This window comes from Physcomitrium patens, chromosome 20 (assembly GCF_059467195.1).
Source record: "Physcomitrium patens ecotype Gransden chromosome 20, ASM5946719v1, whole genome shotgun sequence".
Classification (NCBI taxonomy): Eukaryota; Viridiplantae; Streptophyta; class Bryopsida; order Funariales; family Funariaceae; genus Physcomitrium; species Physcomitrium patens.
Genome location: NC_143429.1, coordinates 12,851,220 through 12,922,550, shown reverse-complemented (window position 1 = coordinate 12,922,550; position 71,331 = coordinate 12,851,220). Strand labels below are relative to the sequence as shown.

Here is a 71,331-nt window from a genome sequence, read left to right as displayed (position 1 = left end):
AGAAAGATAGATCATTGCAGATGTGTGTTGATTATGGAAGACTCAATAAGATCACCATCAAGAATAGGTATCCTCTATCTTTGATATCCGGACTTCTCGATCAACTAAATCAAGCTAAGATGTAAACAAAAATAGATCTATGGAAAACATATAATCTAGTACATATTAAAGAAGGAGATGAATAGAAGATTAAATATCAAATTAGGTATGGGTATTTTGAATACAACGTCATGCCTTTTAAACTTACAAATACATTGGTAACTTTTCAACATCTAATAAATGGTATTTTTTGAGAGTTTTTAGACGATTTTATTATCTATTATGTAGACGACATCTTGATCTATTTTAAGAACATATATAAAGATAAATTTCATGTTCATCATATATCACAAAAAATAAGAGATGTGGGACTCTATGTCAAGATAGAAAAATGTGTATTCTATACTACTCAAGTCAAATTCTTAGGATACATTATTTCAAATGATGGACTTATGATAGATCCTAAAAAAGTTCAAATGCTTATGAATTGGAAGTTTTCAAAAATGGTAAGAGATGTCCAATGCTATTTGAACTTTGCCAACTATTATCGGATCTTCATCAAAGATTTCTCTCAAATTGCAGCTCTATATACACGTTTGACTTGCAAAGACAAATTTGAGTGGAACAAAGAAGCTGAAGCATCTTTTGAAACTTTAAAGTCAGCCTTTATTTCTACACCAATCTTATATTGCATCAGATTTTCTAAGGTAGTTTTTATGGAAACAAACGCATCAGACTTTGCTTTGGATGCCATATTATCACAAATGGGAATAAATAATAAACTTCATCTAATAGCTTTTTATTCCAAAAAATTCTTAGTAGACGAGATTTTTTTATTAGACGCTCTATTTAGACATTCTTATCTTGCACCAAAAGAAAGAGATGTATCTTTTGATAATAAAAATAAAAAAAAAAAAAAAAAATCTTGAAGCTAAAGCATTTTCATCTTCGAGTAATGAAATCAACATTGGTTATTAATTTGACCCTTGTGAAACAAATAGAATCAAGTATGTCTATTGATCCTTTTGTTTACAATATCAAAAATCTTTCTTCTAAGTTCCAAGATACTTCCAAGTTTGAATTCAAAAATAACCTACTCTATTTCGAAGGCCAATTATATATTCTAAAAGGAGAAGCACCATTATGTGTTCTTCAAGCATGTCACAACTTTCCAGTAGCAGGACATTTTGGATACAACAAGATTTTGGATCTTATAACTAAAGATTTTTGGTGGCCACAAATGTGGAAGGGTGTGAAAAAATTTGTTCAATCATGCAATGTTTATTCAAGATCAAAAACTCCTTGTCATCGATCTTACAGACTTTCTCAACCATTACCTATTTTAGAACAACCATAGTCTTTTGTTTCTATGGATTTTATCACGGATCTTCTAATGTCAAGTTCTTATGAATCTATATTCTTGATAGTAGATTTTTTTACTAAGATGGTACATTTTGTGATCTAGGTGAAGTAATAACTAAACTCTTTCTTGACAACATCTATCGCTATTATGGATTACTCAAAGATACTATATCTATTAGGAGAATTCAATTTGTATCAAGATTTTAGTAGATTCTTTTTAAGATTTTAGAAGTGGATATAAAACTATCTTTGGTATTCCATCCTCAAACTGATGGACGAATGGAGCATGTTAATCAAGTTTTGGAATGATATTTAAGATGTACCATTAACTAGCAACAAGATAATTGGATAATTCTTTTGCCATTGGCAAAGTTTTCTTATAATAACACAGTGTCATACTATAAATGAATATAGTATGTAAAAATTAATTAGAACATATAATATGTTTATAAGTCTTGATATATTAGAATGGTTAATAGATTAATTTAAAGAGAGTGGATTTAAGAAACTTTATTTTGAGTGTTATTTTTTTTTATTATAGCATTTAAAAAAAATTGTAAGACCTAAAAGTTTAATATAAAGCCTTGAGAGGAAATTAGAGTCTATAGAAAAATATCTTAACTACTAGGAGGCTTATTAAAAGAGATGAAAGCAAGGCATGGTTGAATGAAGGCAAGGAATAGAGATCTTCATTCCTATTGATCGAAGGCCATGTTTAATGGGCTTCAAGGAGGTTGCATGAGGTCCTATTAGAGATTAGGGTTTCTTTTTTGAGGTCATTCAAGCTTTAAAAGCCAAGATCAATAAGTTTAGGATTTTAGATACAAATTGGATGTAAATTTTGTATAATTTAAAGTTTTTATGAAGGAGTTATTGGCACTCAAAGTTAAGGTGTTAATTTTGTACCTACTGTCACTCTTTGGGCAATAACATACATTTACAGAGAGTAATAAAAGATCAGTAACTAAGGTTGAAGATAGTACTTTTTTGACTACACCTTTTATATACTGTTTAATGAATTTGGAATTTAGATGAAGAAGTTATAGAAGGTTGAAGTTAGCACATCCAAATCAAAGGTAGTAAATAAGTGATTCTGTTCATAGAAATGGTTAGAGCCATATCTTAAGTTTCTAGAAGAATTTTTGGCTCAAATCTTTTGGAGAAGGTAGATAATTGTGTTAAAATATTATATATTTAAACTTTGTGGCATTTGGATGTTTAATTTGTGAGATATGAAGAAAATTACACACAAGTGTATAAAAATTAGGGTTTGAAGCTACTATTAGGATTTTGGTGATATCTTAAGATCCGCAATGAATTTGCAATTGAAATTTGTTGTTGGAGTTGATAAGAATACATCAGTACTTTATATAAAATTTGAGTAAGTTTGGACGGTCAGATCAAGAGATATGAGATATTAAAGTACAAGAAAATTTCTACATAAAGATATTCAAGGTTTATAGGATTTTATCATATATTTGGATGTTGTTGGTTATTTGAGGCTTATGTATTTAGTGTGATTGCTCCAAAAAGTAAAATTTTATATATAAACTTAGGACTTCTTTTAATTTTAAGCTTGATTGAGCAATTAGTGGTAGCTAGGAGCTTAGTGCTTTCTTGAGGCAAATTCTTTCTATCCCGACAATGGTACATTCTTCTATAAAACAAATACCTTTCTTTGTCAATTATGGTTATCATCTATGACTTGATACTTTTGACTTTTCAAAAGTTGATAATCCTACAACAAAAGATTTCGTAAATCATTTGTTAGAGCTACATGCAACAATGAAGGCACAGTTAAAAGAAGCTCAAGAACAACAAAAGATTAATGCAGATGTCTATTGAAAGGAACAACTACCATTCTACATGGATGATAAGGTATAATTACTTTGTTGCAATATCAAGACCACTCATCCTTGTGACAAGTTGGACTATCGTAGATTTAGATCATTTCATATTTCTACATAAATCAATCGACTTGTATATCGTTTATATCTATTGGAGTCAATAAAAATATATCTAGTATTCCACATGTCTCTTCTTAAACCAGACAAGACAATGGACATACCAAAAAGAAGACAAGCTCTGCCTCCTCCTATAGAAGTAGATAATAATAAAGAATTCAAAGTGGAAGAAGTCTTTGATTCAAGGCGATGCCAAAATAAATTAGAATATCTTGTCCATTAGCATGGATATGATATTAGTGAATGCACATAGAAGCGAATAAAGAATATTATAAATACAACATAGGCGGTCGAGGCTTTTCATCAACGACATCCATCAAAATCAAGATGAAAACCTTTCCTATAAAAAAAATAAGATCTAGGCAAGATAACATTCTAGTTTCAATCCTCATTTGTAGCTTCTTTGTAGTTGTGATACTAAGGAGATGGAGAACCAACAACTAGTGGATATGATTGAAGAGCCTTTGTTTGCCGATCTATTAGACGAGACATTGCGATTGTCACAACCTTCAAGATGATGCAATCGAGATGAAGATCCTCAAAAATGACATGTTTTTTCTCAAATAGATGGGGAGATACAATGCATTTGGTATCACAACCTTGGAAGAGACTCCTAATGTTTGGTAATTTTATTTGAGGTAGAAACAACTTTTGACGATATTCTAAATATTTTATTTGAACGAAGTTATGAAGGCTTTAACATCGATCAAATAATAAAGTGGTCTTTTCGCCTTGGTATGGGACATTATTGATAGTTGAGAGGCCCAATCAACCATCTTCAAAGAGAACAAAGATCTCAGTATGTGGCAAATATAATTTGTTGCATTATAGATTTCCTCAACATATGATGACATTTTAGGATGGACAATGAAGTAGCTTAAATCAATGCCTAGCCACCATTATATTTTCTAGAAATTATGGACTCTAAAAATAATATTTAAGGATCATGTTTTATTATCTTTAATAAATTATAAAAATTTTAAGAACTATGTAGACAATTTATTTGTGACTGAAAATGCCAAGACAACAAGCAAAATATTTGTTAGAGAAAACATAAATTTTAGATATGATTGGCATTAAAAAAAATATTTTACATCTAATGGAATCGCATATTAATCATAAAGAGTGCCATCTACTTCAAAGAAAGACAAACAATTATTAACATAAGAAAATTGAGAATCAAGTATGGAACTTGAAGAAGGAGTAGACAGATAAGAGAAGCAAAAACTTTTGAAGAAATTTAAGAAATATTTTGCTTTTGAATTAAAATAATTAAGAGTTTTTAAAGAAAAAGAAATATAAATTTAATTATTAGATGATGCTCTTTTTTTTGTAAACCTCAAATATATAATGAAGTAAAGAGAAAGTTAATAAAATATTAAATTAAAGAATTTTCGGATGCCAAATTAATAGAATTTTTAACAAAGAAAATAAATTAATTAGAATAATTCTTTTTAAGAAAAATGACTATAGGAATTAGACAAAAAAGCAAATGTGTGGAAATTTTAGGCTTGTTAAAAAATTTAAAAAATTAAAAATATAAAATCAAATTATATAGTTATGCCGTACTTAAACAATATTTAATACCATTAGATATACTAAAGTCTTTAATACTTTAGATTTAAGATATAAATATCATAAACTATAATTTAGAGAAGGAAACAAGTAGAAGATAATATTTTGAGAAAATGATGGATTTTAAAAAAATAGATTATATTAATAGAAATTTCTATTATTTAGATTAAACAATTCACTTATTAACTTCCAAAAAATGATAGATAGAATGCTTATAAGCTTTATATGAGATGTTATATAAATATTATTTTTTTAATAATAAAAAAAGAATATTAGAAACATCTTGAAATAATATTGAAAGACTTAATGTACTTATTACTATGAATATGTTAGTATAAAAATTCATCATATTTTCCATGTGTCTTTTTTTGAGCCATATAAGATAATAAAATATCAAAAAATAATAGTTGCTACTTCCACCAATAGAAATCAACAAAAACAAAGAGTTAAAAAAAAGATATTTTGGATATTTTGGATAAATTAAAATTTTAATATAATAATATAAATATGATATTAAAGAACACACATAGGAACTATCAAAGAATCTTGCATATGCACTAAAAAAGATTAATATTTTTTTATCAATAACATCTTATTAAGGAAATTAATTTCAAAAAAAGTAAATCTCAATATATTTATATGTTATTTAAAAAGATTAGAAAATCATTCAAAGATGGTAATATATTGAACTATAATAGCTATTTTTAAAAAATAAGAAGACTAAAAAGTCTTGAAACTAGATTGAAGAATAAAAAACATTGATATGAGTAAAAAAAACTTCATTATTGCCTCCGTATGTACTATTTAATTAAGAGCTATGTGGCAATGTTTTATAAGACTTCCAATACATGTTCAATTTATGAGACACATATCTTAACTTGTAAGATAAGTTTCTTATATATGCGCAACATTATAAGTTTGTATCACAAGTTATTTACACGTACAACAAATAGGTAACTTGTTGGTTAAGTTTCTAAGCTACTAATCAATTATAAATATGTATAAAGTCAAATATGTATCTATGAAGCTTCTAAGAAGTTTTACCATAAGATATTATGAAATCTATCTATATTTATGTTCTACCTAATACTTCTAATTTAAATAAATATATATGTCCATGATAATATCTCCCTTTTTAAAAGCAAGTTCTACAAAGAGTAATCATCACATGTTGAAAAAGTCTAAAATGCAGTGTTGGAATAGAGAGAATTTGCCTTAAGAAAGCATAGGGCTTTTAGATATTACTAATTGTTCAACCTAGTCATAAGATAAAAAAAGTAAATTCATTACAAATTTTGAGATATTGCCAAAATCCCAATAGTAGTTTCAAATTCTTGCTTATATACACCCATGTGAAATTTTCTTTAAATTTCATAAATTAAATATTTAAATACCATAAAATTTTGATATATAGCTTTTAAACCTAATAACACACATTTTTTAAAATTTTAAGCCAAATTTTTTTCCAAAAACTCAAGCTATGGCTCCAATTATTACTATCAATAAAAAGACTCATTTATTGCCTTTGAAGTACATGTATTGTCTTCAACGTTCTATAACTCCTTCCTACAAACTTCAAATGTAGAAATTCCTTTACAAAAGATATAGTACCTGAAATCACCATTGTGGTTACATCTCTTAATTTCCAAATTTTGTTATAAAATTCCTTGTATCTTCAAAAGAGCAATAATATGTCTTAAAAAAGTACTTTAACTTCAAATGGCTATAACTTCATCACCCTAACTCCAAATCCTCTAAATATTTTATACAAATTGTAGTCCAAATTGTAAACCTTATAAAATTTGCTTTCAATTTTCAAATGTTTCTTTTGAAGTCATCAAAATCTTTGTTATAGTCACAGATAGCTTCTTGAATGCTTATTGGACATGACCTTTGATTAATAGGGATGAAGATTTTTATCTTTTTCCTTCATTCATCCATACCTCACTTTCATCCTTCCAAGTAAGTTTCTTAGAAGTTTAAATCTTCATCTTTGAGTCCTAATCTTCTCCTTAAATCTTATACTAAATATCTAAATCTTATATAATTTAAATACTATAATCAACATAAAAAAATCTTAAAATAAATTTTCTTACATCAACTCTCTTTAAATTAACCTACTAATTATTCTATTGCACATTAAAACTTATAAATATATTATATATTTTAGTTAATTTTAACATACTATAAAAAATTATAATACAATAATAACAAATTATGTTCGCTACTTACTTTGATCTTTATTTCCATTAAAGATGGTTAATAAGTCCTCTTAACTATTAATAATGTTCTTTTTTAGGGCAAAAAGATCACCTTATTATTTGGTCATTATTTGGTCATTATTCAAAACTTCTTTCAAATAAAACATTTGTAAGACCATTAAGAATCTTTCTTACTTCAAATAAAATGATTAAATATTAGAAATCTCTTTCAAGGTTGTGATATCAAATACATTGTAACTTGCCATCTATCTAAGGAAGAATTTGTTATTCTTGAAGGTCTTCATTTTGATTTTTTCATCTTGAATATTGTAACAATTGTAATGCCTTGCTTAATAAGTTAGTAAACAATAGCTCTTGAGTTGAATTTGCTAATTGTTGGTTTTCTATTTCATTGGTACTATACATAAACTACAAACAAAGATAAAAGATAAAATGTAATCTTTCTTAAATTTTTATAGCAAAGATTTATTATTATTCATCTTGATTTTAATAGATATCATTAATAAAAAGTATTAATCTTTTTTTTTTTATTTTATTTACAAGATTTTTAGCTGGCTTCCATATATATTTACTAATATCATAACTGCACCAATAAACAAGATATTTCAACCTATTTTGATGCTACCTTGAGTTTAAGACTTCTTCCACTTTAAATTCTTGATTATTATCTCTTTTTATAGAAAAAGAAGTATTTAACTTCTTCTCAAGATATTCACTATTTCATATGGCTTAAAAAAAATACATAGAATATGAGATGGATTTTTATAGACTTCAATAGATGTAATTGATAAACAACTGAATTGTATTATTTATAAATTAAAAATGGTTTAAATCTAAAATAATCCAACTTATCACGAAGGCGGCTAGTCTTGATATTGCAATGAAGTAACTATATCTTGTTGCCAACACATAATTGAGTTTATTCTTTGTTATAGGTATCTGCATTGATCTTTTATTATTCTAAAGTTTTTTTTAATTATACCTTTATTATTGTATGTAGCTTAGATAAAAAATTTGCCAAATCTTTTGCTATAAAATTATTAATTTTTTAAAAGTCAAAAATATTAAGTCGTAGATAATAATCATGATTATAAAAAAAAAATTACATAGAAGAATATACTATGTTATTATAAACAAACTCTGCTAGTGATAAAAAATAATTGTTCAATCATCTTATTAATAATTGATTATACATTTTAAATATTGCTTCAAAACTTGGTTTATGTATTCTATTTGTCCATCAATTTGAAGATGAAAAGCCAAAGATAGTTTTCTATCCATTTTTAAAATCTTAAAAGGAATTTTTTAAAATCTTGATACAAATTGAATCTTCTTAAGTTATATAATATCTTTGGTCAATTCATGATAGCAATAGATCTTATCAAGAAAAAACCTAGATGTTTTTTCACTAGTGATAGATTTTGTATATAATACAAAATGTGCCATTCTAATAAAACAATCTACTATCACAAATATAGAATCATACAAACCTAAGACTAAAAGATCCATGATAAAATTCATAGAAAGAAAAGTCTATAATTGTTTTAGAATAGATAATGATTGAAAAAGTCTATAAAGGCAATGATGAAGAGTTTTTGATCTTGAACAAATATCACATGATTGTACAAAGTCTTTGACTATCTTCTACATTTGAGGCCATAAAAAATCTTTCAATATTAGCTCTAAAGTCTTATTTTATTCAAAATTTCTAACTATTGGAAAGTTATGATGAGCTTGAAGAACATATGATTGTGCTTTGTTTTTTAAAATATATAATTTTTTTAAAAAAAATAGAATATATTATTTTTGAATTTAAACTTAAAAATTTCATAAAACTTAAAAGAATTATTTTTAATATCATAAATAAGAGGATCAAAAGATATACTCGATTGACATTACTTAAGAAATATTGAATCAATAGTCAATGTTGATTCTATTGCTCAAAGATGAAAATACTCTAGCTTCAAGAGAATTGTTCTTATTAATCAAAAGTTACATCTTTTTCTTTGGATGTAAGATAAAAATATTGAGAAGGAACATCTATCAAATCTTATTGTTTTTTGAGTTGATAAGTGATCTTAAAATCAAATCTTGATAAAGATATGCTCTAATGAGCTTGGTGACAATTCAAGACATATGTCGACATGATATACTCAAGATTCTTGTGATTTGTATATATGGTAATTGGACTACTAGTACTTTTAAGATAATGATGAAATTTTTGAATTAATCTACAATTATAAAAAGTTCTTTGTTGTGGATCTTATAATTAATCTTCATTGTTAAAAATTTCTTACAATGAAAAGCTATTAGATGGAGCTTATTATTTTTTCTTATTTATAACAATACCACACCTATAATGAAGTCTAATGCATCTATTTTATAAAAAATACCTTGAAAAATTTGATGCAAGATAAGATTGATTTAAAAATAAATGTTGTCTTCAATGCTTCATAAGATACTTCAACTTCTTTGATCTACTGAAGTTTGTATTACATATTAGAGGTGTAAAAAGAATCACAACTTGAAAAAAGTTCTTAATAAAGCTCTGATAATAATTGGCAAATTTCAAAAAATATTGCATGTCTTTGACTATTTTTGAGATCTTTTAATTTATGATAGTCTAGACCTTTTTAGGATCCATTATAAGGCCATTATTTGAAATGATGTATCGTAAGAAGTCAACTTGAATAGTATAAAATATACATTTTTTTTTATCTTAGCATATAATTCTATATCTCTAAGTTTTTGTAGTCTGCAACAAATATGAAGCTCATGTATTTTTATATTTTTAAAATAGATTAAAATGTCATTTAGATAATTGATGGCAAAATCATTAAAATTTTTACAAAAGACATCATTCATTAGATGTTGAAATATAATTGATGCATTTGTGAGTTCAAAAGGCATGAGTTGATTAAGAAGTCATAAAATCAAAGGAAGAAGAAATCTATTTTTATTCGTCATCTTGTTGAGTCCTTGATAGTCCATATACATTTGCAAAGATCTATCTTTTTTCTTTATAAATAAGATATGAGCTCTTATTGAAAATTTAAATGAAATATGAAATTTTTAGTCAAGTTTTTGTCAATATATTCCTTAAGTACAATCAATTTATTTTGCAATAAATTATAGATTGGTCCAAATGGTGGTTAAATTCTATCTTGAAGATGAATAGAATAATCATAGAGATAATGCTTTAGAAGAATATCCTTTTTTCTCTCTCTCTAAAATATCTTAATAATCTTAGAACTAACTTAGAATGCAACTTGAAGTCTTTTTTCTATTAAAAATAGGTGTAGCATATATAGCAAAATTTGACTCTATTTTTGTTGCACATATGAAAACTCTTGTATCTACTAAAAAAGATTTGGTTATATTAGACTTATGGTTTTTTACTCATCTAGTAGGATTTTGGACTAAATTACAAAAAAATTCAAAATTATGAGAAGTCCAATCTATTTGAGGATTATACTTCTCTAGCCACAATAATTCTAAAATATTTCATTAGTAACATCTCTCCATGATAACAAATGACCATCTATAACTTCTACATGTATGAATTTATTTTTCTTGATTAAAGATATTTCTTGTTTTTTTAACAAGGCTTTATCTATAAAACAAGTTGAAGCTCTTGAATCTAGCAAAGTAAAGACTTTTTGATTTTTTGGTCTTAAATAAACTTCTAATGTAAAATATGGTGATAGATTTAAAGAAAGAATAAGACTTTTACTATGTGTTATATAAGATTTTAATTACATATTTTCTATTATAGGTAAAAAAACTTATTTTCTAACATATTATCTTCTTTGATAATTATATTCTTTATTTAGTAATTATGTTTTTTTAGATAATATTGAATATTATATTTAGATTTTCCATAATATAAGCATAAACCTTCTTGATGGTGTGAATTCTTTTCTTACTCAATAAGAAACTTGAAATGTATTGTGTCAATTTGTATAAGTTCTAATCTTGATGAATAAGCTTCTATGAACTTAAAAACTGAGGCCATGGCTTGATTTGTGCCTCTCTAATGAAATCTTTATTCTTGGCATCTTTTAAATAGTTGATTGTAGTATATAATGGCTTAACTAGTAATTTGCTCTAATAAACGTGCTCTTGGTATTGTTAAAAATAAATCTTTGGCATTATCTTTTAATCCATATTAAAATTGTTTGATAAGGGTTTTTTCATTCTAATCTACATTGTAAGCAAGATTTTAAAATTTTGCAGTATATATGGTGGTTGAACATGATCATTGTCATAAAAATATAAATTTAGAATCTACTACTTTTTTTTAATAATTTTTTTCTAAAAATGGTTATAAATAATTATAAATATATATTTAGATCATAACAAAAATATAGATTTTTTTCCATCAAAAATATAAATAAAAAGAAAGCACTCTCAAAAAAATATATATCTATGAATTTAACTTGAGTAAATCGATAAGATTATTGAAAAAGATGCAATCTTAAAAAAAACTTTATTTATTGTAGAAATCCTCAAATTTTTTATCTTATTCTATTGAACTTCTTGAGCATACTTATCTTTGCATCTGTCATATGTAGAGTAGCAAGACTTCTTGAATTTGTTTATAAACTTGATATACTAGCTTTATTTAATTACACAACTTCTTGGCATAGACTTTCAACTTTATTATTGATCTCTTCTATAGGCATTGAAATACTACTTCTATAGTTGATATTAGAGATATGTAAGATTTCCACCTTTATAGTATTGATAAGCTCATGAAGATCTGCAATAACTGCAAATCTATTCCTACTTTGCCAAGAATAGCATCTATAATTTTTTCTTCTATAGAAAATTCAAACAAATTTAAAAGTCAAATTAAAGGAAGATAATCTATAATTTCTAATATTAAATAAATTTTTTGACATAAATGAGTAGTCCATTCTTTTTAAAACAAACAATCAATTCTAAAAATTAAAAGTGAATTTAAAGGTACGTAATCTATAACTTTCAAAATAAAATAATAGAAGTAAAGTAATCCACTTAGTTTTGATACAAAACAAAGATAATAAGTTAGTATTCTTATCAAATTGTTAAAGACATGAATCTTAAAATAAAATAAAATAAATAAATAAATAAAAATAAAAATCTGATTACATTCTTATGTCACTTGAAAAGACTAAAAAATCACCCAAAGATGGTAATATATTGAACTAGAATGACTATTGTCAAAGACAAGAAGACTAAAAGGTCTTGAAATAAGACTAAGGACTAAAAATGCATTGACAAGAGTGAAGCCTATTTTATGTGTTAAATGTATATTCATTTGTCTCCATATATGCTATTCAACTAGGAGCTACATGGTAATATCCTATTAGACCTCCAACACATGTTTAATTTACGAGATGCGTGTCTTAACTTACAAGATTATTTTCCTATATATTCACCACAATATTAGCTTGTACTACAAGTTATCTATACGTACAATACACATTTAACTTGTTGGCCAAGTTTCTAACCTATCAATTTACTATAAACATATATAAAGTCAAGTATGTACCTATGAAGCTTCTAAGAAGCTTTGTTACAAAATAATATCAAATCTACTTACATTTATCTTCTATCTAATACTTCTTATTTAAATAAATATGTATGTTTCTAACACATCCATCAAAATCAAAATAAAAAGTTTATAGATCTTATGGTATAAAATAAACAAAAATTAATTTAGAATATTTTTTTATAATTTTTTTATAATTTTATTGTAAGATTTTTATTTTCATTTAGATAGATAATCAACAACCTTGAAATCAAAAATTATTATTGACAAAATTATTAAACAAATCATTGAGATTGTATCAACTTTCATAATAATATAATCAATTTAAAGATTTTCAATAATGATATATTTTTTCATAGTTAGATAGTAACATACAATATATATGATATTATGATCTTAAAATAGAGTCTTGAATTTAATGATATTATTAGAAATATTGACTACTTGAAATTTATTATTTAAAAGAAGTTGTGAAAGTTTTAATAATGATCAAGTAATAAGTGTTCTTTTTGCTTTAATATGAGATATTATTATTGCTTTAAAGAACCTATCAACCACCTTTAAAGACAATAAAGATCAAAGTACCAAAAAAATATAGTTTTTCACATTTTAGACTTTCTTGACATGTGATCATATTGATTCTTCTTGATATCATTTCTAAAAGAAGGATAATATTACAAATATCTATATTTATTAATAAATTTACTTCAAATAAGTAGAATTAAATGGAAGTAAGTAAAAATAAATGAAAATAGAATAATATGTATTGAAGATCTTTTTAAAACCTTTGTAGATAAAAACTTGACTTTGTGAGTATTTGTAGGTGATTGATAGTTTAAAAACTTGGCAAAAAAGTTGGCTATATAGTGCACATGTTAAAAACTTATCCTACAAGTTAAACATATATCTTACAAATTAAATACGTGTTATGTAGCCTATAGGATGTTTCCACATAGTTCTTTAGTTAGATAGTATATATAGAAGTAAGAATGAGATCTTTTTTTACTCTTATTAACACATTTTTTGCTTCTAGTCTAATTTCAAGAGTCTCTAGTCTTTTTTATCTTTGACAATAGCCAATCCTATTTCTTTTTAAATATATATATTTCATCTTTTTATTTTTTCATCTCTCTTGGATCTACATCTTGTTTTGTTTATTTATATTCTTTAAATTTTTGTTTTTAATAATAACTCAAGTTTTCTCCATTAAAGTTATAGAGCAAAAAAGAAATCAAAGACATCATTCTTGCTTTCTTTTTGGCAAAATAACAACACATTTTATAGCTTAATATATACTTTATTTGGTAGATACTTTATTTGATGTATATGCCCAATTTGATAGATATTTTATTTATCATATATGCTTTATTAGGATAATCTTTGAATTTTTTTAGCAATTTCAGTACTTGGTTTTATAGAACTAAAATTTCATGTGCATGTATTTTAGGATTGTAATAAAACAACTATGCTCTATATTTATTTCTATATCAATGTGATTATGTATCTGTCCTCTCCATGATTGATATTACAATATAATTGAAGTAATGGAATGGTTGCAAAGATCTAAAATACAATATTTGATACTGAAAAAATTTAAGAGAATAATTTTTTTAGATTATATGAGATGAAGATTAAAATTTTACTTATACAAAAATTACACAAATTGTTGAAAAAAAGGCCCGTTAATTAGAAGTACTAAAGACAAGAAAAAATGAACCTTATTGATGTAAATATAATTTTTTTTGAGTCTTATAAATAAGGTGTTATATAATATTATAAATACAACTTTAATTCTAAAGCTATAAACTAAATAAAAAAGCATATATATGTGTCACGGACATACTCATGTAAGCTAGTAATTACATATACAAATAAGTAGAAGTAAGTAAAAATAAGTAAAAGTAAATTAATTCTATAGTATTTAATATAGAAGCTTCTTAGAAGCTTCATAGATGGTGCTTTGACTTCATAGGTGTCTTTAATTGATTTTTTGAATTAGAAACGTGGTCAACAAGTTGGCCATGTGCCACACATGTTGTTAGCTTGAAGATCAAGCTAACTATGTGGCCCACACATAGAAAAAACTTGCCTTGTAAGTTAAAGCATGTGTCCTACAAAGTCAACACATATTGGAGGTCCTATAGAACGTCGCCACGAAGCCCCTAGTTAGATAGTATATATAGAGACAAGAGTGAAGCCTTCTTCACTTTTGTCAACTCCTTTCTTGCTTCTAGTCTAGTTTCAAAGGTCTCTAGTTTTCTTGTCTTTTGGCAATAGCCATTCTAGTTTTTCTTTCAATATACATACTTATTTATTTATATTTTGTTACCTTTCTTTGAGTGAAGGCTCACTTCTCTGGATTGTTTTTTCATCGAGTTCTTGTCCTTGACAATATGACAAAACTATTTATAAGTAAATAATCATTGAATCATCAGTTATTTATTTGGCACTTAAAAAAAAACATAAATGTATTGGACTGCTTGAATACCTTCAAATAGATTTTTTGTGAGTTTACAAGTATTTAAATCAAATTAGAAGTTGAAGATAAAGTTTTGTTGCTATTAACTACATTGCATTTATTATTTGAACACTTGATAAATATTCAATTATATAGAAAATAGACAATAGAGCTAAATTATAAATAAATATTTTTTTTCTTATATAATAAGAATAATCTACTTCAAAATCTAACAAAATAATAAAACTCATATATAAATTTAAAAAATCAAAATTCAACTTATATAAAATACTGATTGATTAATTTTATTACATCTTTCTATTTTATACTATCTCCAAAGATTCAATAATTATAAATATAAAAACAACAAATAAAAATAAAAAAACCTTCCAAAAGTACAACATTAGACAAATAACAAGAAAAAATATTTTAACATATAATTAAAATCATGAAAATTAAAATATGATATTTATTAAAATATTAATATTTTTTGTAATTAAAATCATATTAAATTCATCAATATTGTTATTTTTAATAAATAATAGTTAATTCAACAATCAGATAATGTCAAGAAAATAATCGATTTTAATCAAATCGTAACTATATCTTGTATAATAATATTAAAAAAATTAAAATTACTAATTTATTAATGATTTTATGTATTGCATATTAGGATTGGAAAATTGTTTGTTTGTGAGATAGTAATAGTTTATCTTTTTTGCCTGATAGGTCACAAGAATTCACACTACAAAATTTGCAAAAACATAAAATTAGTACTTTAATACATATTTAAAAAACACACACACACACACATATATATATATAGATGTACATAAATCCTAGCCAATGTAAAATTTTGGATGGATGGTACACGCAGATGATTAAAAAAAATCTCAGAGGTTTACAACTTTCTACGAACGATTTTTTACTTTAGTTTACCCTGGTAGTAAGTTTTTTCCCCCTGACAAAGCACATATAGTATTCAATCCTACAAAATTACTATTTTTACAAAATAATGATTAAACGAGAAGAATTGGGGGGGCACGGTATCTCGCTTTTTCCTTTATATGGGAGCAAACAAGGAATCGCCACGTTTGCAAACTACGACCTATTTTGACCTAAGTGGCAAAGTGCCCTTCCCATGACCGACGCTCCCGGTGGTGGTCATTGAGACGTGGACAGATCCGACAAGGAGCTATACTCGTGGCTGAGCTGCCACGCCGTTATTGGCTTCCGCCACCAGAACCCCGCGTCTAATTTGTCGAGCTGGCATTGCCGCGGATCAATGGGGTCGGTTCTCTCGCGTGGGTCTCGCTCATAGACGCGTCGCGTTGTGTCACGTTATGGTGCGTCACGGCACGGCCGAAAGCCCCGTTTCCGTTTGCTGGGTCTCGGTGGCTTCGGTTTGAGCTCATCGTGTTCATGCTGTGCTTGCTGCAGCCCATCGCTATTCGCTTTTCTTCGCAGGCTCGGAGATCAATAGCTTCTCAAGCTTCTTGGGAATTTTCAAAAGCAGATCCATTATAGTTCGTGACGGGGAGAGAAGCGCAACTTTCGAAGTTTGGGGTGAGGTTTGGATGGGAGATTTTGGTTTTTGGTTGAGTGTTGGGTGTGTTTGGGAGTAGGTGATGGGGTGGAGTGTAGGGAATTAGGGGTTGATGGGTTGGCGTTGATTGCTAAGGAGCTGGGGTGTGACTGTGTGAGCAAGATGATGGTGGATTGTAGGCTGATCGAGCGGTGACGTTATGGAGGGTTGATTGATCGAGAAGGAAGGAAGGGGATTAGAGGAAAAAAGATGAGGGCTTGATGGTAGTCTGTTGGGGAAGTGAAGGGGAAGGAAAGGGTGTGGAGGAGGAGGTGGAGGAGCAGGAGCAGCAGCATCGTGGGAAGGGCATGATGATTGAGGATGACAATGGCATTCTTCACGAGGAGAAGTTTGCTTGTGAATTTCGCCGCTGCATGCCTGTATGTTGGGATGGGGAGGCTGTCCGGCACTTTGTCGTTGGTGGCTGGCTCGGCTTCGTCCCCCATCTGGGCTCCGTCGGGTCTCATGGTAGCGCTTGTGTTGATATTTGGTTATCACGTATGGATTGGTGGATTTTGGGGCAATGTAGCTATCAATTTCTGGTACTTGCATGCCCACAAGGCTAAGAATTACCTACCTTTTATCTTTGTCGGAGCTGCTTTTTCAAGCCTTGAATCTGTGTTGTGTGGCTGGTTGCTCAATCATCCATTGAAATGGAAGAACGGCCGTGTCATCTTGCCTCCCCAGGTACGGATTACACATTGTTCTAAACTGAGCATAGGGAATTTCTTTGGGTGTTTTCTTTACGATTTTTCAGTGTTATTAAAGTACGGTGTGTTACTGGTACCTTATGGGAAAACCGTTCATTATTGAGGGAAACTTAGTTCAATTCATATCCATTTTTATTTATTTCCATGATGCCGTGTGAATTCTTTTTGAGGGTTGTACTTCAAATCCATCTATTTGACTGTAATCCCATTATTTTGCAGGAGGTAAAAAAGGGAGCACTAACAGTGGATACTTTGCACGATGCGATGTGGCTATTCATGGTGGTACCACTTGTGAGCTTCATTTGTGGATCCTGCAATGCAGTTTCTCTTTTCGTCTTCAACCTTGTGGGATGGGACAAGTTGTTGATAGTTTGGTCAACCTGGGTACTTGGGGACCTATCGGCTATTCTCTGTGTAGCTCCATGTATTCTTCACTTGTGGAATGCTTTGCATCCCGACATGTTGCCAATTTGGGGTCAGCAGAGGGAGGTCAGCCCTTATGTTGAGTTGAATCGGAGGGATGAAGAGTCTCAACCTTATGTTGAATTTGAAGACGGGATCCTCTCGTCAAGGGAGGTGGAAAGTAAAGTGGTACAGCGCAGTGTGCACAGTGGGATACCTTTATTGCCGTGGAACGGCTCTGAGAAACTTCAAGATAGTCTTGTCAAGGGCAGGAGAGCGGAAACAGTGACTTACGAGCTCCTCTCTGATTCTAATACTCTGGGCAGAGACGGTGCTAATGATTTGGAAACTTTAACATATAGAAATAGGTCGTTGGCAAGGAAGAGAAATATTCTTCTGAAGGAGAGAATAGAAACCTGGAAATGCTGTTGGAATAACTGGGTCCTGGAGAGAAGGCGAAAGTTCTATTCAGGTGGAGATAGTTCAAGCTCCCTTATTAGGTTGGAAGAAGGAAGTGGCTCCAACTTGGAGGAAGCGCTTATATATGAGAGAAGAAGTTTGGCCAGGTTTAGCTTAATAAATTGCGATCCCATCTCCTTTTCAGAATCCGAATTTGGTCAAAGATATAGTTCAGATGGGACTTGTAGAAGCAAAAAGAAGTATTTTAATTTTAGAACGAAGCCCTAGTTTGACCACATTTTCTTTCGTCATTTCATTTTTTTATGACTGTATCCAAATCAATATCTCATCAGATTAGCTGTCTGATTTCGTGACCCAATGAAAATGTTGAAAGGTTTCTAATATCGTTTGTTCGTTCTTTAGCAGGTTTCAGCAATCTTCAGACCTTACACCTCGCCGTTTCCGAAAGGCTCGTCAAGTGTGTTCTCTGCAAAGATTTGTCTTGAAACTCTCAGAGTGCATAGTTCTCTTCGTGGTTCTCATTGTGCTCTCGTTGGTCATATTTTTTAACATGGTACATTCTTTAACCTTGGTCATGGTCTCCCTGAGCACAATGCCAGCTATACCTGTTCCTCAATGCGCCATAATGACTTCTCTTACACCATTTCTGGATGATATCATAGGGAATTCATGACACCGACGCCGTTCAAAGACTCTCTTACTTGGTGTTTCCAGTCGTCATCTGGGCTTCCTTCCGATTTAATCGAATTGGGGTTCCTCTTGCAGTCCTCGTCGTTGCTATCATCGCTAGCGCAGGCACAGCTGACCATAAAGGGCCATTGTACAGTCCGAATGACAATCACTCCCTTTTACAGGTAAATAGTATTTGATTTAGTGCCTTAAAGTGGATGATCCTTTTTCCACATTAAATGAATCTAATAGGGAATGTTTTCTTGCGATGTTTCACTTTCCATAACGCATGCTGCATTCATTTAACTACCTATTTGCTCATGTGCTCAATTCCATGCAATAGGTGCAAATGTTTGTGTGCGTTCTAGCGGTGGTGGCTATTACTTTGGCTGCAATTTTACACGATCGGAAGGGTATGGAACTTGAGCTGAACGAAATGAACAGTACTCTTGAAGATCAGGTACTTCGCTTTTACTTACACAAAAATAATGATCCTCCCATCAGCTTCTTGAGAGCGTGAAATTATTCATCAGTGTAGTGAATTGTGTCTCTTTATTATTTATATCGGTTTTGATTCCAGTTACTGGCCGTAGGTGCGTGCACGAACTCTAGAATTGGAACGGACCAACAGATCTTTACAAGTGTCACAAGCTGCTGCCGAGGAGGCTAGTCGGGCTAAGTCTGAGTTTCTCGCGAATATGAGTCATGAAATCAGGTGAATCATCTTGTTAACACAATTTAATGTTCGACCTAAATTCGGAAATTAGCATATATATTAGAGACGCTTTATAAACTCTACCATTAAGGAGCATTGTGAATCAGTTAGTTTGTACTGCTGTGGCCTAACTGCGTCTCACTGGTTGCCAGGACTCCTATACATGGAATAATTGGAATGGCCTCACTTGCTCTTGAGACGGATTTGACTGATGAGCAGCGCGAGCATTTAGAGACAGTGTCACAGTCAGCTGATTGTCTGCTTCACATTGTCAACGCAATTCTGGACTTGGCAAAGATTGAAGCTGGTCGTGTAGAGCTTGAACGTATTGAATTTAGCGTCTTTGACACTGTGTCGTCTACAATCAAAATGCTCCAGGTGACTTCTTGATTGAGACGTTAGTTTTATGGGCACCCACATCCTGAACTTGAGAAAGATCTGCAAGTGAAGTGTGTGCTATTTAGGCCAATCCAATTGCTTTGGTATGAGTTGTTTGTGTCGGTCTTTCTGATCAAAATACTAATTTTTGGAAGTAGGTGGCGCTTTTAATTGCCACCTTAATTGAATCTGATTTATTCATACGGGATTCTTTTTGGAATTCTATTCCAGCTTGTTATTGTTACAGAACAAATACTTTTAAGGGAAGTCGTTGTTTGTATAAGTTGATCAGGTGCTCTTTTTTTTTCCCTTTATTTCTTTTTCAGGTCAGAGCAAATCAAAAACAGTTGCAGCTTTCATGGGAAATAGATGAGAATGTCCCAGAACATTTGGTGGGCGATGCGGCCAGATTACAGCAATGTCTTATCAATTTAGGTACTTATTTTTTACCTCTTTCTTCTCACAACATTCTATTTTGACTATATGTGGTTTCGACCTGAGCACCTTTCTATCGGAGGATGTAAATTAAGATTATTTCATAAAGCATTCGTTGAGTTTCAATATGTAATATGTTACTCCGCCTATTATTGATTTCAAACTCACATTTATATCATCCATGGCAGTTGGTAATGCGATTAAGTTCACTCATGAAGGATCCGTCTCACTTACAGCGAAGGTTTATACTGGGACTGGCCCTCTTGAGAGAACTTCAAGTGCTACTCTGAAAAAGAAAAGCAGTTCCAGAGAGCCAACCGCAGCGGAAGAACCCCAAACGAACGACAGTCATCATGTTATCGATATCAGTGAGATATTTGCTACCGATGGTGAAATCAGTCGATGTTCAAATTCCGCAACGGTAAAGAAAGACGATAGGGTGAGCTTGCTGTTTGCAGTGCAAGACACAGGGATTGGAATAAGCAAGGAGAAACAGAAAGAGGTCTTCAAAGCCTTCTCTCAAGCGGACAGCTCAACTACTAGGCTCTATGGAGGAACAGGCTTGGGCCTTAGTATTGTAGAACGGTAAGTACCCCATGTCGTGGTTGCAGGTAAAAATTAAAGTCCCAGGTTCCTTCTATCTATTGCGCTTGAGATTAATTATGTATCCACTTGGGCTTTATCACCAAAACCTCTTTGAAAGAGTTAGCTGCTGACGAGAGTTGCATTTGTTATTGTGATCATTGAACTGTCAGGCTGGTGCAAATGATGGGTGGTCGCATATGGCTAGAAAGTGAGCCAGGGAAAGGCAGCACGTTCTACTTTATTGCTCAATTCGACCTAGCTGGACATAGTGAAAGTATGAAGAGCAGAGATGAAGGCAAGCTAGAAAGAGAGCAAACATTTCAGAGCAATAGAAAAGAAAACCAGCCATCACAATCTATCTTCGAAACAAATCACATGACCTCACAAAAACAATTGTCTCAGGATTCCCATAGTAAAAATCCACCATCTGGGAGTGTAAAGATACCGCACGAAGTTTCTTCAAAGAGAGCAGATGGTGATCTTTTCCAAAAGCTGGACAAGCCTTTTTACAGCAACCTCAGGCACGCAGTACTGTAATTTACAACTTTGGCTTAAGACTTTTCTGTTCAGTCACTAAGCGTTCCAGCACAGATGAATCTAGAGTTCAAGTAAGATTTCAGCTTCTTTCATCCTACATATCACCAAGGCTCTAATTTTGGTATTCTCTGGTGGCATTGCAGGCAGAAAGGCAGGTGTAACAGCGTAGCTGTTGGTGTTTTACAGTCTATGGCAATGGAAAATGAAACAACCCCTCCTCCCACCAAATCTTCTAGTTTTCCAAAGAAGTTCGAGTGGAGCCCAAATGCGCAGCTTGACCCTAATTTCGAAGCGTCACTTCGAGGTATGAAAATCTTGCTTGCAGAGGATAATATTGTGAACCAGAAGGTTGCATGTCAGCAGCTCAAGAAGTTTGGAACGGAGGTGGACGTAGTATCCGATGGCCAACAATGCCTGGATGCTTTAGAGCGGGATCGAAATGGTTATGATATTATCTTGATGGATGTCCAGGTTTGGTCCCATTCTCTTCTCTGTTTTCTCCGTGTTCCTCCCAATTGACTGGGTTTATATCGTTTCCATTTCACTGTATTATCCTAGAGAAACACTGTTGCTTCCTTGAGCGCCAGTCTACTCACGAAGTTAAGTATTACAAAATGAATTGGAAACAGTCGTCGAAAGATGTTGCCTCTTTGTTTCTGATCGCCAAGTTGCTGCTTCATTGCAGATGCCAGTGCTTGATGGATTGCAAGCAACCAGAAAAATTAGGGAAATTGAAGAGAAGCATAACTATCCCCACAAGCCCATCATTGGCCTGACCGCTCATGCGATTCAAGGCTACAAAGACAAGTGCCTGAGTGCGGGCATGGATGCATATGCTTGTAAGCCTTTCCAGGTCAGAGAACTCATCCAGGTGATCCAAGGGGTCTGTAATACGTGGTCCATCAGACCTTCAACGGTTGTTGACCCGTCATGGAATCCGAACAATGACGAAAATATGACATAAATGGAAGAAACCTGTAAGCACCATAGATCTGGAACGCATATTTTGCACACAAGGCTTCATCCACCATTCGTGACGGAAGTCGGTTTCTGCAGGAACCCATTACAGCTTTCGACAGGTATGTTCTTCCAAAGTAGCAGGAGGATGTTACACTTGTTGCATTTTCGTGTTGTGAATGTTCCGACCTCCCTCTTTAGTTGAGAAGTGACAGTTGAAGAAGTTCTTCGTCTCGAAATCATCTTTGCAAGAGTTTCCATTTGGGGTTTCATAACAGCTTAATGAGATATCCGAATCATCCTAGAATGGTGCCAAGTACCTGTGTACAGCCCACTAGTATGGGCATGAACAACATATTGATCTCCCTGAGCCGATTTTGTTCTCAACTGATAGGTTTCTGGATCCGCTCTTGAGAAGATCAAGCAACCTTTTGAAAGTGCGCCATGATCAATGACGGGTGGCGATTTGAAGTGGGTAGATTTCACTGGTTTTGGCCAACTCTTGGCTTGTTCGGTTGCAGACAGACCGGGTGACGGTTCTTAGGCATTTGCTGCCGAAGCAATCTTTAAAACAATGTGCATCAGTGATTGCATGGTGGCGCTGAGTACTTGATGGGATTTGATGACTCATAATGCCCACTTAGTCTCTAGGATTGCAGTAAGATTTCACTAGGTATGAAAAATGTAAGCAAGTTTACAAATCTAGGGCGATGCTGTGAATGCTTTCAGTCAAGGTCTACGCACTTTCATGTCGGAAACATTGCATCAGTCGAACGAGGCAACGTTACATTGTTGAAATTTTGAGCTCATGTCAGTTGAATGTAATGTACTCACCGGAAGCAGATGTAATTTGTGTTCATTATTCAACAATGGAGCATCATGGTAATCTGGGCTATGACCATAATCACCTTGGTCGGTCGCTCGGTCGGTCGTTCTTACGCCAATTCAGTAGTTGCTTTCCAATTCATGACGAACTAATTAAAGCAGCAATCATCGAGACACCTGGGTGTGGAAGAACATCACTCCTCCGCCAACCCTAGCCAGTGATTGAACTTTCTTTTATATAGTATCATATGTGTCCTTGGGCCTGGTTCAAGAGCTCAGCAGTCCAATTCTCAGTCACGCAGGATATTTTCTCAGTCCCAGTGTCCATGCTGCTGGTGCATATATATTAAACTGGCTGAACCTGTGCTGTTGTTACAGAAATATGTGAAAATGTTTTATAGGAGAGATTGGGTACATCTCCAATAACAATAATAATGAAACAATGTTGTAGGATTGAGCTTTTAGGTATGTATAAGTATGCATATTTGTATACATATATATTATGAATGTGGTTGTTAATAACACATACTTGGGTTATTTTAGAGTTGCCATGGTATCATATTTAGAACAATTGATTTATGACAAATTACATGTGAGATGGTTTCAAAAAATCATAATAAAAAGAAGTGATCCACGTCATCAAAACCCCTATCCAACCCCAAAAAAAGTTGACCAACATTGTTTATTCTTTTGTGAGTAGGACATGGAGCATCATCATCACAAGTATGATATTTGAGTCTACTAACTATAGAAGAATCTATTTTGGAGCTTCTTTGCAAAAAAAATTACTCTAAGCTCATGGATAATGTGAAAAGGGAATTTTAAATTTCAAAAGAAAAATATATATATTAACTTCAACATATTTCTGTAACAACAGCACAAGTTAAGCTTCACTTGATAACATCAATTGGAATTGATGTTAACCATTCTTCCATAGTTAAGTCTTACAACTCGATTTGTCCACAAAAGTGAATTAGAGATTGCAAAATTATTCTAATTTACTCTATCATTATACTAATTTTGTGAAAAATTAGTGGTCTCCATATGGACAACTCTTCCACTTGGAAGAACCTCTTTGTATTTAATAATCTTTTTTATAATTCATGTTGCAAAGATTTGCTTCCTATTATTTAAAAGATTTAGAAATAATTTGGTCTTGAATCAATTTTAATATTTTTTTTACTACCTACTTTGCACATCCAATTCCTAATAACTAAGCATTCTTCTAGTGGTTTGAATTTTTAAATTATAATTACACTATATCTTAACATTTTTTTTGTTTAACATTCTCTTTGTATAATTTCATAGACAAAATTACAATGCATGGTGAATTTTAAAATGCTTGCATGTGTGTACCCTATGGTGCATGAATCTACTATCACTTCATCCACTGTCTATTATAATTCCTCTAATTTTGCAACTTCTATAAGGTTTTTTTTTTTGTAGTTTGATGTCTAAGACAACCATACCATATTCCACTACTTCACTTGTTAATCCATCTTTCCAAAGGCATCCTATTTAAATAAAAGATGCATTGACCTTATAAACCTCATTATATTTAAGGTTCTTAAGCAATTAAAGGTTTTTTACTATTGTCAAAATCAAATCCAAATTAAACAAAGATACCTTCTCTTTAGTTTTTTGCTTCTCTTCTAAAGATTTAGGATCAAGTTTGAAAAGAAGCTCTCCAATAAGTTGAATAGTTTTATTCATTTTCTTACTTGGCATTTGATTTGGTGGTGGTTTCTTGCCCCTTAATGGAAGAGAAGAAGTTGTTTCAACTCGAAGTTCAAAGCCACTCTTAGTTTTAAATTCTACAATGTCTTTTATTGCTTCTTCACTTTGATACTTATCAAAATGTGTTGCAACTTGCTATGTTGCTTTAAAAGTAAGAGGAAAACATATCAAGCTCTTTGAAAAAGATTAAGCATGTGCTAGCATGTTGTGTTTTATATAGTAGTATCATGGCAAAGTTGAAAGAGCTACTATATTCATACACCACTTATCCTCTATTTGTTCATGACTAAAATCCATACCTAGAATAATATATTACAAAGCATGCACTCATCCCTTTATGATATGAATAGACATTGAACATATCAAAGCAAAAGACTATTTCTTTAAGAATTGCACAATAAGGTCTTATTTTTGCATATACAAAGCCTGTTGCATAGTAGTAGCATACTTCTTCATTAGTAAAAGATTAGATAAGGCATCAAAATGTAATCCAAAAAGTTGTGTAAAGAGGAGTAAAATGCACAACAATTCTAGGACTTCTTCTATGATAATTGAATTTCTAAAAAAACTATTCTCTCTCTATAGCTCTTAATGCTTATTGTTGTGGAACCTGATATGAATATACAAAAATATAGGATGATGCATTGGTCCATCATAAAGCATTATAAATGTCTTCCTTAGTAAATAGCATACTGCAACTCATAATATTCCTCAATTACATACCACAATGCAAAATGCAAATTTTGGATCTTTATGCATGTCAATATAAATATATCTGGTGCTACATAACTAAATGTGCCAACAACAATTGTTGTTATAACATGATTTGTCTTCCAATAGCTTTATCAATCTTTTGATACAATTAACATTAACTTGGTTTTGTTAAGGCCCTATGATTTCAACTTATGGTTTATTTTTGATAAAATATTTTGATCAAAATAATGAGGCATATAACAAATTATAGAGGAATTTTGTTTCTTGTTTATTCCATGTGTAAATCTCTCTCTTGAATTGTTTTATATAAAAACTAGCTGAACTTTTGACATTATCATGGAATCTCAAGAATCTGATTAGTTGCAAGGCACATTTTGTGGCTGCTATTGGCAGCAACACACTATGTAGTGCAATTGCCAATTGCACACCCCTCACTCTCCATTGCATATATTCTTTTTGTTGCACCGCTAGTCTATGTGTTGGATTGTGTCTCATCTTCATTTGTATTTTCATAGTTAAAGATCGGAGTCAAGTATGCACCTTACAAAATCCAACACATATCACCCTTCTTCCCTCATAACTCATACCTTGTGCCTTGCTAGGATGAGGTTGTGACTCCATTTGATTTAGATATGAAACAACTTCTTTGCAAAATAATTATCCTAAATAGACCTACAATAAGGTCTTTGAAATAGGCATGAACCCATGATTTACGACTTCTACAATAACTCTTATAATATATATAATTGAAGAAATTATACTATATTAGCTATATATTATCAAGATTAGTAGTAGGGACGACTCACTTCTATGATACATAGAGCTATAAGCATTGAAGCATAAATAGGTCTAGTATATATCATTTCTAACAATGACACAATCTTAGAAGATATTTGCCAAAATAAATGTCTCATAAGGTTTTACACTACATTTCATAAAAATATAGATTAAAATCAAAGTACATCTATAAATCCAAAAAATTAATCAAGTTCTTGGAATGTCATAACTTCATTGATGTAGTATGTGAAATTAAACCTTTTTTACAAAGGTGTCACATATGATTGAAATAACCAACTCTAGAAGAAGAAGTAAAGAAACAATATTGTGAAAATGTAAGCTTTAACATCTAGAAAAACTAAAATCATTGAAATAATAAGCTTCTCAAGTAAATTATCAATAGGTGGAAATTCTGCAATTTGTTCTTAGACTTCCAATGTAATTAAAAAATTGTCTTAAAAGCCATTAAGGTAGATAGGATAGCTACAAAATACAAACATATATCTACTTCTTATAAGATGCTTTAATTATAAGATTGATATATCTTAATTACAATATTAGTATTGTAGATCTTGTGATAATTTTAGTCTCTAAATGGCATTTATGAATCTAGAATCAAATAGCTACTTCTCTTTAAGAATCATTTGATGAAGAAATGCAAATTTGAATAGCAATTAAAAAACATAAATACTTGTTCAATTAATTTACTTTGGATAGCAATTCTACTTATCTTCTAGCAAGCTAATTATGACTTTTTGCATTTAGATTCAATCCATTGTGAAATTAGAAGTTGTCATATAACTAACAACTTAGTGATAAGATTAAGGTTGATGTTTTCTTTTTTTTGATCCAATTGCAAACCGCACTTATAACCCTCAATTACATTCTACAATGCAAAATGCATATTCTAGACCTTCATACAAATCAATATAAATGTGCTTGGTGCCACATAATCAAATGTGCAAGCAACAACAATTGTTACATGAAATTCGTCCTCTCTAATAGCTTTGCCAATCTTTTGATATGATCAACATTAACTTAGTTTTGTTAAAGCCCTATGTTAACTCAATTTTTGGTTCACTTTTGACAAAGACAATGAAACATACAATGAATCAAAAAAATTGTCTCCTATTGTTTATCCAATGCATTTGTCCCCTCTGATCTGTTTTATATAAGAGATTCTATATGGTGCTAAAGGGATAGATTCACGTCATACCTCTGTTCTGAATCTATAAATTTTCCAAAATCAGGTCATATCTCCATCTTTACAATTTACAATTTATGTAATTTAGGTCATACCTCATATGAGGCAATTTTCCAAAATTCGAGCAAAGATGTGTTCAAAGTCCCTCCGAAGTGCGGTTCTAAAACAATTATTAAGTGATGTTATTCGTTGTTGATATACTTTACTTCTGATATGTCTGAATTTAGAATTACTCAGATCGGATCCGTAATTTTATGTAACAATTTTTAAGAGCAAAAATCATAGGATATAGTTCAATTTACCCACTACAAACCTACGTTACTTTTTTGAATGTTCGCCAGCACAAGAACAGTAATAGCCTCCCATCTTAATGGTATAGCGCAAGAGATTCTCAACTTCTAAGAGTTAGTTACATACCCAGTGAGCGGAATTCGCCAGCGGTGGTTTGCAACACGCACCACTGCATGCAAAACTTTCCTCACTCGGATGAAATTCGCACTAATCAAAATTGCAGCAATGAAGGCATCTGAATTCTAAACGATTCAAAGCATGGCTCAGCCACAATGTCTACTACAAAACATGTAATTTCAAACGTAATTGAAGACCATTGGTTCAGCTACCTCCTGAGCTTTGCTGCGGCTAAAGAGCTTTTCCACTATATTGAGAGTAAATTCCATCGCAGTTCCAGGGCCTCTGCTAGTGATCAGGCGCCCATCGATCACCACCCGACCTTCCACGGCACTCTGATCTTTCAAAATACTAGAAAATGCTGGATGACTCGTTGCCTTCTTTCCATTTAATAATCCATTTGCTTCAAGAACCACGGCAGGTGCGGCACAAATTGCACCATAGCAGCGTCCACTTTCAACTTGTTGATTCAAAATTTTCGACAACTCTTCCGATTCTTGAAGGCGAGTTGCGCCAGGCATGCCTCCAGGTAATACAACTAGATCGAACTTGGTCTGAACAATCTCAGAGACAAGAGTATCAGCCACGAGCTGCACGTTACGGGAAGCCTTGATGGTAGTCTCACTTTCCACAGAAGCTACAACGACTTCCGCACCGGCTCTCCGCAAAATATCCACGATTATGACCACCTCCATCTCTTCTGAACCATTTGCAACTGGAACCAGCACCCGAGGGATCGACGACGTCGTCCAATCCTCATCATTAAATTTCAAAGCCGCAGAAACAATACCGTCATGCGATGGAAGTACCATTGGATCAGCCACTGCGGGCACGCTCTCAGGACCATAAAGCTGCTCAATGAGAGCCAACGCAAACTCGAACGCAGTACCAGGAGCACGGCTGGTCGTCAATGCACCATCTCTCACCACTCTGCCCCCCACTGATGACTTATCCTCCAACTTTACTGCAAATCCAGGATGGCAAGTAGCATTGAGCCCCGCCAAAAGCCCCCAAGATTGAAGCGCAACCACTGGAGCAGCGCAAATTGCAGCAAACATCCGCTTCTCCTGCGACTGTTTCACCGTGATCCTCTTCAAAACCTGTGAATCCCGAAACCTCTCAGCACCAGGCATTCCACCAGGCAACACCACAAGATCATACTCCACTCCCTCGCATTCCGATATCAAACAATCCGCCAACAGATTCACACCCCGCGAAGCATTGACGAGCTTTCCCTCTTCCACGGATGCAACCGTCACCGCCGCACCAGCTCGCCGCAGAACATCGATCACAATCACGGCCTCCATCTCCTCGGTGCCGTTCGCCACAGGCACCAGCACTTGCTTCTTCGCTGGAGACTTCTCCATCGCAGAATTGGCCTGCGCCATCACTACACGAGCATCAACCCTCCTAGACCTCCTCGAGGACTCCTTCACTTTGGTCCTACACCAAGCTTGAGACCTCTCAAATTGAAGCGACTCCGAGACGGGACACAAAGCCGAGCTCAGATTGCAAATGTCTCGCCGAGATTGTCCCTCGATCACGCGCAGAACAAGGCACGGCAGAAGACCGGACACGATTGGCAACACTGAGATAGCCATAGCCGCCATAGCCGAAGTCCAATATACAAACGAAGACAGGCGCTGCAGCAGTATCGCAGCCCCTCTTCCCGTAGGCGTTCTCTCCTTCCACAACCTACGCTCTCATGGCGTTCTAATGGCTGCTTCACCTTCCCTGCTAATCGCAGTGCTAAACAAGCTTAGGGCCCCTTAATCAACTTCCATCATAAAGTGGCTGATGGTCCTTTTCATTCACACTCTCTGCCATTCTCTATCAATGAACGTTGAACTTGTAGTGTCAACCATTCTGTAATAACAATTAAAATCAGTAATGAATCTTATCTCACTCTGTGTATGTGTATGCAATTAAAATCACTAATGAATCTTATCTCACTCTGTGTATGTGTATTATTTCAAGGTATGAAATTCATTCAGATATATATATATATATATATATATACAAGGAGTTGCTGAAGCAAGACCTCTATATTGTTAGAGCCACACCCCACATGGATACACTCCTACTCTCCCCTCAACTCCCACTCTTCAAGTGCTCTCCTCTCCTATTGCTCTACACTTGTGTTTACTTTAGCTCTCCCTTGCCACTCTTTACTTATGTCTAATCCTACTTTTTCTTTATCACTTTAAACTTGTGCATACACACTAAATCCTCACTTCTAATGCTTCATCCGCCCAAATGCAAGTCGCTTTATTGATCAACCTTCTCCAAAGTGTCCAAAAAAGAATTATGAAGTGTAATCCTAAAAAGCATCGTAGTGCAAGCAACCACAACACCTTTTGGGGTGTGGTTTTATCAATATGGAGGTGTGGCTTTAGCAATTCTCTAGAGAGAGAGAAAGAGAGAATTAACCAATATTTATTAATAGATATTATTTTATATTTAATTGATGTACTACTTTAAATTATGTAATATATATATATATATATATATATATAAATTTTGTTGTTTATCTCAAGAGTCCAAAGTTGGTTTGTTATTGGAAGTTCATAGATCAAATAAATGGTGTATATTGCAAAGGACTTGAAGTTTAGAGATGGATTGTTGTAAGTTGATTGGTGTTCATTAAATCTAAAATGTTAATTGAGTGGAATTCATCTCAAGTTTGAATATTTATTATAAATAATATGCCAAAAATTATTAGAAACATGTCTTTGATTTTAAGGAGTTTAAACACCAGAATATTGGTGTTTATAAATGAATTCACAAGACCTCTAAAAACAATAATATTTTTGATGATACAATGAAAAATAAGATTAATTTTTTTATATATTAATTTTTTTAAATATCAATATATGTGTTTCAAATTAATATATACATTTCAAATTAATGTATATAATAAAATTAATGACTGTAATATATATATTTTTAACCAACTATATCTTTAAAACCAAACTTTTAATGATAAACTTCATTCACTTGTAATTAATTTTTGAATATTATAAACTACTAGCTTATTGAGAATAAATTGATCCACTTATCATCATTAGTTGCATATCCAATCATTTTTATTTTATTTTTTATTTTTTTATTGGTTTTCAATCAATACAAATCTAGAAGTGGAGAATATTTGATGATAATTAGGATGGGTGGATATATTTAGTAAATGTTTGGATCAATTTAACAGTCTCTATGTCTTTCTATACATACAAAGTTGCAACTATTGTGTATTCTATTTTATTTATTCATTTATTGGTTTAAAATTTTGATTATAAAGATAAGTTCAAAGATATTGTAGAATATGAATGTGGCAGCTTGTGGTAGCATTAGCAATATATATATATATATATATATATATATTTATTTATATATCTATATATGTCTATATGACTAATAATATCTTTAAAGAATTACTTTGTTATCATTTCTCACAACATTTGCAATAATAAACTAAAAAATAAATAATAAAAATAATTTTGATAATACTTTGGTGAAATAAAATAAAAATTTAACTTTTTAATTTTTTTGTAATTATTTTATTCTATTATAAAGAATCTAAAAGAAATTCACAAATCCAAACTATGCGATTTTTAAAGTTGGATTATGCAATTAGTTGTACTATATTTTTAAAAATGGTGTGTGTAAGTATGTGTGTATTTTTATTTTTCAAACAAAAAATATCATTCTTAAAACAAAGCAAGGGCATCCAATGTTAGAAAATTATATATCTATCTATCTATCTATCTATCTATCTGTATATATATATATATATATATATATATCTATATATGATAAAATACAGTTATTGTATTATAATGCTAAATTAATGATGCAAAAGTTGTAAACTTAAAATAAAATCTTATATTTGGTTTAACCTTGTTTTTTTAAAGTTATTTAAACTGTACCAGTTAAGCCATGACTACCAATGGTTTGTTGGCATGTGGTGCATCAGTATTATTTATTTATTTTATTTTTTTTTTCGTTTTCAATAATTTTGTGGGTGAGCACTAATACATGATAACATTGCCGTTTATTTTCAGCATATCATTGTGTGAAACATACATTGAAACGAGTTTTTAGTGTGGTTTTCACATTACCATGAAAAAAAATATTCTCATAGATTGTATTTTTAAAAGTAAAATCAGAAACATAAAAAATGACCTGCAGTTATCTGAAATGCGTCATAGATCATTCTTTTATCAACTTCCGAATTATTTATACATTTATTTGCATATTTATATATACGTGTATGAGTAACTGAAGCCAGGAACGAGATATGATACAGTATGGATTACAATACGATTCGAAAATACACGAATACAATTAGATCGGAAACCCTAATTACGGTGTCTCTCTCTCGCTTCGACTCCAGTCTGACTTGCTCTTGCAAGCTCACATTTAGACTTCTCACCCCCATAGCCATTGCGTTGCTTCACCCGTTTCTGTACTCTTGTATAATTATCGTTCTCTCGTCCTCATCCATGAACTTGTTCGGCTTGCAACGTGGATTTTGAGCTCTCCGTGGCTCGTTTTAGTCCTAGATCGCGCAGGCAAGCGTTGATTTCAGGCAACGCTCCGGGTGCTCGTAGTTTTAATGCTTTGGCTCGAGGGGTATATATTATTAAGAGGAGTTCATGCGGATCTCATAAGTGTTTAGGGTGCTGGATTTGGTGTTATGAAGTAGAGTAGTTGTAGTTCGTCCATCTCGAGGTGGTGGTCTTGGAGGAGGTGGCTCTCTCTCGTTGAGCACAGTGGTTGGTCCTTGCCGATCGCGCTCACCGAAAACGTGAGTTCTTACTCCGGTTCGCAATAGTTTCACGCTGCTCAAGTATGGTGTTTGAAGCCACATGCATCCGTGGGATTGATTGTCGTCTAGGTTGTTTGAATGGAGTCGTGGTCGATGTGTCGGTTGTCTCGTTCTTATCGCTCAGAGCACTATTTGAGTTTTTTTCTCTTTTTTCTTTTGCTTCATCGTCACCTTTGATTTGTCTTTTTGAATTGTCCTTCAAATCACTCGCTTACATGCGAGTATTTGATGATTGAGTGTCTCTTATTTGGTTGGTTTGATATTTTCGACGTTATTGACCCGTGGTTATTATCATACGCAACACATCTTTTTATTGAATAAGCTGTGAAGTTTTCTCGTTTGAGTATAATCAGGTTAATTTCACCGATTAATTAGTCTGGTTCAAAGTGAATGTATGGCGTTCTTTACGCTTGGAGCTTTGTTTGTATGTGGAATGACTCTTTTGAGTCTATTCGGTTCTGCATTGATTATTAGGCCTGTCCGTGTTTACATTATTTACTTGCATGCGAAGCCCCATCCCTCTCCCTTCCCTTTTTTCTTGCGGTGTCTATGCAGCTGTACGAAAGTGCTGTACAAGAGAAGCTAAATGTTAGTCGCATTCACTAATATGTTTCGTACATAATTGCAGCACTTGTTTGACTTTGTTCTCTGCATTAGTTTGCTTGATTCTTCAGCCTACCTCACGCGATGTATTTCTAGATATTAAATGCCATCGGATATATAACGGTCGGTGCTTGTTGTCTCGTATGAAGTATTGGGAAGGTTTGGCTTCATCTTTACGAATGTCTAATGCTCTGATTTGGCATTGTCTGCAATTGTGGTGCAGTGCAACTGCCTTACATTTGAGGGAATGAGGTAGTGCTGTTTTCATCGACACCTGAATCACCTTTTTGATTCCTCGTGTTTCGCACAAGGAATGGTACTGTTATCTAGCAGACATGCCATCGTGCCTGTGTGACTTCTGTGAGACATGAACGTTATTAAGTTTAGGAGTATCATTTTGTTCTCGAGGTTCCTCTGTCTTCTTCGGAGCTCTTCTGTTATTCTTTATTTATTTATTTATCTTTGTTTAAAACACTGAGGGTTTTAGTTAGTGAGTGGTGGAATCCTGTGTACCTGGATTTTGCTATGTTCCTACTACTATGCACCGAAGATCTAGTTGAGTTTCCTGTGTTTTTCCTTTTCCTTTAGTTTTTGATTACTTCCCGATCCTCTCACTGTACCTAGTTCTCTAAAGAGTACAATTTATATGCATTTTCTTAGATCGAACATTGCGTGCGCTCAAGGAACAACTATGAAGTACTATGATATCTTTTTTCTGTTCGTGTGCTATTCGTTCCTTTTGTTGGTTGTTGATACGTTGAGTGTAGTTCTTGTTCTGAGTTGCAATGAGTTTCGCTCGGCATATTTTTTATCTACATTTTTGTCAGTGTGTAGATAATTTACAGTATTTTGTTACCACGTGTAGCCAGTAGGAAACTTATCTCTATTATTTCGCTCTGTATCTTGGTGTAACATTCATGAGCTTCTTGTAGCTCCCTTTCTTCTTGATGCGGAAATGAATGTTGCGGATAGATATTCATAGTCATGTTAGTATGTTCTCCAGGTCTATACCTTCAGAAAGTGAGTTAAAGCAAATCATGTCCTCAACTAAGCTTCACAAACTCAATTCGTTTCTGGCTGTCAGGCACTTAAACTTGATCACCTCGCGTGATTGGTGGGGTTCACACACTGGAGCAGGTCTTATGTACCCACAAGCAAATTCTCAATGTAAAGACCGACTTTCAGTAAATTGTTTCTCGCACGCTACAGTGTTTTCTTTTACTAGCTTAACTTCCGCTTGCGTCTCCCTTGGTAATATTATTTTGAGGGCTTCAATAAGCTCTTGTAACTCTCCGTGATTTTATTTAGCAATATGCATGCTTTTCGTGGACTTTATACTACAGGTTGCCCTCAACTCCATTTGAAGTTACGAAAGGGCAAATGTCCTCTATTGCTAAGCTTCGTGCTGCCGGATCTTCTGTAGAATTATCAGCAGGTAAACTAAATATCAGTTTTAAACAAGTTACTCTGTTTTAGAGTGCAGCTCCCTGAGTCACACGGCGGATATTGATTTTCTTTTTATGATGGGAAGAAAATCTACGAATGTATTGTGTGATCCTCTAGCATACTCGAATAGTGTGGATTGGATGTTGTCGTTCCCAGCGTAGCCTTTCCGGGTAGTGACGTTTTTAGAATTTTAAATCTCCTATCGATGCGTTTTATTTCGTTTGAAATTATAGCGTGTCTCTTTTCAGAGGAAGATGCCCAGGCAAGAGCCGCTATTATAGCTGTGCAAAAGGAAATGGATGATGCTGATGAACCAAGTTTTCTCGAAGAAGAAGGTAAATATAGATCATGAAGTTTTCTCGATAATTGTTTTTGTTGCAAACAGTTTGTAGCTATTTGAAATCCGGAAACGTAAAGATCGGCGTTTTTTTAGCAGTATTAACTGGGAACGTGAATTCTTTTTAAGTGGGGGGTTTTTGGTGCTTATTTGCCATGCAAGAATGGAGTTAGTCTATTTGCCACTGAGCTGCAAATGCTGGAGAAAATCATTATTAATTGCTGATTGGTGTCCACTAATTGTAGAGCTTTTGCTTACAACTTGTCCTCTTTGGCAGATATGTATGTATTTGATCGAGAGCCCCTTACAGATGAATTGAATCTGGTATGGTCCATGAAACTGAGCTTCTTGGGGTGACTTGTGCACTCCACTACCTGTCATCGAACTGTATGAAGAATATTGGAACGTTGCTTTTCTTTTATAAGTATTTCCAGAATAAAAATCTTCGAATAGAACCATCTTGCAGCATGGTAATTAAAATGTGGTTGTCAAATAGATTTAGATACAGAGCGATTTTAACCAACGAATCTAACACTTCAAAAACATTCAGCTCATGCGAACTGTGCAGAATTCAAGAACTTACTTTGCTGCACTTGTTATTGTTAAGATTTCTCCTGTTCCAGTCTGTTTCCCTGATTTTTACTGCATGGGTGGCTTCTGTATTCTTCGTAGGTTTCATGTAACATGTGCAAGAAACCCATCAAGGATAGTCAGTTTGCTGCACACGCTGGTTAGTCTATTTCAGATTGTTTTGACTCCGTAGATGTATCTTCAACCTTGAACTAGGGGTCTTCAATATTGATTAGTTTTCTGTGGAATTTAGAAATTTTGTATTCAAAGAAATACTGGCTTTTGAGTAGGATGGTTGGAATGTCATGTTTGAGCTTAATTTCGCTGAAGATCTAATTTTTTTCAGTTAAATGGCGTCGTGAAGTATAGAAATTACAAGATGATTACATATCTCAAGTTGCTTGAGATATCCGGAGAGTGATAATAGTATGTATAGTGTTTTGAAACCCCAGATATTCACATCTTCTGGGTGTTGAATCATGTTGCTTTATCAGAGAGATGTAGGTCCTTGAACACCCAAGACGATTCCACACTTGATATAGATGGTGGAGCTGGTCACAAGAAGCCGCCACGCAAGGCACGAATGAAGTTGACATCTCAAGATAGTATCCTGTCACATTTCTATAATCTCTCCCTCGATAACTTTTATGAAGTAATCTATTTTTGTTGGCCTTGCCCACTATAGCATGAAACATTTTGTGTTATGTATTGCCACTTTGAGTTGGCCTGCGTTAGCAAAATAGGGGTCTGGAAAGACTACGACGGTAGATGGGTTTTTGATCTTTGTAGGGCCTTCGTGCCCAGAAGCGTTTATTCTTTTGCGCTTGTGTGGTCTTATGACCTTGTACGGTCTTGTGGTTTGAGTTTTTATCAATTCCATGTTATTAGCATCCTTAGCTATGATACGATGACATTGGAGCAGGAGATATGGAACGATTTCCGTCCGCAGAAGATGATGACATTCAAGAGAATGCTGGTGTTTCTGGTGGCACTTATGAAGATCAACCTCCTGTGTACAGTAGCAATCCTCGAGGCACAAAGAGTACGTCTTCCCGTAATTTGAAGGGTCTTTCCATTTCAAAAGCTTCTTGTTTAAAGCATTGACAATCCAACCAGGCAATGTAGATTAGTTACAAAAGAGGGTGGCAGTTTTTCGTAACTTCACACACCAACACTTTGTGTGAAGTCGTATGACCGTTATGATGGGCGAGTGCAGTTTTTCTCTGTTGGCAGCCTTCTGTGAATTGAAGGACTGATTAGGTCTTACGTTGCATTCCTTTTGTTACAGGAGTCTTCTTGTCATCTAATAGGTCTAGTCGTGAGCTTTGACTCTGATTTGGCTGGTTTCTTTGTGTCTTTTTGTGAGTATGCTATGTGTCCCATCCTCTAAATGATAATCTTTTAGTTGATGAGCACCTTGATGTCACTGTACTGTACCTAGCTCGATACAACTTCTTGATGGTTGTAATGTGGCTGAATTTTAGTATACGTTTGTCATGACATGGTATCTGTTTTCAGTTCGTTGATACACTCTGGGTACTCTTCCTCTGCAGAAGTTATGAACATTTCAGAAGGAACTGTGGTTGCTGCTCCCAAAGTTGGAAGGCCACGAAAGTCATTAGTTGTTGCTCCAGGAGGTACAATTAGTTCTGTACCTTAAGAAGTTAATATTTCTTGCTCCTTTTGGGCTGAATGTTCTTAGAAGGAAAGTCTATGCTTTATCCTTGTCTAAAGTAGTTATTTGAGTGGTTTGACTCATTTTGGCTGTTTACACATTCCAAAGATCACTGAAATCAGTGCTTATGAATGAGATTTTACTGAGATTGTTTGGCATTTCTAGCTCTAGATAGAAGTCACTGATTGTTGTGGATGGTTGTGGATTACAACGAACAGCCGTTTGATTGTCATACACTTTTACTAATTTCTGTTTTCTAGTTAGACACAGATCACGTTACCTCATGGTTTACTATTGTAACTGTGGCTCGTCTGTATGTTAACATTTAGCGGGAAGAAGTGTAAACCCTACGGATGATTCTTGGAATTTTTTTGGGCCTAGACGCTACTAAACTTGAATTTCAGAAATAGTGCGAGCTATACCTATCTCATAGCGTACTCATTGTTATCCGAACATGGTGATAGATGCTGGAGTTGCTTCAGTTGGAGCTACTCATTCTGAGGTTGTCCAGCCTCTTCCAAAGCGTCCAAAATTGTAAGAAAATCACCGGCTTTTTTAAAGTTTTTATAAATTTCATTATTATTATTAGTATTATTATTATTCTTTGTTGATATTTTCTGGAATTGTTGTCTATGCTTCAGTCATTTAAGTACCGAGTTTGCAACGCAGTTTAAGTAGCTGATCATGAATATATTCTTTAAATTGGGATGATACTGTGTCCACAATCTTACTCACTTTCCCAGTTGTGCAATTCATCTCTTTTTCGATGCCGAGGGTTTTATGATGGATTAATGCCTTTCAAGAGCTATTTAATGATAATTCAGCTGACACGCTTTCTTCAGTAACAGTGTTGTAAGTAATGGTATTCCAATTTTCTCTATCCAGCATATCTGAGATGTTCGGGTGCAGATTGACTACAGAGGAGCTGGATACACTTTGCGGAGTTTTAATTCCTCAGACTGGCATTATGTGTCGGCGATCCATAACTTGTAAGTCTGCGTGTAAATCGACCTTGTGGAGTACTAGGTTTGCATTAGTAAGCTGCAGATACAGATTATAGCCAATCATGTCTTACGCTCTATCATAAGTTTGTGGTTGTATCTACTGTTTACATATTCCTGTAAGCTTCTCAGTTGTTTAAGTTCATTGTTGCAACAATTTCATTTTTCTCACCTAAGTTGATAAGTTTTTTACACAGCAGGATAAGGAGTATGTATGTACAGAACGGAGGAATTTGAGGATTTTGAAGTGCCTTAATCACTGATTCTCCCATTTCAGGTAAATTGCACTCTGAAACAAGTAAGCGAGCAGTATCAGGACGGCGACGTCCTTACGATGTCCTACTACGAGAATTCAAAGCCAACAAACTGGCTGCTGCATCACAAAATACGGGTAGGTAGCCTGTGGTGAGTCACCCCTCTACTTTTGAGATCGTGAATGTACGTAATCAGATTCTTCTGAACTCCTATCCCGTCTTAGGTAGCACGATCGGTGCTCTGTAATTGATGGTGAACCACGCTTGGTCCTTGTTATGGCTGTAGCTTCCTCCGATTCTAATTTTTATCCATTCTATCGATATCTTCCTAGTATCTGCCAGATGCAAATATCTACCTGTCTAGGAGTATTAGGGAACAGAGGACTTTTTGTGTTGTTCTTTGCGCATAGCTACCAGATGTAGCCTCGTCGTCGTTCCTTCAAATCCAGAGAAACTGATTCAAATCACTGGCTGTTTGAAGTCACGAGTATAAGTTGTTGTAGTGCTTAATACACGCTTGAAGTGAAGCCTTTTTCTTTTGGTAGAAGTTTCTGCAGTGGTCGACCACACCAGATCTGTCTTTCTCGTGGAAAGTTTATGAGAGAGCACTAGTCAATCCTGTGTTATCGTGTACCGAATAGTGAAATAGTTTCTTGGTCGATGCTAATGAAAGTTGGCAGGAGTAGTTAACCATGTAGTTCAAGGGATAATTTCACCAGATTATCAGATGCATTTGTTTGTTGCTGTTGTGAAGTTGTAGCAATTTGGAAGGATTTTGCCATAAGTTAGTTTTTGTCGTCCGGTTTTACAAATGTTCAGAATCTTGACCAGAAATGCCGCATTTCATCTTGATGAATTGGTTTTGCAGTTGCAGTTGCAAATCCTTTGCCATTGGCTACAAAGGAATACTGTCACAGGCCAGACCACTGTATGCGTGCTGTTCTGGGGTCTTTATTCTCCGATGCATGCAGTCGTCGTGCTGGTAACAGAGGGAACAGTCCAGATAGACTTTCAGGAGAGTTGGGTGGCCAAGTTTTGCCTGCTCTTACTCTTCCAGCAGATCAGTCTTCTGATCTGCAGACATGTCAACTCTCAGGGTTCAACCAGAAAAAGGTGTAACGATTGTTCTGCACGTGAATTGAGCTTCTGCTGTATGTTTCATATACTTGCAGTGTCACACGAGAAGTTCGACCAGAATTTAACAGCAATACTGACTAGTTGTGTTGTTTGTTGGACATGGAACTTTCTGGATATAGTCTGCAGATCAGAGGGACAAGGATGATAAGAACGCTGCACCTGTTCAAGCGATACAAATGGGACGTGTGAAAGCCGAACCGGGGCTCAACCCAGCTGTGGAGTATGCTCGTCTGAATATGACTAGTATGGGTTTGTCTGGAGTGCCAAATTATCAACACCTAGACAACAGGTTGGGGATGGCAGGGGTTCCCGTTGATTATCAACATTTAGTTATGACCAAAGGGAGGCCTGTTCAAGGCTTACCAGTTCTAGGTACCAATGTGCATGGTACGTCACACGCTTGGTGATCTTCTCTTCTACCAGATTGAGTTTTAGTTACTCCCATCTACTTGTACCAGAATCCTCATTCCAGCGCCCTGCCTTCTAAAAAGGAGCTTGTCATCCTTCACGTACCAATCATCCTTCACGTACCTGGTCTGCTGCGCTCTGCCCGGTTAACCAAAGACTGAAATTGGCTGAAGTAGATGCTTTTAATCAACCTGTTATATACAACGTCGTACTAACCTCTTATCGAGTTTATCGGATCGTGGAAAAAGTACTGTGTTGCATAGCAGTTGGAGGCATTTGTTTATTTGGAATAATATTCTCCTGAGAAGCTTTGTAGGGACGATCCATTCTTACGTTAATGACAATTTCTAGTTTAGCGAATGCAAAAGCTATGTTTCAGTTGTCACGCTCTGTTTGACTACTTATCCGTAAGCTCCCTCATAATGATTTCAAAAGCATGTAGTGTCTCAAGATTTCCTTGGAAATCACGTGTGCAGGGAAATCAGTCTCGGCTGCCCTAGGAAGGTGTCCCAACGATACAACTTATTAGTTAGCTGAATACTCTGAACTACTTCGGAATATTGTATTATGTTTTTGCGGAATGTTAACTTGAAATACTTAAGTAGGAAATAAATCTTTGTCAACTTTACTGTGCTTTAACACTATTGGTCGGGCATGTCATAAATGAAATCCAACGAGTTTCTATCCTGCAGTGTATGATACCTGAGGAAGATTGTGATTCTAGTCCAGTTCCTACATTTTGTTCATGTTGAAAAATTTCTTAGCACTAATACTTAATAAATTTTCTTAATAACTAATACAGTGATAACATGGTGCAAGTATATTCTTATTGTTCTCTGGTATTGGCAATGTGTCTCTGAATACACAGATCAAGTCTCTGCCTCTGAATATTTCTCTCTTTCATTATGTATATGTGTATAAATCTAGATATATCTATAGATATATATAAATCAACATCTTATAATGTGGAAATGTTTCTAAGTTTTGGGGATTTTTTTGTTGTAATATTGTCGTCCTGCTCAGTGGCCTAAGTTTACTGGAACACATTCCAATTTGTGTTTTTACATCTTACGTTGCAACATGGCTTGTTTCCAACACATTCACACATGAGATCAAACGATTGCATTGGATTTTGGTGTCATTTCCAAAATAAATGTAGAAAAAACATTCTTGAAATCTTCTATCACATTCATGAAATTTAATCATTCAATCCTGATTTTTGTATTCTAAGTAAGCAAAGTTACAAATTTCTTGGGTATATATTCGAGAAGATTTTGAAGATTAATTGTTTACCTTTGATGACAAACTTTTATTATTCTATGTTAATTCTTATATTTTTAATAGTATAATTTAAGTGGAATTGATCAAGTAACGAAATTGAATATTTTTCATTGATATACGAAAATTTTAAAATGGATATATGTAAATATATATATATATATATATATATAATGTTACTGTGTTTTATTTAGGATTATTGGCTTGAATTACCAACAAGTAGGGTAATAATCCACTCAAACTACCAATAGGATGAAATGAATTATATGTGTATGTTGTTATTGTCATACACTTCTGTTTTGAATTAAAGATCAATAATTTATGTGTCAATAATTTAATTTTTTTGGATCCATGTACTAGTCATTCTAGCTTCTCACCGACTTGATTTGCAAGAGAAGATATTGATTTTTAACAAATTGGTATGCTTTTTCATTAATTGTTTTGTTTGTATCAAAGCTTCATGTTAAGAGCCTTTTGTCAAATTTATCTTGAACTCTGAGTATGTGTGTGTGTCTATATATATATATATATATATATATATAACAAATTAAAAAAATTGATTTGTGAAGTGAGAATTTCCACCAAAAAAATGCTTCATATTCCTCCTACCAACAGTATGAAAAACAGTGCATACACGTATCTAATGTTATAAATTATCTCATTTGCATCGAAAAATTGTAACACAATTGTTTTAACAAATATGAGTAAATAAATGTATATCTATATATATATATATATATGTTCATATTCTGCAAAAACAAATACACGTCAATTGTAATCGTACTCCACAACACTTTTATAAACTCTGGCATGTTCATACTTTACAAGTACGCGACATGCACATTATAATACCCTTCATGAGCAACAGTAAATGGGAATTTACATCACATGAATATATACACAAATATCTGTATATCTATCTATATCTTTACAACCTCAGAAATACTGACATTAAAAAATATTTAAAAAATAATAAAATAAGCACACGTCTAACCAAAACTGTACACGTTGGTGAAACCAATTACAATATCACCATGAATTGCACTTTTTTCCTTTTCAAAAACGCCACATTCCTTTATGAAATCATTTCATATGTTACGAACTTTGATTGCCACGGTGGATGGTACCAAATCCGAACAGAATGGCAAATGAAAAATAATGAATCAACAGCTAATGAAAAACGTGTTCCCGAGAGTCGACGTGGGGAACAGTGAAGGGAGCGTGGCGGTATCCGCCCTAGCGAGCCCACGGCGGCTCCCTACGAGCCCACTCGCAGTGGGAAATTCTTAATGGCGCCTCACGAATCTGCGCAGATCTGCAAGTGGGTACCAATTTTTTTAACTCGCTTCACCGTGTACATGATTTATGTGCCCAATTCTGACCGGAAATTCGGCCATACGTGCAATTGTGGCCCGTCGCCAGAACCTGAGCTGCACGTCTGGAGATTCTACAGCTGCTTCGCAAACGGCTGTTGCAGTTGCGGGAAACCTCGATCATCTCACGTTGTTCGCCCTTCCGTGATCGAGGTTTGATCGAAGTTGAGTCATGCAGAGATTGGGTATTTTTTTTGCCGCGTGAGTAGAGGAGGTGGTGACGATGAACGAGAAGGGCTGAGACGAATTGCGAAAGATTGATGAAGCTCTTGAGAATTAGGAGGTTGTTTGAGGAAGAGGACGGAGCTGAAGGTTGTTAGATGCACTTGGATGGTGCAGGGGTTGCGAAATTGCGACCTGACGTTGGTTTTTGGAATTCCCAGTGAGCTGTATTCGCATGTCGTGATTTAGTAGTTTTGTGAAACCATAGAGTTTTTTGTCACGAGTGTTGTAATTGTTCCTGGGTGGAGAGCACTTTGCGCAAGATTGGGTGGAAAGTTTCAAGATGTCGAAACCGTTGGGGACTATTGTAGGTGTGAGCTCGGCGACCTTGACAGTGGTTGTCGGCTACGCGATCTGCTCTAGCCTGCTCGCCGTGATTAACAAGTACGCCATAACCTATTTTCCTTACCCCGCTCTCCTGACGGCCCTGCAGTACCTTACGTCCGTGGTGGGCGTAGTGGTAGCAGGGTGGTCAGGCGTGATCACCCACAATAAATTTGTCTGGGACACGGCGAGGAAATTCTTCCCCGCCGCGCTCGTTTTCTACCTTGCCATTTTCGCCAATACAAATCTTCTAAAGCATGCGAATGTGGACACATTTATCGTGTTCCGGTCCACCACACCATTGCTGGTCGCCATTGCTGACACGGTTTTCCGAAAACAACCCTTACCTTCTAAATGGACATTCGCCTCGCTCTTGGTGATTTTGGGAGGCGCTGTGGGTTACGTCGCCACGGATTCCCAATTCAGCGTCACCGCATATTCATGGGCGGTTATTTACCTCGTGGTTATTTGCACGGAGATGGTGTACGTGAAGAAGATGGTGACGGATATTGAGCTCAACACCTGGGGTTTTGTTTTCTACAACAACTTGATTTCCCTTCTGCTGTCGCCCATCTTCTGGGTCCTCATGGGCGAGTACAAGATGTTCATGGTGGGAGGGCCTGCTCTGGAGGACGGCCTCATAAGCTTCTTCGCCGTGGGGGTGAGCTGCCTTTTCGGTGTGGCGATCAGCTTCTTCGGTTTCGCGGCTCGCAAGGCAATCTCCGCAACGGCATTCACAGTCACCGGCGTGGTGAACAAGCTCCTCACCGTGGTCATCAATGTCATGATCTGGGACAAGCACGCTTCCAACTTAGGTCTCGGATCTCTCCTCATCACCATTGTTGGTGGCATCCTGTACCAGCAGTCCACCACAAAGAAATCACCATCTGTTCCAGCTCCCGTTGCATCAACCCCTCCAAGCACCGACACGGACGAGGAGAAAGGCTTACTGATCGAAGACAGATCTTCTACCATTGTTTCTGATGAGAAGAATGACGCATAGCAGCAGCAAAACCGGCTCAACATTGACTTTTTCAATTCCTCTACAGATTCACACATTCTGACAACAAATCAACACAGGTTCACCGCTCTGGGCCTTTGATCAGACTTGCAGGGATTTCAGAGCCTCCTGAGACTGGTTCATCATTGTATCAGCTCAAGGTTTGCATCTCTCTGTTCACTGTTATCAGCATCGTCAAGCTTATTTTCGGCAGAGTAGATGGACTGATAGTCTGACAGGACAAGGTTCTTAGATAGCACCAACACATGACTCCTGACAGTTTAACTCAATTTTCATGCTTATTGTCATCGTTGAAATCGTTACTGCAGGAATATAAAGAGAGGCAGGATTCTTTGTTGATACGCTTCGTATTTCAACATTTTGTTTCGTATATCAACATTTAGCTCGCAACTATGGTTGCGTCTTCCTGCATATAATCTCTTCAAGTTGTTTTTGTCAAGTCAATTTGTATCGATGTCTGTCGATTTATTTTTTAGCCTCTGTTCATTAGGTTGTGTAATCCATCGCTTGATAACTAATCACTTATGTGTCATTCGATGTGGTTTGTCATAATCTTAACTTGGAGCTGATGTACTATAATGTAGTATTCCAGTGCTCCCATTTATAGGTTGGATGTTTATATTATATTTAATAGCTGAATATTACTGAAAATGGTAGGGCATCGTCATTAAAGAAGAACAATGAGTATATGTATGCAGTCAATAGGCGTGGTTTTTATTAGAGTGAAATCTGGTGAAAATAGGCAATTTTGACACTTAAACTCAAAAGCTTGTTTTAAACTTGAAAGACTGCTTTAACATTTACACGTCTGGTTTCCAAAGCGTAAATGGATTTAGCTTTCATGTAGTTGCATATAAATGTCTTTTAAAACTTCATTGTGCAGAAATGTTGTATTTATGTCAAGTTGGTAAACTTCCCTTTCTTGAATGGCTGAATGAACAGAAGAATTTAAAGAAATCATATAGAGATGATATGCATAACATTTGAGTTAAAATCCGTCAAAATAGAATTCAATAAATATTTTCCAAAGTAATTCATTTTTTTGCAACACACTTTTATTTTTATTTGAAATAACAAAAGTGATCACCAGAGTCAATCACTCGTGTCTCAGACTGCAATCAGAATGTGAGCACCTGGCAAGCTAATCTTATAGAATCCAATCGTGTCCAACAATCACTACCCATTTATATCAATAAAAATTTAATACTTCCAGATCAAAAAAAGAAAAAAAATAAAGAGAGATTTCTAAACACACTAAACTCCAGATGTACCGCATATTTTCTATTCCTCCCACATTACACGAAGCGAGAGCATAAGACTTTGGGAATAATCAGGACAAGAACAACAACACAAATGAGCAGACTCATCACCCATGAGTCCAGTTTCATGTTGTGATTTGACTAGAATGCTGCGTGTGAGCTCGCACGCATTCCAGCATGTTAGCCCATATTGCAACGCATAAAAAAGGAGGTTGGGTCTGTCGGTGTGCTGCCAAGTCGTTGCGAAACTCGTGATCTAGATCTCGGTCTACGTCAGATCGGTGCTTGAGAACAACTATTGTGCTCGTGACTGATTCTGCGTGGTTACATCACCTAGCAGTCGACGTCGTTTATCAATCATGTGTGTGATATGTGGGTCGGTACCAACTCTAACTGCAAGATGTTGGACTTTGTAAGCAGGCGAACAGGGTGTATGTCCAGATGGAGTGATTGATCTCATCCAATAGTGGCTGCTCACAACTACCGCACGTTATGTTGTTTCTAGTAGAGCGGAGGATTGTATTGTAACAAGTTGCAAAATTCGGTGCTAGTGGGAGGTGAAGTTGATTCTTAAACTCTTCATTTATCCTGTTCATGACACGTGATCCATGAATCAACGTGAATGACTACATGCTGCGATTCATTTGTCGACTCACGCTGGGAGCGCGGATACAGCAAAATCACCCATTTTGCTTCCTAGTGACTGTTGATACATGTGTGATATTTGTTTTAAATTGGGGTGAAATCCTCTGAATTTTGGCAAACAATAAACTTTCCGAATTCCCATGTACCAAAGCTTAGCCTGAAAAAGCGAAACATCTGATATGGTGATCCTTAAAACAATTTTTTTCCCCTCCCAGTGCCTGACAAATGCTTGATGTAACCTTGTGTTACTTGACTGCAAACAAGTCTTTTGTGAATAACCGTCCCTACAAAATATATATATACTGTCCAAATATCTCGGTTCTGAAAGAGCACAAATTCATAGTCATATTCCTAGCATCCGAGACCATATTCGTGTACACCTCACCATGTCGATGAATTCCTTTGATGCAGCTTCGTCGAAAAATGGTACTCGGCCTGCCTTCAACCTGCCATGCATAAATTAACAGCAATCAACGATGCCTGAGATTGGCTCTCACAATCGATTGCCTCTCTCCTTTGGAATCCATGAACGTTGACGACTTTCAGTTGAGTACGACGGGCGACTTCCAAGGCTCCTCGTAGACTCGATTTATTGGCCGCCACTTGTGCAAATGGCTCGATCGGTTGCTATATTGACAATAGTGTGGGCCATTTGTGGCCCGCTCAGCTTTCAAATTGGTGAGAGCTTCGTGAGAGTGCTGGCTCAAGGTGAGATCTGCAGTCGACCGCAGCCTTTGTATCTAGTTCTGACGTTATTGAGGGAAAGTGACCCATGTGTACTTTTGAGTTCTCTGCATTGTAGGGATTCACGTAGAGTATCCTGCCAAATTTAAAGCATCAACCGGAGAAGAGCGCTTGTTTACAATTTATGCCCTTCGATTTTTGATGGATTGTTTTTTCGATTGCTTTTAGAGTTCGACTACACCGATGGGCCGCACGGTCCAGCCAGCTGGGGATGTTTGAATACCTCTTGGAGAACTTGCTCAGATGGCATGGTGCAGTCCCCGATTGCCATCATCCCCCAGATAATTGTCACCAGCAAGAAATTCAAGGACCTGGAAGTGGATTATCCCCACCACGCCGTTCCTGCCAACATATCTAATAATGGCCACTCAGTCGCGGTAATTTCTTCTCAACCAGACACCACTAATTCCTGCTGGGAGATCATGACGGCGGCCGACTTTAAATGGCTTAATTCACCTCACTACGTTCATCTGATGGATTTGCTGCCAGTAGAAACTTGATGATATTGCTGTATTTTTTTCTGAACTCAAGAGAACCAATCTTTCCGACCATGGCAGCTGAAAATTCCCGATGGTTCCGTCGAGCTCAGTATCAAGGGGGAGAAGTACCGAAGCACACAGATGCACTTCCACTGCCCAAGCGAGCACACATTTGTGAAGTACAAGTAAGTACTATAGTATACTCCCTATTGTATATCTATCCATCATCACAAGCTCAAACAAATTTTCATCTCAAGAATAGACAACGAATTGATCACTCAAAGAGTCACACCCCTGACAACCACGACTGGGACTTCGGTAAACTGTTCGGTATGTCGGGACCGGCTTCTGATCCCTCTTAACTTCACACAGGTTTGCTTTGGAGGCTCATCTGGTGCTGATTTCAGCGGCTGGCAAGATTGCGGTGGTCGCATGGCTCATCACTCTGGGACCAGTCAGTCCTTTCTTCGATCAGGTACTGAATACATCCCTCATCTGGCAAACTGGAATGAACGATAATCTTACGAATTAAGGCTTGGTAGTATAACACCAGTCTCTGATAGAATCTATCACATGGTTGCGTAGTTCATCAACAACCTGCCAGCATACAAAGAAGAGTACCCACTTGCATCCCCAATCAAGCTGCTGCCGATCCATGCAGAGCATTACGGCCGGTACACAGGCTCTCTCACCACCCCGCCCTGCACAGAGAACGTCGTGTGGACAGTCTTGCTATGGAACGTGAGATTCAGTGCCCAAAGTTTCACAGTTTCTGCATGCTTTGGGTTTCCAAATTTTGTCAACCGTCAGTTGGGTGCTATTTTCTCCATATTGTTACTGGAGGATCCACGACGATTGGCACTCAACATACACAATCCTTATAATTCATTGCTTGCTGAGGAAGGGGCTATAGAAGTTCTTGCAAACCATTGATCCATTGTGTCGGTGTTGTGGCGCACATGACGCAGTTCCCCACAGTTTCACAGGCGCAGATGAAAAAACTCCAAGCCATTTTGGTATGTTATTCGCCCACCTAGCTCCATGATTTCAGCGTTGTATTAGCCATGGTTGCGCGTTAAACTTTTGAAGTGGATTCGTATCTGAGTAGAGAAGCTTGCCGGAAATCGTCGAAGAAAGCATGCATTACTTCAACATGGAATTCTGCTTCTACCCCTGAAACTTTTCGACCTGCAGAAACCCAATGCACGGCCCACACAACTTCCGAACGGGAGGAAGTTTGTGATCAGCTCCGGACACGATTGATTCAGCTGTATCGAATTCAAGGCCGCAACAGGAAACAAACTCCAAAGATAAAAAATCGTCAGCTGCGCCTATTGATCTCGGGAATCCTTGTCTTCGAACAATGCAAATGAGGTAAAGTAGTTCAACGAGAAATGTAGGAACATTCAGACGAGAACTCCAACTCTTGCGCACAACCTGTGCCCATGTCTGTTGACCTTGTGCTTTTGTGAATAAAAACACGACTACTATGTGTTTCGTCTGTATGAGACCAACTGCTCCGGCTACAAATTCAGTATCCGAGATGTCAAAGAACCTGAGAGCATAGTGCAAGCAGGTGAGCAGTAATAACGGCTTAAAAGTTTTTCTTATCGGCTCACCCAAAGACATTGAATAGAAACAGTTCTATTGAAAGCATGAAAGTAATGAAGCTCTGTCTACAGAACAGACGTTGATTTCCCATTAAAAAATCCTCAACTACGTTGGTAGATTTACTGTTTTGTTAGGTGTGAATACTGTAGATCTCTGAGATGCAAGAACAGTTGTCGGTAATGAACAAAAGCTCGTAAGGGAACGCAGGAGATTATCCCCAAATAATTCATAGCGAGAGCGCTTTTGGGGAAATAATCGCTTGTTCTGTGAGTTGCAAATCCTGCTCATATTCATCGATTAATCAACAGTAGCTAGAAGTCACCCACATGTTTACCTCCATGTCCACAACCCCAACCGTAACAATCTCTCTCAAACATCAACTTCTTCAACAATCTATCCAGCTACAAAAGCATGCAATTCTTCATGCATTCCGCACTGTCCGTACGTGTTTTTTCGTAGTAGAAACCAGATCAAAAAGAACCTCAACAGAAGCAAACATTTGGTATTCTAAATGTGGGTCTAATCGAAAAGACCTCACCATTTGTGGTGGCATTCTCCATCCCCAAGGCTGCAAGCTCTCGTGCTAGAATCTGATGCACACAAACTCAGATTTAAAAGTAATTTGTGAAAATCAATTTTTCATCACAAAAGATTGCAGGATTTTTTGTATGATTTGATCCGTGAACTGTTTGTGATATTCGCTAAGATTTGGAAAAGAGTGATGGAAGTGGTGGAAATGTTACTAAGAATGGGTGGGTCAAGTTGGAGTTACTTGTTCACAAATGTGGGTAGAAGATGGGTTTTTGTCAAGATGGGAGCTTCATTGATGTTCAGTGATGGGTCGTGTTTTTGAACAAATGGGTGGATAATGTTTTTTTGTGTTGAATTTTGGTCGATTGTGACATGAGATTTAATTCGGAAGTTTAACGGGAGGAAAGATTGAAGGTCTTGATTTGTAAATAACTACTGATATTTTGGACTAAACTTTGTTCAAGAGTGTTTTCTGTTTGTTTTGTTTTGTTTTGTTTTTTTAATCAAACTACGTTGTAACCAAAGGCAAACCCAATTGTTGGGACAGTAATTGTAGTTGTAGAAAAATAGTTACAATATGAAACAGAAAGAGAATACATTAAGAATCTTAGAAGTGTAAACAAGCAATGTCTGATACAGAGCAAAAATTGAATGAGGAAAAGATAAATTATTATTACTTCAATGACATGAAGTATTGAGAAACATCTTATTGTAAAAAGAGAGGAAAAAAAAAAAAAAAAAAAAAAAAAACGCACACATTACATATGAATATGTACATGAATATATATATATATATATATATATGAATGCTAAATAGACCAAGGTTTTTACTAAATTTACCTGCCCATTGTAACCATCATGAAAAGAAAAGAAAAGAAATGACCTCTAGATTCATTTCTCCACTATTAGAGCTGCAACCAATGCAAACCAACCACATTCACCATTATTACCATGTTCTTCATCAAGGGTGGGTTGATTTTGTAAAAGCACAGGTCTATTTATATATATATATATATATATATGCAAACACAAATACAAAGCTGCCATTTTATCTCATGAAAACTTACAAAGACCATGTAAATTTGGTTTTGATCAAAATTGAAGCAATATACGTTCGATCAACCAAAATTAATGAAATAGTAAACATATTCTTCCTCATCCCATGAATTAATAAGAAACAGAGTTATTACATTAGGTTCATTCGTATTTCGGTGCATCCTACGTGGCGTGGTGGTGAGGGGATCCTGGTAGCGCTACGCCTCCACCGAAAAGATTCCACAGGATCGAATAGATTCTCCTGGATTCCAAAGGCAAGCATCACCTTGCCCTCCCAAATTAGCCGAACGGGACCCATGGGATCTGCATGGTGAGCTGGCACTCTCCACGTTGATCTCATGGCGACCCACTTGTGATCTCCGAAACACCCTATTTCCGCGAAGCCTATGGCCGTACCCTCCAATTCCGTGGGGTGGGTATTTTAAAAACGGAGTGGGACCCTTCTGGCACCGCAGTCTCTTGGTTTAATTTTGCCCCCTGGGACTTGCAATCCTCTCTGTACTCCATCGCTGCGTCCCCAATCTGCTGGTCCATTTCAAGTTTATGGGAATTCATGGGCTAAAAATAAACCTTTGTATGTGTGTGTTTTTTTGTACTTGATGGGTTGTCAAGTTATTTTGGTTGAGAGGTTAAAGGTCCACATACTACTATCCTCGACACATGGTTTATTATAAGTTTGCAGCATAATTTGATAACAAAAAAAAAAAAACAAAAACAAAAACAACATAATTCCACATACTTGTATACTTCACACTTCACCAGTGTTGCAAATGACACCACCAGGTTGTGGAAGTCAATGCGTTATTATGATAAAACAATGAAATGGATTGTCTTCACTGGAATGTTTTTAAATGAGATGCGAGTACTTGGATGTAGCATTCTCAAATTGTTGTGAAATCATTCCATGCACCATTACTTTGAAAGGATTATGTTTGATCAAATGGATGTGTTCTTTCCATGTTGGCTCCTTAAGCACAAGCTTATTCCAAAAAAAAAATATATTGATCAAAACAGAATGAACATTTACACAGAAATTAAACACCCATCCACAATGTGAACACTGAATGTCCTTTCATGTCTAAAACAGCACTCAACTGACTGTAATGTTAGAGTAGCTAGGAATTATTATTTATGTTTGTTGTTTGAAAGTTTTATTTAATTTCACACAAGCACCAGTTGGAAAATGCATATGAAAGGCACATGTATACATAATATTCAGATTTTGGTCCTTCTATAGTACTACACCATATATTGTTTGGTTTGCACCACTGGCTTAACTTTGTAAGCCCCAACTCATTCTACTGAATGAATTGAAACACACTGGAAATTTCAATCGAATTCAAAAAACCCAACCCTCACAAACTCCAAGTCCTTTAATTATTTAAAATTTGCATTTTTATGTGAATTTTGAGAAGATATCAATGCTTCTCAGTGTCAATCATGCATGCTTCATTTCAAAGGCTGTGGTGTCAATTCCCACCTGAATCTTGTGTACTGCCAGGTGGACAGCATCTTAAACAGATGGTCCCCTCTGGAACATTGGTTGTAGCTCTTTACTGTGCTTCAGCCCCCCCCCCCCTTGATTCCAGGGATATTGCCAACTCATACCATGGGGTCAATATCCTCATCTGAAGGAGCTAGAAAACATATGATTAGACAACTGAATGGTGAACACTTACACTCATTAACACACACTTTTCATTGCTTCATAACCCAACTTTTTCTGTCCTTTTAACTTTGTACTATCAAAGGGCTCAATGCACAATGCCACTTGGGAACACTGCAACCACAGAGCAATCTACCATGAGACTCATGCTCTACCACTTCCATTATGATCAAAGCATCCATTCCTCCACAAGTTGGCCACTGGCATTAATGTTTTTGCCACTCCTGCCCCCACTGTAGTGGGTGGGTTTGGGGCAGCTTCAGGGGTCTGGGCTGCATGAGCCCGCACCAGCGCACACAGTGGACAGGCAGCCCAGGCAGGTGTAAGCCACACTGCACTTGAGAGGACAAAAGCAAGCATAGCCTCAGTGAGAGGAATTTTGGTTACACAATCTAACTTATAGTGGAGACTGTCACATGGGTGGAGTCTGCCTGTGTGATGCCTTTTAGTTGACTTTTGCTGTTCTTAAGATCCTGGACAATGGGGATGAGTTTTTTGGATGCCTGGGCTTTGTCCTCATGCAGCACAGGGATGGGTAGCACCTTGCTTACCTTTGTTACAAAACCAAAACCCACCTGAATGAGCCCACTGTTTCAAGATTTTTTGTCTGAGAACCTTCACTGCACATGGAAGATTTGGCTTCAACATGGTTAAAAACAAAAAATGGCAAAACAGTGAAGGAAACAATAATAACAACCACAAGAAATTAATCTAAGTAAATAATCATAATAAAATCAATGGCCTTGTTTTGATGCTTGTACAAGCTTTTATTTTTATTTTTATTAAGGATCGTTGGCATGTGAGGTGAAATTTGAGATTTTTGGATAAATGGTGATTCAGAAAACCTTTACTTTGGAGTTTTCAATTGTTTAAAAATGTCAATTGCCATTCAAAGGCTGGGACTTGGGAAGTACAGTGATGTCATTCAAACTTTTGGGGATGTAGAGTCTTTTATTTTATATTTTAATTTTCATACTTGATTTTTGATAAAGTTGTTCATCCAGTAAATAAATGAATGAACAAAAAATTAAATAATATTAATGTAATATATGCACATACACACACAAACAGGGATGTATACTGCACTAGTCAAGTCGGACACCTTTGCCTACAGGAAAAATCATCTGAACCCTTGACAAAGTTATGAACCGTGCAGCCCACCCTTTGGTTTGGGGTTGTTGGACAAAGCATACTGTTGGAGCACTAATAATCAATTCGGTATGAAAACCAAGGTACAAAACAAAAAGAAACAAATAAACAGAAAAAGAACTGAAGAAAAAGACGGAGAAAGTAGGTGCAAGGAATGTATGGAAGAAGGAAACAGGGGAGAATGAATGAGAAAGCAAGTCAGATGAATAAAAATGGATGAATATCCCCATTCTCCTTCCAACGAATTTCAAAAAGCCAGAAATAGCTGAAAGTGCACTTATGGAAAAAAGCAAAACGAAAACGCATAACGGAACGTCTTTTTCTTTTTCCTGAGCCTTTGAAAGCTCTGATAGTGACAAACCGACGGAGCGCGCTTCCACTTCTTCCTCAAAAATCGAAACAGATCTATATATTCATCCCTCCATGCATTCTTTGCTTTACTGGATTATATGTTTGTCCGTGGCCTTTGCGGGTGGGACCGCTCTTGAGTGAGTATCTGATGGCATTGGCTTTGATTTCGAATTCTCTTTCAGTCTCTGACGGGCGCTCGCGGCGAAGTGGAATTTTGCCCCTTTTCACACACGTCGTGGCATTGGCGCTGTGGTGGTGCTGTGGGGTGGGGTTTTGGGGGGAGAAGACGACGGAGGTGGAGCAGCTTCATCTGCAGCAGGGAGTGTCTGTGGCGCACCACAAAGCCCGCAAAGCTTGAGAGGAATTCCGTCCGTTCTGAGCCAACTCCTTGTGACCTGGATGTCCGTCGCCGCCGTTGTGCCATCCACATTGCGGTCCTGTCAATCCATCCACCTTCTATTGCATGACCAAATCTTACTGCTTTCGTTTCTCTTCACTCTGCATCTGCTGCTCTTTCTGGCTCGCTACCTCTCTCCCCCCCCTCTCTCCCTCTCACTCTCTTTCTCCCTCCCTCTCTCTTTCTCTCGCCACGTTGTACTCCTCTCGGCTGTGTACTTCCTCTGCGACTTTCACACCGTCTGGCGGGGACTGCGATTTTGTGTTGCAGCGTCCGGGCGGTAGCATAACTGGTTTCTGCTGCACAATGCTGCTGACCGTCTGTCCAGGAGTGCTGTAGGCTTTTCAAGTGGACAGGGGAGCAGTGCGCATTGGATGCAGGTTAGTATCGGTTGATGTTGGCGATGGTGTGGTTGTGTTGATTCCCCGGTTCTGGCGTTTTGTGTTTCGGAGCTTGATCCGCGCAATTCGGAAGTGAGTAGACTGTGGTTTGTTTGGTCGAGTTGGTAGTAGATGCAGGCATTGATGACTCGTGCCGGCTTGGCGAGGATTGATCCAAGCTAGTCATAGCTCATGTGTGCGGTTCTTCGACTGCGCTGTGTATTTGTTGGGAGAGGAATACAGGAAGAGTTGTGGCCTTTTCATGGTGAGTTTCGAAGAAAACTAGTTGGAACTTTTGGTTGTGATCACTGGGAAAGAAATCCTGTGGAGACTGAGATCTCTTCGTGGAGGTGGTAGAGTGATTTATGGAGAGACCGCTCGGGCTTGATCTGCCATTTCAGAGTCTCTTACGTTGTACCTCTTCCTTCGCTTTCCTTCTTGCGATGTATTTCGTTGCTGGTGTTTATATGATCTCTAGACTACTTTCAGTTTAGTCGATTGGAAGTAGAAAGCAATTCTCTGGAATTAGTTATGAGTATTGCCAACAGTGCTTTACCTCTCATCGACTGGTGATTCAGGTTTTGTCTCAGATTCTGATTCGAGGCTTGCAACTGATGGTTGTATATCTCAGTCGGGGTGTAGGTTCTGGTCACGTTTCTCGAATCATGGATTTGGATAGTTCATTGTCTGTATATTTACCTTTGAACTATGGCTTGGTGAGACGGGATGTACAAGAGGCACGGGACTGTGTATGAAAGATGACAAGATAATCACTCCGTAGACTCCATGTGTATCGTTCTTGAATTGTACGAGGTAGAATTTGGTACAGTCGTCAATCGTTGGATGGCACCTCCTTAATGCATTGGACTAATCAACTTTCCTCGCAGTCTAGGGAGGGTTTCCCTGGAATGGGTAAATTGGTCAAGGAGGTGAGCGTGGAAAGCGATGGTGACGACGGCCATCGTCTCAAGAAATCCTCCAGGCGAAAAAAACCCATGAGGAGAAAGGAATCTTCTAAGCACAAATCTAGTAGTAGCAGCAGTAGCAGCAGCAGCAGCTCAAGTAGTTCAGATTCAAGTGACACGAACTCAGACGTCGATCGTGAAGGGGCTCGATCTCACAGGGAGGGAGAGGAAGTTGTTTCAGAGTATAGAAGTGGATCTCACAACGACGTGGAGATGGAGAAGTTCATTGAAGAGGTGAGCGTGCCAGAAATGATGTATGCGGAACCAGCGAGGGTCAATGGTGGTGGCGATACTGGTAGTGAAATGCCTGTCCATCAAGTTTCTGGAGTAGCTGAAGAGGGAGCACTGGCGGAGGAAGCGATGTCACCCGAAGAGATTGAAAGCGAGGAAATGAAGTCTCCCGAGGAGATTGGTAAGGGGGAAGTGAAGTCGACCGAGGGGATCGAGAATGGGGGAAATGTGTCGCCCGGAGAGAATGAAAACGAGGAAGAGAAGATGTCTGAAGAGATTGAAAACGGGGACGAGAAGTCGCTCGAGGAGATTGAGAATAGAGAAGAGAAAATGTCTGAAGAGACCGAAAAGGAGGAAATATCTGTCGATCTTGTGATGGAGGAGGAAAGGACCGGCGAAGAGAGTGGAGGAAACGCCGCAGCTGCCACTGGAGAAGACTTGATGGACAGCTCAAAAGGGTTTGATAACAAGGGATATAATGTAGTTATTTCAGAGACGGAGAGCGGAATTCATGGACAGGATGAATGTGATGTCACCGGCATTTCAGAAAATAACGTGAATTCCGGGTCTGCCGAAGAGTTTGCATCCCTAGAGCCTGCGGAAGGAGCTGAAAATGAAGGATTTTCCACATCAGAACCTGCACAGGATGCTGAGAATCCAGAGGCTGTGGTTGTAAAGAGCTCAGAATCAGAATTTGGTGATGAGGCCGTGGAATCAGAACCTGTTAGAGAGGCAGTGGACCCAAAGCCTACTGAAGATGTTGAGGATTCAACGCCTTTGAGAGAGTCTGTGGAGGATGTAGTCGCAGATATTAAGCTTCCTAGTCTTGAATATGAGGCTCCTTCTGAACTTATTGTAGGTATAGAGACTATAGAAGTTGGGCCTACAGTGAATGAGAGTGAAAGGGAATTGAAAATGTCGTCTGAGTCGAAAGGTGGAACGGATCGATCGATTGACTCTGAGGTCATTAATAATTTGAACGCTACACCCTCGAGTACTGAGATTGAAGGCACAAGCGGGCATGATGATCGTGATGGTAGCAAAGATGCTCGTGAGACCCGCCGGAACCTCAGCGTAGAGTTGCTATCGCCCATGGATGTACAGAAAAGATTCTTAAGCCGGGCCGTCACACCATCGCCGAAGAGAGAAGGCAGTCAGGTGTATAACATTGTGATGGCACTTGAAGGCTTGCAAATTGGTGAGAAGTGCATTCACGGCGAGATTGACCACGGCCTTTGTCATGCAAGGCAAGGAGACCGCAAAACATCTTTCTCACACTCCTCTTCACCGTCGACATGGCTGCAGCAGGAAACATCCATTTCTCCGAAGAGGGAGGATACTGTTAATGCCCCTGACCTGAAGAGTCGCGTAGAAGCAACTGTACGTGATGGAGAGAAGACGGAAGTACACAATCACATGAGCTTTGTTCAGCACGATGCTCAGTCGGGACAGACTATACACAAAACGTACACAACAACAACTGAAACCTACACTGATACTGTCATATTCCGACAAGAGGACGGGTTTTTGCCACGCACTCCGGGCAAGAGCTCGTTATCAAAATCTCAGTCCATGGGAGCTGTTTCCAACCAGGTCTATTCCTCTGAATCCAGCACCCCTACACTCAAAATTGTCCATGAATTTCCGGGGGAACTGAATGGTGGTGAATCGCATGCGGGTGCGAGCACCTCAACAAGGGCAATTGAAGGTGAATCCGAGGTAGAGAGAATCCTGCGACTGCAGGAAACGCACGACCTTGTGTGTCCTGTGTGCAGATCTTGCATTACAAAGCGAGTCATCCTTCGAAAGCGGAAGAGAACTACCGTCATATCAAGTGTCGACAAGTGGGAGACAGAAGTTCAAACCGAAGAGGAAAACTCTGAAGTGCAGGCTCGTGATACCATCGGCGACAATGCTGAAGGGACCATCGTGGAAAAATATGAAGATTACGGATGCTTGGCTTGCTTCACCTTTCTATTTCGCAGAGGTAACAAATATTTGCCAGGCATTACTGCCAAGATCAAGTCGTTTAATTTTCTGTTGCTCACATGCAGGTTAGTCTGAGAATCCAGTGACGCTGCAGCAGCATCGATAATGAACAAGATGAGTTTTTTTGTAGCATAAGACACAATTTTTCTTTTCTGTCCTCTTCTATAGGAGCTTATTTGTGCTTTGAATTTGACTTTCAGAAAGAAGTGTGCAACGCACTGAAGCTGTCGCAGCACTGGGCGCTGGAGAAGCGTCAGCACCTGTTTCAGTTTTATCCAGTTCGCAGAGAGATACATCAAATCAGAGTGTAGTCCAATCTCCTGCGGAAGTTGCAGAGTTGCCCCCTACCGTCACTAACGAAGACTATGATAATCGCTGTCTGCCAATTTTCTTCACTTGGAGACGGAAGGCGATTCATCCGATTGACTCGGGTAAAACTTGATAAGCTCTGTTGGTGGTACGATGTTATCACAGGCGTTTTTTTTTTTTTTTTTTTTTTTTTTGTTTGTTTGTATGACCTTTGAGGTATGATATTACCACTATGTCAGATAAGTAGGATTCGTCCATAAAAAACGGAGAACCGGAGAATTATCTTCATGGATTTGGATCTTCCAAGAGCTGGAATTGACAAGAATAGAGAATGTTATTGTACAGAGGTGGTGGCTCCTCCTCTAGGTGAACAAGAAAGAGAGGCGATCGTTGGAGACTCGCCCGTCGAGGATTTTGCGACTCAGTCTAAAGATGTGTCAGGTGAAGAACTTCAGGCTCCTGCATCCGAACAACGCCCGGCTTCCGGCAGTGAGGAACGGGCAGGCTCTGAAGTCGAACAACCACCAGCTTTTGAAGCCGAGAAACAGCCAGTCTCTGAGATCGAGCAACATCCAGCCTCTGAGATAGTCGTTCTACCCGTTGCACCCGCGAGAGAAGTTCAAATTCCTGTGGTGGTAATGGAATCCCGAGAGGATCGTCTTTGTTTTCCATTTTTATGGAGAAGAGCCTCCAGAACCACACAAGTACAATCAGGTAGGCTTCCATTTTTGATTTCGCAGTTGAATTAACTTAACTTATATGTATTTTTTCCATCTCAGTGAATCCTCTTGCTTTAGGATGTGCTCTTTTATCAATGGTTGCACATTAGAAGTATAATATGTGCATTTTTAGCGCACGTATCGCACTTTCTGATTCCCTTTTTTTGTTTTGCTTACGTGCTCTGAATGACACTTGCTGGTGTTGCACTTATTTTCAGAACTTTCTCAACCTTTGCTGACGAAGGACAATATTTATGAAGAACATGAAAGCACGGAGCGTCGAAGTGAGGACAGTATCAACAAAGTCAAAGAGAAAATTCAATCAACTGAAGATTTCTCCAACATTGGAGATGACTTGTGGATGTGCCCAGAACAGGTTCCACTATCCGTAGCTCCTCAGGAAGAGCCACCCACTCCGGGATTTTCTCGTACCACTGATTCTCCAGAAGCCGCACCAGAGCCAGATATGACTGTTAAAGCAATACGTATTACCGAAGCAGAGCGCAGAGCTGATTGTCTATGTTTTCCTTCATGGCGATCATCTGAGACGGTTTCGGAAGAAATAGGTGTGTACTATTTTTACGTTGCATTCCCATCTGGACCCAAGGTGTAGAATTTTTTGTTTTTTCTGAAACTGCCACGTATTTTCCTCATGACGTATGCCAGGTAGCTCGGAATCTATTTTATTCTGTGGAAGGAAACGTAATTGTCTTTGTATTTTTGACAGTCTTCTCATGTAACTGCAGAGGTCACTCCACCAGAGATCAACCGAGTTTCGGATGCCTTGGAGGTAGCGATATCATCTGTGGCGTCTAGCCCCAAAGTTGATGGGCAGATTCAAGAATCCACCTCAACTCTAGCGGTAGTGCCACCTATTGCATCTGGCACTGATAATATAGAAATCTCTGAAATCACCTCCTCTGTGAAGGAAGTAATGTCACCTTCAGCTTCTGGCAGTGAAGGTCGTGAGACTATTCAACCCTCTCCCTCTTTGAAGGAAGCTTTGTTGCCGGTGGCATTTGTTACTGAAGAGCACGAGGTTCGGAGAGCGACCCTCAATTGTATGGATATTCTTCTTCCTGCTTACCCTTGGGGTCCTCCGGGAGCGGGCCGTAAGAAAGGTTTGTGTACGAAGACTTTATTCTATTTTGTTGTTGCTGGTGTCGCATATGCTCAATGTATACGCAATTAGTCATCGTTTCAGTTTTTCAAGTTTAATTTTTGTGGTTGGCTTTCATATGTACTAGAGAGACAAGACGAACAAGGTAGCAGTACTTCTACCACGTTCGAGTTTAACACGGTGACCCAAATTGTCGGCGAAGGTGTTGGTGTGGCATTAGAGCAATCTGTTACTGACAGCTTAAAAGAGCCCGAAGCTCCACCGCCGAAACTACTGGTAGAGATCGCTCCTCCACAAACCACTTCTATATCTCAATCAGAGAAAGCAGAAGAGATTGTTTTACCCGAACAAACCATCATAAAAGGTAATTTTCAGTCTGTCTCTTTCACCTTTCATACCTGCATAATTCATGACGAGTGAATTTGACTATGTTCAATGTCATCGCAGGACATTCTGACTACACCTTAATAATAATGATGGTAAAAACATACGTTTTGTTTCTTTACATACGAGGACTTGAGCGAGATTCACAAATGCGAAGTGATTCACCCATTTTTCAGTGTGATCCGGTTGATCTTTGTTGAGTTTTTCGCTGTTTGGGTCGTTTATGTACACAGTGGTGGAATTCAGAATAAGAGAATCCAGAATAAGTTTTCGTATTTTATTTTCTAAAATTGAACTTTATGGCGTTGTGTTGTCTCAGGAACCGATTTCAAAGTCCTAGACGAATTATCTGAGAATGAAATAAGCATGATGAGAAGAGAGGATTCCAGATGCTTTCCTCTCTTACTACCAGCTATTTCTTGGAGGAGATCTGACCTGACGAATGAAGGTAAAATATTTCTATATATATGTCCACATTGCGGTATTCTTGGATTCTGTTTCATATGCTCTTTTCTGAGGTATTCGTCACGGGATCTGTCTGATTAATTCGGCCCTTTTCCATTAACTTTGCAGGGACTGCAGATTTGTCTCATAAGGTTAAAACTGCAGAAATCGAGTCATCTTTGGCCTCGGAAACCACGTCTCATGGAACTATAGAAACAACTTCTCAGCGAGGTAAAGAAGTCGAGAAAACAGATATTAAAACACTTCGCGATGAAGGTCAGCATATGGAAGGGGATTTCAGTGATTCTGAAACAGTGGACCAAGAGGAGGTTCCTTTAATACGAAAGCCTACTTCTTCAAAAGTACCAACTCCCAGCGAAGTGGAGTCTTTGCCAGTAGATGTTGATCAGGGATTCATTGCATCTTCGGTGATAGAGGATATCAGCCATCCTGAAGTGCAACAAAGAGATTTCAGTTTCACCGAAGAAATTTCTGAACATGATAACTTGCCGCATTTGCCACCTGTTCATGAGGCATTTGAAGAAGAAACCAGGGAGAGGGCAACCTGGACCTGCTGCGTTCCAGGAAGTTGCCTGCCTTCGTACTCACAGCTTGCCTACCAAACAAACGGTCAGTTTAGCACTTGAGCATGAATTATGAGAGATGATCTCATAATATTCTTGAATATTCTGAACAGTTCAGTGTCTTCGTCAAATGGTGACACAATTCTTCAGTGGTGTAATTAGTCGTTTTCTTATTGCTCATATTCTTCCAATCTTAACCAGTGCAATTCATGGCTCCTCATTCTGTCCAGATTGACTACCAGTACGTGTATTGTGTCTGTTAGTGTCTTATGTCTATATTGAACAGCTGCACTGAAATTTCTTATTTCACATCTCAATGTCACTATTTGTAATCTTTCTCGCAAGCTTTTGTATGGCGCGTGTAGAAGTAGTATTCTTGGGTTCTCCAATTAATTCTCCTTTGGATTCACTCGACTTGTCTTTGGTGACCCGTGAACGCTGTGACATTGCAGATAGAGCCGTAGAGAGACAACCTCTTCTTGAGTCGTCTGATGAAGTTCCTACAGCTTCTAACTTGGATGCTTTCGAGGAGACGCACTCAGGATTTCGTGAGGAGGTGACGAAGCATACTACAATTGACGCGCGTGTCGTAACTGAAACGGTTACTACTACATTTTCGGATCAGACCGATGAGCAGCATGGAGACACCATACGGTCGGTTAATGTTGATACCTCAGTTAGCTATGTCCATGCTTTTGTGGAACAGGATGGTGCAGTGAAAGAAGCGCCACATGTTGATGATTATCCCACCTTCAGTCGAACATCCGTTGAAGAAGAATCTTCTGCCTCTGAGTCAAAAGATAGCACACATGCGTTGGAAATTCAATTTTCTACTGGGTATGCAGCCCTTGCTGGTTTGTCAGAAGGCGTAGAAAATGCTGGTATGAAAGACATTCTGCCATCGGGGATCGAGAAAAATTTCAATCTAGAGCTCCGAGCATCTGAACTTGCTACAGAGGATGAGCAGCCCGCCCAAGTGTCTGATCCAATTCAACTAGATACTGGTGGAGAGATCAGTCCAGCTGCTTATGTTGTGCAAGCTCAGCAGCCCGTTCCAGTTCAAGATGCCGACGCATCCTGTTGTCTCCCCAACTCTAAGTGGCTTTGGGGTAGATGGAAACCTACTATCGAAGGTGAACTTCCTGTTCAGAAATCAAGCTACATGCATAGATCCTGCAGCTTTGATAAGTTGGGCCGTCTTGATTGCTCGAAAGTTTCCGGGACCAGTTTGAGCCGCATAGACCACCATAATGTGTGTTTTATGTGGATCACTTCTGTTGATAGTACTGAATTTGTTGCTCGTTAACGCATGCAGAGGCAGAACTGCGAATTCCACTTCTCGGAAGTGACTCAGAACAAATGCAACAGCAGAGCCACCATCTTGACACTGATTCTGAAGCAGATTCCAAACATTCATCCGCTCATGTAACTATTGAACAAACCCATGAAGTTACCACAACGACGACAACTTCTACGGAAGTTGCTGGCGAGGATGCTGAAGTGGACCACTCATTGTGTAGCTGTTTCCCATGGAGGGGCCGATATGACCGAGGTTTCTTCTTTGTTTTAATCTTAATTTGGATACAGTTTTAGCAGTCTTAACTGTTTTCTCGAATCCAAGTGAGCTGGATGATTTTTTTATTTTTTTATTTTTTAATATTGTTTTTAAAAATTAAACTCTTTCCCTCTTATCTACGTAATTCATTTTGTTTTTCTGTCTGTCTCTTCAGAATTGGCTACTACAGAAACGACAGTAACTGTGGAAACCGATCACGCGGTCATTGACCTTGATGGCACTGATGCTGCAAGTACACTTTTAGCTGCTACACGCGCAGCTGAGGATGCTGGACTGATGGATGAATCACGCTACCAGGATCCTGAATATCTGAAAAGTATTGTTTATGGTGGGCTTGACGTATCGTTGACAAGTCTCGGAGTTATTGCTTCTGGTGCTGGCGGTGACGCCAAGACAAGTGAGTCTCTCTTTCTCTTCAGAAAATAGCACATTGCTCTGATCTTGTATCAAGGCAATTGATGTTCAAATCTATGATTGTTACCGTGCTAACAATCTTTTTCGTCTGACTTAGGGAACATTCTCGCCCTGGGACTTGCCAATTTGTTTTTTGGTTTCCTGACGTTTTTCTACAAGGTATGCACGTACTCTTTCGCTCTCTTGTTCAAGCTCTTGATCACAGTGTTGTATTTGATGCTGTACATAGGATAATACGGACCTGCAAGTTGTCGGCATAATGTAAGTGCCATGTTTCTGAATATTTCGTTTGTTACAGATCCAAGATTTACATAAGGATAGTCCAGCTCGCTTTCAAGAGAGCGTTGGGCCAAGGTTTTTGGTGAATGGCCCGTTGGCCATTCTCTCATTCCTGGTGTTCGGGTCTCTTCCAGTTCTTGCTTTTGGATTCAGTTTCCGACAGTCCAATGACCATGATTATAAGATGGCGGTAACTGTGATTGTCTCTACCATAGCCATAGCTTTACTCGGATGTGGAAAGGTTGCTGCTAAAATGACGGTGTTATCGTACCAGCGAACTGTGTCTACCTTGATCGTCACTGGTGTAGTCGCAGCCGTTTCTTGTTTCTACGCTGGAGAGTACATCTCACATTTACTACAGAAATATGGTATTTTAGATGAGTGAGAAAGTACGAAGATCTTGGCATTATTATACTTGTAGTGCTCATTCCAGTTTGGTACTTGTTTTCTCCATGAAAGTGAGACCATTAGCCAGTCCTTAATTATAAAATGCAGATTTGGTGCATTTGATTGTGTTGATTAAGTATACTGCCATTCCAACAATGGAGGTACAGATTGATGTCTTTGTACATGAGAATAATATAAGGTTGCGATTTTGACCATCGTAATTTCCAGTTCCTTGCAAACGGAATTTACGGCTTCTCGCTAATGGTGATGGTTTTTAAATGATGATCATAGATGCACTCACTTTTTAGCAGTAGAAGCCCCATTTGCAACTCGATTGTGACAATAGCGGCTACCTTCTAATGGAATTTTAAATTGTAATTATTTGGCAATGTATCATGAAGAATGGAAGCTAACTGAAGTCGTAAAGATCAGTAGCGTTGAAATTGCTAACCTGAATTTAATGAAAATTGGACTGGTATCAAACAAGTGGTCGAATCAGCTGGTATCACACTCTGCTGGTGTTGTTTGTAGACAAGACTCTTGGGCTTCCACGGACCTGGTCAAGAAAATCTTTTTGCTGCTATGGCGCTCCTGCTTCGACTTCCAGGCTTAACTGCCACGTGCGTCCCCTTATGACCCTGCATTCCGCGTTGCACCATTGTTTACTGATCAATCTGTTACTAAATAGGCTAAATGTACCTCCAACACTCCCACGCCACGAATCATCTTCGAATATAAAAGCATAGACATCTCACGTTTCTGAGGCTTGCACGTCATATTCTCTAATAATGGAGTAGTCCCATGTGCCTTCAAGCTTTAGGATTCAATCCAATAATGGATTACTGCTCACAATGAGGAAGGAGCAAGTACCTGAAATCAAACACAAGAAAGATCACTAAAAAATTAAGGGAATCTTAGACTTGGGGCTGGTCGAAGAACTAAATGGCCCAACCCATCTTAAAGGGTTGCTCGTTGTTGAGATCATCAAATGTAACCAACGCTCTCCATAATATTTACTGTAGACTACAGTAATTACCATAGCTACAATATTTAGAGTCTAGTGGAGAAGTACTGTTTATTTTCTCCTCTTCTCTCTTCTTGTATACGAGACACAACCAGATCAATAGATTTGTGTGTGTGAAGCTCTCTCTCCTTAGAAACCCTCTTGTGTGTATGACTTACTACTACTCTTCTGTGTGTGTATGACTTACTATTACTCTTGTGTCTTTCTAAACATTCTCAACACGTTATCAGCACGATTCTCTTCTACACACTAACACAATTTTTTGCTCTAGTCTTTGATTCTTCAAACTTGTTGCTACCCTTGCTCAGTGTCTGGGTCATGATCTTGTTCTTCTTGTTGGTCCCTCACACATTAGCTGCTTGCTTAGAGTACTTGTTCCACTCCCTGCCTTGCTTGCTCTGAATACTTGATCCGGCTCAACTCCACCCTCTGCTTCCTCTTTGCTCCTTGCTGCGCCCCGCGCCTGCCGCCGAACTGTCACCGAACAGCTGCCAAATCCACCGCTGCCATCTTGTCGCCATTGACGCTGCCACCGCCACCATCGCAGCTGTCCGTCGCCGTCGTCACCGCTGCTGCCCGCTGCTACCACTCGCCATTGCCCGCCATTGCCCGCCATTACTGTTTGCTGTTGCCCGCCGCTGTTCTTCGCCGCTGCTTGCTACAGCCATCTTATTGCTATTCTGCTGCCTTAATCTACAATTCTTTCTCCTTAAAAAAAAAAAAAAAAAAAAATTATATAATTTTTTTTTTTTTTTTTTCAAATTCAAGTTTATCATTTTATTTGACTTTATATTTTAAGGTACGTTTTACTCAACTTTTCTACTTGATCTTGTAATTTCTTTACATATTTGTTTATAATGAGTGCTTCAACATCTTCAACTGCTTCTACTATGGTTCCAACTATTACCAGTGTATCCCAACATTTTCAAGCTGTTTTATTTCCACCATTGACTGTGGATGGAAATAATTATCTATTATGGGCAAAAATGGCAAAAACAAATTTATTTGCAGAACAACTCTCGGATGCCATTATGTTTGAAGAATCTCCTACAACAAGTATCTCTATACTTCCTGTTATTCGTTGGAAAGTACTTCTTCTCCTTCGTCGTCATCTTGTACCTGCATTATAACATCAATATTTGGAAATGGAAGACCCTACAGAACTTTGGAAGAATCTTAAATCTAGGTTTGATCATCAAAAGACCATTTTTCTTCCACGTGCACATCATAATTGGACACATTTGTGTGTCTTGGATTTTCCAAATTTAAATGCTTTCAATAGTGAAATGTATAGTATTGTCTCGCAATTATGATTATCTGGACAAAGCATTTTTGAAGAAGAAATGATTAAGAAAATTCTCTCTACATTTCCTCCTCCATCTGCTGTGCTTGCACAACAATACAGGAACATGAAATTTCAGAGTCATTCTGATCTCATGTCCTATCTACTTCTTGTGGAGAAGCAAAATGAGTTACTCTTGCGCAATGCGGAAGCTTGTACTATTGGAACTACAGTTCCAGAATCTCATGCACTCAATATTTCAAAGTCTAAGAAGAAATTATATAAACATGGAAAACGTGCTCACAAGTATCAAGGTAGTCAAGTCCATTTTTACCCATATGGAAAGAATAAACGTTCTACTATTAATTATAGTAGAAATTAAAAATCAGAGATGCGTTCTTGCCATAAATGTGGAATGATTGGACATTTAGCACATACGAGCCATACTTCAGAATATTTTATTAAAATGTTCCAAGAAAATAAGAAATTACGAGCTGAGGCTCGTGAAGTTCATACCATGGATGCGTCCATGGATTCAATTGGTGTTGATGACTTAGAGGCTTATATGAATGATAGAATCTCTAATGATGAATCAAATGATGCGCTCATTGATTATGCAACAACACATACTATCTTGGGAGATAGATGATTTTTTATTAAAAAATCTTCAACTTCGCAAACTAAAAATATGATGACCATGGCTGGAGCAAATGCGTTTTGTTTCCAAGAGGGCACAACGATGGTAAAATTACCTGCGGGTTCCATCATAAAATGTAAACATGCAATGTTTGTATCCTTAGCACCTCGGAGTCTGATCAGCTACCGTGATGTGCGTATTAATGGTTATCACCTCTTGACCGCCACTTTAAATAGAAAAGAGATTTTGGTTCTTGCAAAGAATCATAAAGTTGTTGAAAAGGCTATTGCTGCAAAAAATGATTTATACTGAATTGTGATTCGGCCTCCCATTATATTTAATTTTGCATCATCTATCTCAGAGAGTCGTGTTTCTCTTTGGCTTGGACGATTGGGAATCCAAGATCCATATTATTTAAAAAGATCATCCCATGTATAATTGGGCACAATTTAAAGCCTACAGATGTAGACTCTATGGAATTATGTCGTGCATGCGTGCAAGGTAAAATGATTACTCGGCCTTCAATTTGGAAACTTCCACAAGAATTACCACCAATGCTTGAAAGATTGCATGGTGATATTTGTGGTCCTATTAATCCAATATCAGGACCATTTCATTATTTTTTGGTCCTTGTTGATGCATCAGATAAACAATCACATGTTTCATTATTATCAACTCGAAACATGGTGTTTGCCAATCTTATATCTATGCTTATTTGCTTTTGGGCACATTTTCCTGATTATCCTATAAAAACATTGTATATGAATAATGCAAAAGAATTTGCATCAAAGTCTTTTGAAGACTGTTGTACTGCAACAAGAATCGAGTTGACATATTGTATTCTATATGAACATGCTCAAAATGGACTTGCAGAGTCATTTATAAAGTGTATACAAGTCATTACCCGGCTATTCCTCCTTCACGCAAATCTACCTGCATCTATGTGGGGTCATGCAGTTTTACATGCTGTAGAATTAATACGCCTCGGTCCTTCTTCTCTTGAAATTGTTTCACCACATGAGCTCATTTCGGGTCGTGTTCCAAATGTATCTTACTTATGAGTATTTGGTTTCCGTACTTGGATTTCAGTACTAGAACTTCAACGGCGTACCATTGGAGCTCATCGACAAGAAGGCATATATGTTGGTTTTGATTCACCAAGCATTATTCGTATTGTTGATCCATTAATTGGCACATTATTACATGCACATTTGCAAAATTGCCGTTTTGAAGAAAATGTATTCCCATCTCTTCGAGGAGGAGTATCCAATCAACAAAGAAATAAAGTACTCATATTTGAAGCACCAGAAACGTTTACAATGAATCCCGATCCTAGGACATCTTTGCCAAAAAATGAAGTTGCTAAGATTTTACATTTAAAACGGATCGTGGATGAAACACTTGATGGCTTCAATGATGTACCTAGAATTATAAGAGTTCCTATTAATGAGGCTCATAATGCACCTGCTCAGATTGTAGTGCCATTGACTACAATACCTCAAGTTATAACAACAACAACTAAAAGAACTCGTGGACCAGATAAGCAACCACATAAGAAGAAAGCTATAAAATTAACTAATCTTGGTATTATTTCTCAAGAAATTGCCACTCATCTTGTAAGACTACCAATTCATGATGCTATATCCATGCATAATGTATATTGAATTCCTATGAAAAACAATCTTGTAATTGGAAGGAATAAGAACAAGTTGAGTAAAGAATTATCTATTTTGTATTGTGCTACAGATGATATTTGGGACAGCCCATCTATTATGGTAGATGAATCATTTACATATATGATTATAAAAGCCCTTTCTTGCGAGGAAGACGATCTTGAACCTCAAACCATCGAAGAGGTGATGCGTCGCTCAGATTGGTCAAAATAAAAAACTGCTATTGAGGAAGAGTATGTCTTTTTGCGTAAGAAGAAAGTCTTTGGTCCAATTGTAGATACTCTTATATCTTGTCCTATGGGATATAAAATAATATTAATATACAAGCCAGATGCTCAAGGCCAAATAACCCGCTATAAAGCTCATCTTGTTGCTCAAGGATTTATTCAATGATTTGGCATTGATTATGAATCCACATATTCTCTAGTCATGGATTCAATTATATTTTGATATATTATTGGAATGACAGTTCATGCCATCCTTGAGATGCATCTGATGGATGTAGTTACTACATATCTATATGGTTCTCTTGATACAAATATTTATATGAAAGTTCCACTTGGCTTAGAAACAGGAACTCTAAATCAACCCGCTCTAAGAAAATATCATGATATTAAATTATGTAAGGCCTTGTATGGTTTAAAAAAATTTGGAAGAATGTGGTATCAACGTCTTCAAGATTATTTAATTACAAATAATTTTATAAGTGATCCACTAATCCCTTGTTTGTTTATCAAACGAGATAAAATTAGTTTTGTGATCATCGCTATCTATGTTGATGATTTTAACCTAGTGGATAGTACATTTGCATGTGTTACAGCTACAAATCTACTTATATGTGAATTTGAGATGAAAATGTTAAGAAATACAACTTTCTGCATTGGTTTTCAGATTATGCATCTTATAGATGGTAGCATTTTTCTCCACCAACTAACGTATATTAGATGAATCTTGCAAAGATTTAATATGATTGATGCTTATCCATTGTCCACACCAATGGTTGGACGTGGTCGTGATGGTCATGATCCATACCGTCCATGCGAGGAGGAGGAGGAAATATTGGGAGACCAATATCCATACCTCGCAGCGGTTGGAGCACTTTTGTATTTAGCTACATCTATAAGACCAGATATTGCATTTGCAATTAGTGTTCTTGCAAGACATAGTGCACGTCCAATACTACGATATTGGAATGGCATCAAATATTTATTACGTTATTTAAAAGGTACTGAAGACTTGGGATTATATTATACAAAATCTGCAAATCCAAAATTGGTTGGATATTGTGATGAAGGATATAAATCTGATATTGCAACAACTAAATCTCAAACAAGATATGTATTTTTAAGACATGTACCTGCAATATCATGGAAATCAGTGAAACAAATAATAACTGCAACTTCATCTAACTATGCAAAAATTATTGCCTTACATGAAGCATCTCGAGAATGTATTTGGTTGTGATCAATTGATAAATTCATTCAAACAACTTGTGGATTTTCATATGGTGATTCTCTAACTATCTTGTATGAAGGTAATAGTGCTTGTATTATACAGATGCAAGTTGGTTTCATTAAAGGGGATAGGACAAAGCATATTGATCTAAAGTATTTTAGTTATACTCATGACTTGATTACTGATCAAGCACTTATAATTAAAAAAATTGAATATACAAATAACCTTGCTGATCTCTTCACCAAAGCTCTCCCATTAAGCAACCATCGTCGACTCACTTATGGCATTAATATGCGGTGACTTGCTTTTCTTGAATAAGAAAGTTAATGAGCTCTTTAAATAATTAAAGAAAATGATGTTGTACTCTTTTTCCTTCATCTATGATTTTTTTCTTAAATAAAATAAGGTTTTTTTAGATAAGGTTTTAATGAGGCAACAATTCTTGATCTTGCAAGATCACAGAAAAGTATAGATCATAATTCTATACAAATTTTATATTATGTAAATATTATGATGAGCGAGGAAGAGTGTTGAGATCATTAAATGTAGCCAACGCTCTCCATAATATTTACTATAGACTACAGTAATTACTATAGCTACAGTATTTAGAGTCTAGTGGAGAAGTACTGTTCATCCTCTCTTCTTTTGTCTTCTTGTATACGAGATACAACTAGATCAATAGATTTGTGTGTGTGAAGCTCTCTCTCCTTAAAAACCCTCTTGTGTGTATGACTTACTACTACTCTTGTGTGTGTATGACTTGCTACTACTCTTGTATGTGTGTATGACTTACTATTACTCTTATGTCTTTTTAAACATTCTCAACACTTGTGAAGCTTCAAACTGCAAACAGGAAGCCGCGTGTTCTATGAAGCTCTCATCCAACACTACAGACGTCCAGAA

At 36.6% G+C, this 71,331-nt stretch overlaps 6 protein-coding genes across 15 annotated transcripts; 5 read left to right on the top strand and 1 right to left on the bottom strand.

Moving 5' to 3' along the window:
* Nucleotides 1-16,559: 16,559 nt before the first annotated feature.
* On the top strand, nt 16,560-23,347 carry LOC112273260 (uncharacterized). 3 transcript variants are annotated; one of them, XM_024501782.3, is made up of 13 exons: nt 16,560-17,428; nt 17,671-18,419; nt 18,679-18,826; nt 18,936-19,127; nt 19,286-19,402; nt 19,536-19,657; nt 19,810-20,035; nt 20,362-20,470; nt 20,659-21,055; nt 21,226-21,576; nt 21,736-22,063; nt 22,278-22,671; nt 22,944-23,347. In XM_024501782.3, the coding sequence occupies exons 1-12, from the start codon at nt 17,063-17,065 to the stop codon at nt 22,554-22,556; spliced, it is 3,384 nt and encodes a 1,127-aa protein (XP_024357550.1). In that variant the 5' UTR covers nt 16,560-17,062; the 3' UTR covers nt 22,557-22,671; nt 22,944-23,347. The 3 variants fall into 3 exon arrangements, with proteins under 3 accessions (XP_024357550.1, XP_024357549.1, XP_024357551.1); XM_024501781.3 differs by having other exon boundaries at nt 21,226-21,588; XM_024501783.3 differs by having other exon boundaries at nt 16,735-17,428; nt 20,707-21,055; nt 21,226-21,588.
* Nucleotides 23,348-28,182: 4,835 nt separating this feature from the next.
* Nucleotides 28,183-29,952, bottom strand: LOC112273660 (protein DJ-1 homolog A). The gene has a single exon (XM_024502682.3). The coding sequence runs from the start codon at nt 29,822-29,824 to the stop codon at nt 28,394-28,396; it is 1,431 nt and encodes a 476-aa protein (XP_024358450.1). The 5' UTR covers nt 29,825-29,952; the 3' UTR covers nt 28,183-28,393.
* Nucleotides 29,953-32,638: 2,686 nt separating this feature from the next.
* Nucleotides 32,639-41,114, top strand: LOC112272958 (uncharacterized). 6 transcript variants are annotated; one of them, XM_024501181.3, is made up of 15 exons: nt 32,642-33,018; nt 33,866-33,958; nt 34,727-34,809; nt 34,986-35,077; nt 35,337-35,423; nt 35,703-35,749; nt 36,098-36,155; nt 36,490-36,600; nt 36,903-37,037; nt 37,549-37,632; nt 38,135-38,204; nt 38,580-38,659; nt 38,949-39,062; nt 39,794-40,038; nt 40,182-41,114. In XM_024501181.3, coding segments are annotated over exons 3-15 (1,413 nt in total). In that variant the 5' UTR covers nt 32,642-33,018; nt 33,866-33,958; nt 34,727-34,807; the 3' UTR covers nt 40,470-41,114. The 6 variants fall into 6 exon arrangements, with proteins under 6 accessions (XP_024356952.1, XP_024356951.1, XP_024356948.1 ...); XM_024501182.3 differs by having other exon boundaries at nt 32,877-33,018; nt 33,866-33,894; XM_024501184.3 differs by lacking the exon at nt 33,866-33,958 and having other exon boundaries at nt 32,639-33,018; nt 36,918-37,037.
* Nucleotides 41,115-43,030: 1,916 nt separating this feature from the next.
* LOC112272959 (GDP-fucose transporter 1) lies at nt 43,031-45,027 on the top strand. The gene has a single exon (XM_024501187.3). The coding sequence runs from the start codon at nt 43,627-43,629 to the stop codon at nt 44,668-44,670; it is 1,044 nt and encodes a 347-aa protein (XP_024356955.1). The 5' UTR covers nt 43,031-43,626; the 3' UTR covers nt 44,671-45,027.
* A 1,951-nt stretch (nt 45,028-46,978) lies between these two features.
* On the top strand, nt 46,979-48,852 carry LOC112273570 (alpha carbonic anhydrase 8). The gene is made up of 7 exons (XM_090245090.1): nt 46,979-47,018; nt 47,139-47,300; nt 47,505-47,713; nt 47,894-48,000; nt 48,188-48,290; nt 48,401-48,548; nt 48,779-48,852. Exons 1-7 carry the CDS (start codon nt 46,979-46,981, stop codon nt 48,850-48,852), a joined length of 843 nt encoding a protein of 280 aa, XP_090101216.1.
* Nucleotides 48,853-54,335: 5,483 nt separating this feature from the next.
* LOC112273415 (uncharacterized) lies at nt 54,336-64,596 on the top strand. 3 transcript variants are annotated; one of them, XM_024502154.3, is made up of 14 exons: nt 54,336-54,956; nt 55,849-58,139; nt 58,342-58,572; nt 58,796-59,164; nt 59,388-59,735; nt 59,916-60,290; nt 60,417-60,653; nt 60,993-61,121; nt 61,247-61,747; nt 62,154-62,834; nt 63,017-63,253; nt 63,432-63,674; nt 63,789-63,850; nt 63,990-64,596. In XM_024502154.3, the coding sequence occupies exons 2-14, from the start codon at nt 55,865-55,867 to the stop codon at nt 64,353-64,355; spliced, it is 6,054 nt and encodes a 2,017-aa protein (XP_024357922.1). In that variant the 5' UTR covers nt 54,336-54,956; nt 55,849-55,864; the 3' UTR covers nt 64,356-64,596. The 3 variants fall into 3 exon arrangements, with proteins under 3 accessions (XP_024357922.1, XP_024357920.1, XP_024357921.1); XM_024502152.3 differs by having other exon boundaries at nt 54,337-54,956; nt 55,844-58,139; XM_024502153.3 differs by lacking the exon at nt 54,336-54,956 and adding an exon at nt 55,089-55,221 and having other exon boundaries at nt 55,844-58,139.
* The last annotated feature ends 6,735 nt before the right edge of the window (nt 64,597-71,331 follow it).

Coding starts and splice junctions, on each gene's coding strand:
- LOC112273260 (XM_024501781.3), top strand. CDS start 17,063: ATGACAATGGCATTCTTCACGAGGAGAAGTTTGCTTGTGAATTTCGCC. Junction 19,128..19,285: donor ACAATCACTCCCTTTTACAG/GTAAATAGTATT, acceptor TCCATGCAATAG/GTGCAAATGTTTGTGTGCGT. Junction 19,658..19,809: donor AATATGAGTCATGAAATCAG/GTGAATCATCTT, acceptor ACTGGTTGCCAG/GACTCCTATACATGGAATAA.
- LOC112273660 (XM_024502682.3), bottom strand. CDS start 29,824: ATGGCGGCTATGGCTATCTCAGTGTTGCCAATCGTGTCCGGTCTTCTG.
- LOC112272958 (XM_024501180.3), top strand. Junction 35,750..36,097: donor TTACAGATGAATTGAATCTG/GTATGGTCCATG, acceptor TATTCTTCGTAG/GTTTCATGTAACATGTGCAA. Junction 38,660..38,948: donor GTGTCGGCGATCCATAACTT/GTAAGTCTGCGT, acceptor CTCCCATTTCAG/GTAAATTGCACTCTGAAACA.
- LOC112272959 (XM_024501187.3), top strand. CDS start 43,627: ATGTCGAAACCGTTGGGGACTATTGTAGGTGTGAGCTCGGCGACCTTG.
- LOC112273570 (XM_090245090.1), top strand. CDS start 46,979: ATGTCGATGAATTCCTTTGATGCAGCTTCGTCGAAAAATG. Junction 47,714..47,893: donor ATAATGGCCACTCAGTCGCG/GTAATTTCTTCT, acceptor CGACCATGGCAG/CTGAAAATTCCCGATGGTTC. Junction 48,549..48,778: donor CGTCGTGTGGACAGTCTTGC/TATGGAACGTGA, acceptor TGGCGCACATGA/CGCAGTTCCCCACAGTTTCA.
- LOC112273415 (XM_024502152.3), top strand. Junction 60,654..60,992: donor CGAACAAACCATCATAAAAG/GTAATTTTCAGT, acceptor GTGTTGTCTCAG/GAACCGATTTCAAAGTCCTA. Junction 61,748..62,153: donor GCTTGCCTACCAAACAAACG/GTCAGTTTAGCA, acceptor GTGACATTGCAG/ATAGAGCCGTAGAGAGACAA.